The sequence below is a fragment of the Alosa sapidissima genome, chromosome 15 (genome assembly GCF_018492685.1).
Source record: "Alosa sapidissima isolate fAloSap1 chromosome 15, fAloSap1.pri, whole genome shotgun sequence".
Classification (NCBI taxonomy): Eukaryota; Metazoa; Chordata; class Actinopteri; order Clupeiformes; family Clupeidae; genus Alosa; species Alosa sapidissima.
This window is the reverse complement of record NC_055971.1, coordinates 18,665,298-18,736,982: the sequence shown is the minus strand read 5'-3', so window position 1 is coordinate 18,736,982 and position 71,685 is coordinate 18,665,298. Positions and strand designations below refer to the sequence as shown.

The following is a 71,685-nucleotide window of genomic DNA, read 5'->3' as shown; positions in this document are numbered from 1 at the left end:
CTATGAAAATATTTTGTTATTTGTTATTATTTATGAAGTTAAACATACAGGGTTCTAGAAAGGAGGTTTAACAAACTCTCTGTCTGACCCTGATCTCTGGGTTGATCTACCCTGAGATGGGAAACTGAGAGTTTGGTTCCAAAAACTTCAGCGCGTGCCCGATGATTAGGAAAAGCCATCATCAATGGTGCTGAGAAATGACGAGTCACCATAGGAACTGGTTAGAAAACTTACCCCTCTTCTTATGTCACTCCATTTGAGAAGTTATCCCTACTAGCAGTGTGCACGATTCCGAAGGAAAATGCAGCACAGTCTTAGAATTAGGTTAAACTGGTGGTTGCACGTCACCAGTAAATTATTAAAATGGTTTGTGCTGTTAATTGTTTTATGAGCGGTGTATTTCCTGACCGGTGACTTAAAAATGACTTAAAAACCCTAACAGCATAAATTATGTTTTTAATGGCACAAGCCATCACAAACTGTAGCCTACTAAGATTAGCCTTCTATTTTTAACCGACTATGTTGCTGCACCTGTCAATGACTTTGATACAGTAGCCTAGATTGGTTTCAACAAACTCATTTTATTCAGTTGCTAAGTAGCCTATATCAATTTTCAAAATTATAACGTTTGATTGAGGTTAATATTTGTGATCTCAAAATCCTCCCTGGGCATAGCCTAGGCTATGCAAATTAATTCGCACTTGTGTTGAACTAATAGAGGAAAAAATGACAGCTTTAACAGCTCAGTAGGAGGGAGGAGATACGGAGAAACTGGGTTTGTTAAAGAAAACCTGCTAGGGAGTGGTGACTGACTCAAAGTTTGAGTTAAGTTTCTTACTGGAACAAGAAACCCATTGTTTCCCTCTTCTCAGGGTTAACAAACTCAAGATTTTGAGATTTTCCTGCTCTCTGGAATAGGCCCCTGAAGTCACAACGTAAGTTTGTTGCTGTTTATTGCCCGTCACCAAAAAAATCAACGCATAATGTCGAGAAGGTATATTCTGAGAGTCTGTGGCCAAATTTTTTTTTCCAGTTTTTTTGACAGTTTTTGTCAATACCTTTCATCTACACACCATGGCAGATTCAATACAATCAGGCTTAGAAGCCATTTTGTGAAACGTGATTTCAATAGACTACAGTTTAGGGCAAATTGTTAATGATTATTCAGGGGAAAGAAAAAAACACAACACAGTTCTTTTTAGACAGTTTGAAAACACTGTTCTAAGAAACAGAACAACTTTGCCAGCTGTGTGAGATGCAGCTTCCTCAGTACTTTATTTTTGTTGCATGTTCCACAGTCCAAAATCATGAAACGAGATTTTAAAATGAACCTGTCTGGTGAAGACGAAGTCCTGCCCTCACAAAACTGTTATTGCGAAAAGAGAGGTCTTTTGTTGCATTTTGACCTTACCACATGACAACAGCGTTTTTGGGGCCTGTATTTGGCCCCAAATTTTTGTAAACGGGTTTCTTACATCAATATGGCAATGAGAATTATTTATCTTGACATCAGTTATCAGTTGATTTCTATTTCTACAAGAAGGACCTAATCTATTAGACATCAGCAGCCAAAGCCTTGTCTGGGTTTTTCTGATATAAAATGAAAAAACCTTACAAAGGGCGAGTGCACTTCACTGGGAAAATTGTTTGCCTAAACCATCTCTTTGCAGTATCTTTTAACATTTTTAACATGTTTTCTGTTTTTACCACAGAAATACACTTTATTTTTGTGAATTCATATACAAATGCACAAGTTGCATCTAAACCATTAGGGATTTCTGCCTCATGTTCGCTAATGTTTTTTTTTTCCAGGCTAAGTAAACGTTGACCATCAGTTGGTGGGTAAGGGAAGGTTTGTGTAAGTCAATGTCAAATCTGAGGTCCTACTCTGCAGCAGTGTGAATAAAGTACAGAACCAGTACAAACATTGATAAATTACATTTACAATAGTGCATGTGATTCAAATCTTTCCCACTTTAACTTATGAGGACAGCAAGCCACAGGCCAACCTCATGCACTATGTAGAGCTGCAAATCCATGGTTCAAAATCAACTAAGGCCCATAATATAGTATGTTACAATATATATCAATATGATATTTACAAAATAACATGATATATTAAAATTGTTTAATGTATTATTCCATTTGACAAGAGTTCACAACAGCATAGTACTAACCGATTTAGAGTACAGTAGATATAGAACTACTGAGGACTAGGGTTGCAAAGGGGCGGAAAATTTCCGGTAAATTTCCGTAAACTTACCATGGGAAGTTAAGTTGGGGAATTTTGGAAATATTCCAAATTGGAAACTTTCATGGAATTAAAGGAAATTATGGGAATTAACTGGGAATTTTGGGTAATTCATACAAACTGTTTCATATACAAACATTAACATTTCGTTTTGTAATAAGCAATATGATTTGTATGTTGCTATTCTCGCTTAGCTTAGCATACAAAGCTAGCTAGCATGCTAGCGGGAATCCCATTCTCTGCCTATGGTTTACTAGCATGCTAAACTAGCAACACTGAACTGCCTGAAATACACCACACCACTCAACAACAAAATCCGATTGGTTGGAACATTTTTTCCCCATGCATATGAACGCACCATAGGCTGCTAGACATAAAGGAAACCTATGCCGATTGCTGTGTGCATGTGATTGACATATGTGCAGGGTAGAAATTTGACTGAAATTGTATTAAATCAGGTTGTTTTAACTAATATTAGACTGCAAGATGGGGTTTTGTCCACTACATTTAAGTTCCCTGTTATAGACTAACTTGCCATATTAAAAAAATCCCAGTTTATTCCCATTAATTCCCGTTTATTCCTGTTAATTCCCATGGAAAGTTTCCAACTTTGAAAATTCCCAGAATTTTGCAACCCTACTGAGGACCTCATTCAGAACAATATGACCTTAGAGTAAACCCAAACAAGATACTACGTGTTGTTTGGTACATTGTTTCCTGTGACAAGCTACCAACCTACCTGGGAATAAGGGCTTTTGCCTCCTCAGCAGGCTCTGGACACAGATTAGCTAGGCATGCCAGCTCAAACTTGTGCAGCTTTTTTTGCAAAAGCAAGCTGTATGAAAATGACAAATAAATAAGCTTTAGTATTCATTCTGAGGAATGAAACATGGATTAATTTACAATACCCATGGCATACTTCATATCTCAAATGAAACCACATAACATACAGCATACTATCTGTATACAGTGTGTGAGGAAATGGGGAAGTGTATATTATTCCTGGAGCACTACAAGGAAGTGTGATTTTCCCAGTATTATTTACCCTAACAAAATGTAGGATGTAGGAGCGACACATCAGACCAAATTAATATGAAATTGGCTAACATCGTGGCAATCATGGATTTCATTCAGGAGTAAGACAGCCGCTGGGCTTGGGTAGACCCCTTTTGTCAGATGGTGTCAGTCCAGTTTTTTTTCATGTGAACACCAAAAACCTAAAGATTTTTTTAAAGAAGTGGTTGCAAAGAGTACCAACTAATTATTGATGGTGGATGACTACTATAATTGTTTAGGAACAATAATAGATAAATGATCATGTAAATCTAACACCAGTGTTATTAATGAAGAGAGGGTTGGAGCTGAGACAGTTCAGAGCAGACAGACAGATATTGGTTCTTATCTAAAAATGTCATGACAATATAATTGTCCCAAGTAGTAAAGAAAGGTAAGGCAATTATTATAGATGCATCACATCCCTAGCATATAAGCTGAGATGGTATAGGGGTCATCCCTTCAAACCAACTGGGCTTACAGATCATTCATGCCTACCGGATTTGCACTGCTGAACAAGCTAGGAAAAAATGGGTTTTTAGGTCAGTGTTTTTTATGGTGTCTAATGAATGCTGTATGGCATTCAAATGAAAGCTTCATTCTGAAACGTGTCTGTTCCTGTTTTGAACAATCACAGAGGATTGAACAGGCTTGAACCAGGGCAAAGAGGAGTGCACACTTACTGTACACATACAGCAAGAAACTGAGCAGGAGAACAAATATATTGTATCTATTGTATCCTCATAGGTCCTCAGGTGGCAGATTCAATGAATGGTAGCCTACCCGCGAAACACCACACACACACAAAGTCAACAGAAAAGAAACTGTTAAGATGGGCACAAGAGCAGTCAGTGAGAACAACTGAGAGAAAGTTTTATGGACAGCCAAATCTAAGGTGTTCAGATCACATTTGTGTGCTGCGGAACAAATAAGACTGCTTAGCTACAGTGCATTGGAGGAAATGTGATGAGGGTGCTTTAGAGGTAGTGAAGTAGGACATTTGTACAGGATAAAGGGATATTGAAGAAGGGAGGCTTTAAGTCTATTTTGTAACGTCAGGCCAACCCTGTGTATGGTGCTTGATTGGAGCCACTCCTAAATGACAAGTCACCCAGTCCAAGCTATGCAAGAGAACTGTGTAGGCTTAGTGAAGTAGTCAGCTTGTATTCAATAATGGAGTGCGATGGACATTTCTAAGTGTTCTGAAACTTGAATGATGTCCTCAGATTACATGCAGTTCATGTATTACAACTTTATGCACACATACATTACTTTTAGTTCCATTACTCACCTTCGGACACTAGCTATAGTTTCCCTGTTTTTATACCGACTGAATCGTGCGGTGTAGTTAAGGGTCTTCATGAATACTTCAGAAAGTTCTTGCTCATCCTCTGCACTTTCATTCTGTTGCTTTCGATGTTCCAACAGCATGTGAACCTCTGAATTTAGAAGTGTCTCTGCATTCTCAAATTCTAAGGGGAAATTGACACAATACAAAATCGTATGTTAGTGAAAATACACAAAAACATTTGTATGAGAATGGGTTTCAAATAAATGTTTTACGTTGCTGGAAACATTAATCAAATGACTGGCTTACCTTTAGGGAAGATAAGTTGAGAAGCATCCTCTTCGACATCACCAACAACTGGTCCTTGGTTGCCGACGGACGCCATACTATGTTCCGGTGAGTGAACGTTTAAAAGGAAGTTAAAGCAACCACAAGGACGAAAACGCAGCTTAAACTTGATAAACAAAATACAAAGAATCCAAACTTGACCTACATATCAGGGGGGTTCTCCACATAAGCAGAACACGTTCGTACGTTCGTAAGACAATGCGCCTTCCTTGGTTTAAAAACATGGCTGTAGAAGGCTACAGTGTTAAAGTTTTTACTAGCGCCCTCACAGTACGGGAGGTTTACTACTGCGAGCCGATTGCGATTATGGAGCCTCCGAAGGGCCATGGTAGGATTTTTTTTGGAGGCGGATACGTGGGCTACTTTTAGAGCCCCCTTTCTATTATATTATATTCCCTCGCAACAGTTGTGCATTCCCTCGCAATAAGTTTAGCATTCCCCTCGCAAAATATGCATGTGGGTGAAATCAGTTCCTGCCATTCTACAAATTCATGATGGGGTGACATGTGTTAACCTGACTCTCGCCAGATGAATTTCGTTCCGCCTAGCATCTTCATCTGGCGAGAGTCAGGTTAGACATGTGTAGCCTACTGTTGATTCTTAAAAATCTTGCGTGCACAGCAAGTTCAAGTTGTGATTTTTGCTATGCACATGTTTATTAGTGTCCTCTTTGATCATGGACAATTTGAAATACACAGGTATCTCTGATCCAAAGATATCAGCAAAAGTTTTTTTTTTTTTTCAAAAGTAAAAATGTTCACTTCACATAGGCTACTACCTTCCACAATTCTCATTAGGCCTACCCTTATGTGACTGTTATTTTGTGCCCTATAAACCGGCATATTTCATGACATTGTAATGTAAGGTTACTGAAAAAAATAGTTATTGAACATTCCATTTGTAGGCTACTGTTCGCCATATCTGTTCCTGTGTCAAATATTTTTTTTATTTTATTTTATTTTAACCAACACTAATTTAAATGAAATTTAACACTTTGCCCAATTGTTTCAAACATTTTGCCCATGTAAACAATACATGATCACATAAGATCATGTAGGCCTATGACCTCCCCCATGACATAATACAATAGTTAACAATACTTTGTAGTAGTGAAGCACTACCTTAGTTCAACTGAAAGAGCACTGATCAAATGCTACAGGAGATGAACGAAGAGAGAAGGCAGTGTGTTATTTCTCAGAAATAATGACCAATTCATACATCTGCTTTTTATCAATCGATATTTCACACAATTCCATAAGTTTCACATACAGTATTGCCACAAGAGAGGATTATTGTGCAAGGCAAATCAGTGTTTTCCTGGTAATTCTCTGTAATCAGGTTTCTTCACTTATACCATCTCACCTCTGCACTCTCTTTCTCCATCAGTTATTTAACCATTTCGCATACCATTTCCAAATCAAGTGATTATTTTGGAGTGATACCAGAGACTTTCTAACGAGGAGACAGAGCACTTAAAGAATCTCCCATAGGAATGTATGGGGTTAGTTCTTAACGCAAACATGGCAGGCGTCTACACATATTCCGCCCATTCCGCCGCCAAATGTTGACATGTGAATACATCGTGCCAATCATGTGGTATGGTGTGAATACATCGTGCCGATCATGTGGTATGTTGTGAATACATCGTGCCAATCATGTGGTATGTTGTGAATACATCGTGCCAATCATGTGTTGTGATCTCGCAGCTGGAGTTTGGTTGGTGTGTCGTGATTTGTGAAGCATTGCGCACGCACAGTTCTACCCGAAATAGAAGATGCCTGATAAGAGCCCAAAAAGCTTTGCAATATGGCTGCCGAGTGGAGGGACTTGCCTTAAAGGACTTTGGTAATACTACTGTAGCATGCACCCACTTATGAGTAAACATTTATCATGTATTGCTGTAATACTGCTCTTTCTTTCTTGAAATACCATTTCATGTCAGTCTCTCTTTTTCACCAGCACAGACTATGGCTACCTTTATAAAGTCATTGGGCTACACCAACATAATGTAATTGTCCGTACAGCAACATAATGTAATTGTCCGTGCATCAACATAATGTAATTGTCCGTACACTAATGTAATTGTCCGTGCACCAACATAATGTAATTGTCCGTACACCAACATAATGTAATTGTCCGTGCATCAACATAATGTAATTGTCCGTGCACCAACATAATGTAATCGTCCGTACACCAACATAATGTAATTGTCCGTGCATCAAACCACTTTTCCTAGCATTTTTCCTTTTCTGCATCTTCTCTCCTGAGGATGGTTTGTAATAATACTAGGTTTAACTCATGTATCAATACACGGGTTTCCCGTTTACCAACAAAACTAGATGCGCGCGCAGCCGTGGGGCAGAAGACGCTTGGTGGCCGTCCACAACGTTATAAACTTAACCTAAATAGTCGGCTGCTGTAAGCTACAATCTGATTTTTTGTATACCCCTGTTGTCTCAATGTTAATAACATCTCATTTCAGACTATATTTCAAAGTTTGCCGTTCATTTGCATTATTAATATAACATCGTATTTTGTCATTTTTGGTGAAGAACATGCATTCCATTAGGGATATTGAACATATTTAACATTCTCTAACCATCATGATTTCGAATTGGTGCAGTTTTCAGCACAAAAACTCATTTTATTCTTTTGCTCTTTTCCATTGCTCTATGCTGTTCTATGGTGCTTTCTGCCTCTTGGTTGCGCACGCATGTTTTCGTGACGTTGCATAGAAATCCATGTATAGAGATATTGCTTGTCGATGACCCCTCTGCCCTAAGAGGATATGGGCAAACAAGTTTTTTGTAAGTTTCTGCTTTGCACCAGATACAGCTCTGGAAAAAAGTAAGAGATCACTGCACATTTGTCTCATGTCATCCTATGGTTGCTGAGTGATATTCAAATGAGTTGACGGTCATATTAAGAGACCACTGCAAATTTGAATGACTGTCAACTGATTCAAATGTCACTCAGCAACCATAGGATGACATCAGAAAATTATACAGGTCTCTTAATTTTTTCCAGAGCTGGAGTTGCTCATGCTCACCAGAAACTTTAGTGTAGGCATCAGTGCGCATTAGAAACTTTCATGTGCACACCAGAAAGTGGATTATTGTTTTTGCTCATGTCCGTTTAGGGGGCAACTCAATACGAATAAGCATTCCCTGTATGTCCCTTTGGATTAAATTGATTTGATCAAAAAAATGTTTTCAAAAAATCATGGGTGAATCTTGGTCTACCTATTAAAAGGGGTAGGCTATCACAACAGTAGCCAACTTTGACACATGCCACTCTCCATTTAAATTATTTAGGATAATCTCTCTGCTGAAATAATCGACCAAGGCAGCAGATATAAACATATAGACCCTACATATGTAGCCTACATAGCCCATGTACAGCCAAAAATAAAGGCAACACTGCCTATCTGATAGTAGCTGTCTGGTCTGTCTCACATCGTTCTTAGTAGACCAATCAGAACCAGGGATGGATTACTGAATGGGACTACTGGGCCCAGTCCCAGGGGCCCAAGGGCTCAGGGGGCCCTGAAGCTCAAGCCTCTGTGTGAGGTCACTATGTCAATCTATTCATTTTTTTCCACAAAACTCGCCAGAAGTCATCATTTAAGGGGTTATTTTTCAAAATTCTCTTACAGGGGGCATGCCCCCAGACCCCCCATTGTTGAGTTACTAACTTTTTCAGGGGGGCCCTTTTCATGTCTGTGCCCAGGCGCCCAGTGACTCATAATCAGTCCATGATCAGAACAGGTCTATTTTGCACAGGCAGCTGGAATCCTTTGCATGTCAATCTGCCCTTCCTTGAATCTATTTTTCAATGTGCCTATAGGCTTCAATAGCTTAAATAGTTTAGTCCTTCATGCGTCAATAAATAATGAAAAATCAAATCAAATTATGAAATAAAATTTAATAAATTTTAATTAAATAAATAAAATTTAATTAATTTAATAAAATAGTAAGATGAAAGGTATTTAATTATGCTACAGATGCAGGCTTTTTACTGACCGATATATTGACACATGGGCTACAATGAAAGATAGATTGATAGGCCTACAAAAACAAAAAATCCTCCACAGGCAAGGCTACTGAGAGAAGTTAAAATAAGAAATTGATGGCATGTTTTACTGAAGAATTAATTCACGCAGGACCAGGTATTTAAATGTAACAATGCACCATTCACTGTAGTAGCCTATCAAGCCTGTCATAACATGCTGTGGCTGTAGTTTTGATTTCAAAGCACGTTTTCACATCAGATTGGGGTTATACTCCTTCACATACCTGGGCCAGAGTTGAACTCGTTCCTAATTATTGCTGGTTACAACCATATCTGGCTAACAACTGTCTCAGCAGTCAGATGAATACTCATTAATTATTCTCCTTGGCATGGCACAAAACAGTTGCGTTGGCCGGGAATCGAACCCGGGTCAACTGCTTGGAAGGCAGCTATGCTAACCACTATACCACCAACGCTCACGTGTTACTCGGAGAGAGACCACCGAGAAGAACGTCCAATTCCGTATCATTGCTTCTTGCTCCAATCTTCTCGTTGGCATATGTTACGCCTAACGATAGATTAATGCCCCCTTGTGACCACCGTCGCAGTCGTCAATTTACGCGACAGACATTAGGCTACCTACTAAACTAATAATAAGTTACGGTAGCCTACACGGTTAACAGTTAGATCAACCTCCTTAGCAGCTCTAGGCGAACCCACTCTTCACCCATGAGGCTGTCAAGTTGACCGTGTCCATCTCTTCACCAAACTACGACAGTATTTGAAACTGGAAAATGACAGAGGCCTGGCATTAGTTTCAGTTCCCCTTTCCTCGGCCGTCCACTTTCTTTATCTCCGTCTCTGGCGTCCTACTTGTATGTAGCCTAGTAGCCTAGTCTCCAGAGCTCTGGTAGTCTCTTAACGCCCCCTGTTGGCACTCCCAAATAATTTTGTTCGTGTCGGTCTTCCACTTTGTGCCACACAAGATGGGGACAAGGTAGCCAAAGGGCAACTGTGGAGCAGATGTTATGCTACTTTGAAATGCAATATGACTTTGGGAAGAGGGGGAAACTAGTCGCCACGACGTAAGTGTGTAGCACGTAGACGCGTGTCAAATAGAAATTCAATTCACTGGAGCTGATAGTAGGCATAGTAGATGAGTGATACCAGAGTGATGCTGAACTCTCTCCCCCCTCTCCCCTCAGCTACATAACATCCTGGACTTTGGACCCACAGCCGCCTTGCACTACTCCACTTGTACACTTGCACACTTTGCAACTTGTTGTTGTTGTCCTGTTGTCCTGAAAACACTTACGAACACACTTCTGCTGCTCTTACATAACTTGCACCTATGCCACTTGCATACTTAGGTCAAACAGAACTACCTCAGCCATTTATTGGCCTGACTTTTGCACTATTATATTGACTGTCTACTGTATGCACAATTGCACAATTTCAACTCAAATTTTGCTGCTCTTATTTTCTTCATTGTATGTGCCTTCTTATTTTTACTTTTTATATTGTTTACTTGAATGTTATGTTTGTCTGTGGACCTAATTGGTAAAATATGTCTTGTCTCCACCGTGGGATAGTAGGAAACGTAATTTCGATCTCTTTGTATGTCTTGACATGTGAAGAAATTGACAATAAAGCAGACTTGGCTTTGACTTTGACTTTGATAGTAAAATCTTAGATTTGCATATTGCGGCAACTGTAAATGAGAATATTCAGGTCATAACCATGTGGGCACTAGTTTACCTTAGGAGAGTTATGGTTATGGTTATGGTTATGGATTTAGCAGACGCCTTTGTCCAAAGCGACACATAAATACAAAACAACATAATAATATTTAAAATTGAACAGGGAACAGATTAAAATGTAGGTCAAATATAGTAAGGAGAATAGTTGTAGTACACAATAATATCAATTCAAGCAATAGCCTAATAAAAAGCAATGTAAAAAAGGGGAAAGGCAATAATAAAACAATAATGTCAATTCAATCAATAATATAAAAACAATGACATGCTAAGACTACATTAAGGAGAATATCAATAATAAACAATAATGTCAAATTAATTAACAGCCCAATTAAAATAAAACAACATTATATAAACCATAACACATAAGTGCTTAAACAACTAAGAGTTAATGCAACAAGCTATGCTTTCTAATCAGGCAAATAACTCTTCATAAGGGACCCAACAGAGGTTGTTTCTAAAGGCCAATGGCACCTGCAGCAGGGCTCATAGGCTACTAACCAATGTAACCGTGTTGCAGAGTTGACATAGCCTCTCATCATAAGCTTCTTTGGTAAAAGTTAACAGCCCGACATGAATGGACAATACAAATTCATCAGTAGATGGCGCTAAAGTCTCACATAACTTTTATGGACCAACTGGGAAAGATATCTATACTCCAAGTAGTCTAGGTCCTGGGTAAGATTTGTATGCACTTCATTTAGCGGAGAATATATCAACTGTTATAGACTAATATGACACCATTGAACAACGTGTGATGTGTGCCAAAATCTCTACCCGGGACGAAAGTCCTGAAAATGACCACAACAGATGACACTATTATCACATTACAGGTGAATGGGACTCCCCCCCGCCCCCCCTTTATAGATATCCCAATACATTTCTACCAGATTAATCTTCATATTAAGAGAAATACTTTTTGTATTACACTTTGCCTTAAAAAAATATGCAAATGATGGCAATATCTCATTAAATATGCGTACATATAAATTCTTCAAGGTATCAAATTTTATGAGGTGATCATAATGTTTACAATGACCATGTAGTGTATGTGTACGAATTCTGGTTTGATATTTTTAATTGTGTTTTGTGCTGTATTGAATGGGAAATTAATTGTATACAAACAAGGGATGCATAAGTGGGGTCAAAAATGACCCCAGCAGTTGTTTTTTTGCAATATCTTGGTCATTTTAAATTGTTATCGTTTAATCTTCCATGTATTCCTCAAATTGTCTTTGACATGAGGCCATTTGGATTTGTATCTAATTAGTATATTTTTTAAGTAATTGCATTTTTTGTACCACACTTTTCCATACGTGGGGTCAAAAATGACCCCAAGCATTTTCTATGGAATTTCAAAGGTTAACCCTAGGAACCTTTTTTTTTTTTCAACTGTGACTATCAGGTATACATTTACCGGTGTATTATCAACAACTTTTCATAACATATCAATGTAGGTGTCATAAGAGATTACAAAAAACTGCATGTTGTCCTGAGGCAACATTGAACCATAATGAACTTGCATATGGCCATACCAAATATTTTAAGTAGGGAAGCACCTGTATATGTGAAGTGCATGAGTGCTTCATTAAGTTTTATAGAATGCCATCACTATGGTTGAGTATGTGCCCTGACTATCATACCAACATCCATGGCTTTTTGATGTTGCGGTGAAGCTGCAGACTTGCTACCCTGTAGCCCGAAGTTTGAGGCCTGACTGATCCCTCTATTTGCTATAGGCCTACCCCCTATGTTTCTCTTTTGAGATAAATTGCTTACTAAACTTTTAGAAAGTCAGTTGCAGGTAACTTGCATGAGTGCATCAGTACGCATACATGTATGCATGGGTGTAAGTGTGCAACCTCATGGATATGTGTGTGTGGTTGTGTGTGTATGTATACTGTACCAGAGAATGTTTGGGGAGATTTATGGAGCTTTTAACTAGTACATAACAGTGATTTTGATGATTTATGATAATTTGTATTATTATAACTTCATATCTGTAAAATATTGATTTTCATTCCGCAATGGTACAATGTTGCCTGGGGCAGGGGCGCCTGCAGGAATTAATGCTATGGTACGCACACCCATCCCCCCCGGCAAAAAAAATTCACGCGTGGACAATATTTGTTCGTTTCCCGGTTTACATAGCAACATTCACATGCAATAATACAACAACAACGTCTTCAATTACCTATTCATTTGGACAACTTGATACAGCCCTATACAGGCTAAAGTTAACTTTAGTTTTGTTCTAGCTTACTGTGACGTCTGGCTTTAAACAGCCGTCTAATGCAGTCTAATGTTCTGACAAGCCATTGCTTACCTTGTTCTTGCCCATCTGGAATAACTCCTAGCTTTGCTGCATCCATTCTTTCTGTGTTCTTGTTTAAACTTGTGATATCCATGATGAGTATTGAGTTAGTGAATTAGCTCAACATTGTGTTCTGATAATATAGATAGCCGAGTAAAAGAAAACAAGTAGCCTAGTTGCGTGCCTGCGTGCGTATTCTCTCTCTCCTGCTCAAACAAAATGTGTGCGCGTTAATTTTGATAACGTGTTCACTGACTTCAATAGAAAATTGTAAATTGTAGCCTGATGGCATGCAGCTAATGGGATACTGTCCATAGTTGGGAAGGTATGGTGGGCCAAAACACACACACAAAGGAAATGTTCTCTTGTTGAGTAGCCTGATGGTACGCACAGTGCGTACGGACGTACACCTGCAGGCGCGCCTGGGGGCAAAAACTACGTTTATATCCAACCTTGCTATTATCATTGGAACGTTAAAGTGAAAAATACAAAACAACAGGTTTATTCCCTTAGTTGCAAGGTAAAACTTTCAAAACTGAGTCCTGGTATGGGGATGATGATGAGACCTCATTCAGTGATAGGATTTTTACAACTATAGGCTCCCTTGCATTTGCAGTACTTGCAAATGCAAGGGACAATGCAAACACCCATTGTTGTGTGCACACTTGCCACACGAGCAGGGATCTGGTAAACCAGATCAGGTTCAGGTTTTGAGATTACAATCTCAGGGACTAATAAACTGCCCTTTCTTACAAAACCTTAAGCATCTGCATTTAAGATCAGGGTGGTGTCTGTAAATGGTGTTTGGACCCAAAGCTGCTGTTGAATAGGCTCTTTGTATATGTTTTCTTGCATTAGTTGAGGTGCAAGCGGCCTTCTCAAAGTCCATCTTAAGGGCATTACTATCGAACGCAGTAATGCGCAGGTCGTCAAATGTCTCCATGTCCGTTGATGGTTTGAGACATTTGACCAAGAATGTTTCTGCCATTTGTGTTGCACTCTGTTAGCTGTGGACAGTTGACATTGAGAATCAGAAAAGAGTTGTCTGATTTGTAGAGTGTTCAGAGCTGCAAGTTTGGTTGATATTTTGCTGGTTGTATCGCACCTAGTCAGCACATGTAGCGCTGGGAGACACTGTGTGAGCTCGTCTCCCAGCGCTATGCAGATATCATGAAGTGGTAATATTGGTCTTTTCACTCCTGCGGATGATCCAGAACAGATGTTATGTGGTATAATAGGCACACAGAAATCTGGGTCACCTGATGACAGTGTCAGTGATCCATAAGTTATTCTCTCACTTTCACCAGATCTTTTGGAATTTTAAAATAAGGTTTCAAATATGAGTAATTGGTATGTACCAACTTTTCTGTTCTTTGTGAGAAATAACTTTATGACATGAAGACATTGTAACTTCATCAACTTGTCTGAGACAATCTGAATCTGGTGATGACATTTTACCCATTTTGCAAAAAAAAAAAAAAAAACCACACACCAAATTAAATATAAAACTGATACAAATTCATTATAATCATTTAAATACACAAAACTACAGCTCATTATAATGACACGTAAGAAGACACATGCCAACACAAAGAATAAAGAGTAGATTTCCTTACTTTTCTTGATCTCACAAGTCATCTTGCTTTACAGCCATGTGCTCTGCTATGACCTTAGGTCACTATGGCTGCCAAGTAAACTTTTGTTGGAGAAAAAAAAGTTGTAGGTGATGGCGTGATGACAGCAATATTTAGAACAGGTAGGAAATGTAAGCTTTTAAAGTTTAGGTTAATAAATAACTGGCAATTCATGTTTGTCAGTAGTTGTATGTAATAGGTTGACTGTTTTAGCCATTTTCTTTATATCAAATCAGAATGCTTACACTCTTCTAAGACCTTATAATTATTAAGTCACTGTGAACATTGTGATCACCTCAGAAAATCTGTAGCTTCAAGGGTTTATATATGTACGCATATTTAATGAGATATTGCCTCTTTTGCATATTTTATTTTATATTTTTAGGCACAGTGTAATACAAAAAGTATTTCTCTTAATATGAAGATTAATCTGGTAGAAATGTATGGGGATATCTATGAAGGGGGAAAAAAGTCCCATTCACTTAGCGTCATCTGTTTTGGTCATTTTCAGGACTTCCGTCCCAGGTAGAGATTTTGGCACACATCCCATGTTGTTCAATGGGGTCATATAAGTCTATAACAGTTGAGATATTCTCCGCTAAATGAAGTGCATACAAATCTTAACCAGGACCTCTACTAAAGGGCTTATTTCCTGTAGCCTACATGAATTAAGCTTGGCTTGAAAAAAGTATTTAGTCAAGGATTAGGCTTAATTGGATTTATGACTAAACAATTGCCTTGAACATGGACTGGATTTCTTCAATTCATTTGGTTTCACATCAAATTTTAGACTGATATTGGTGATTTCTTATTAACTGATCTCTGTAAAGATTGTTGAAAATGTGTTTTTCAAGGTCTGCTGTGGTGGATGGCCATTTCTCTAAAATGCTTTTATTAAATAGGTGAAAAAGAAATCTTAGTAAAAACTGATTACCAAGGAATGCAACAGTCCCCTGGCCTTATTTTTCAGTGACACATTAGTTGAGTTCCCCCCTCCAATAAATAACAATAGTCAAAACATAAATGGACTATTATGACTACACAAAAAATACATACACTTAACACATGGCCATGTAAGCTCTCATGATAGCCTATAACCTGATTTAATAATAATAATAATAATAATAATAATAATAATAATAATAATAAAAATAATAAATCATTTTGTCTCCTCTGGTATAAGGGGTAGATAGAGCATATAAGCATTTCGGTGATATTTTGTGTTGAATTTGGGAAAACCAATTGTTGTTTCAGTTGTGTTGAGCTATTGAAAAGGTCTTGGTTTGTTTGTTTTCTCAAAAAAAAAAAAAAAACTCCAAAAGTGTGTGTAAGTGTGTGTCCAAAAGTATTTTGCTTAAAAATCAACATACTTTTGTCAGTGACTGTATATCTATTTATGGTATTTTTTGCATAAACCTGTAACTTTATTCATGTCTTCATATTCTATAAAAAAATTTATTGTGTGTGAAAGGTGGCATTTAAATATGAAAGAAGTAGCATAATCATTAGATCCTGCAGCAAAGTTTTTTGCCATTTGTAACAGCAGGGCTACACCAGGCAAGAGTCCGCAGAGTGTATGCTGCTGCAGCTACATGCTTTAGTTCCACTGTAATCCATGGAACTGGCTGTACACACCGACAAGTCTGTACTTTCAAAAAAGTAGACCAATCTTCTAAAACTGTATGTTCTGCAAACGGAACACTTCAATTATGCACCCGATGTAGCTCGGCTGCAAGACCCAACATTTGGCACTTGTAGCACAATCATCAAAACTACTAAATCATATAGGCCTGCTTATTAACTTGGTGTGCATAAATACAGTGGACCCTCATTGGATGTACTCATTTTAAAACAATTCTAAAACACACTTTCTCCAAAACATTTAACATAGTTCTCTCCAAGCAGCGAAGATGCGAACACATCCAATATGTTTCTAGCTTTTCTTATTATTTTGCATCCTTCATCTGCCATGGGAGTCTGGTAAAAAGTTTAGAAATTTGATATAGGCTACTGATTTGGGACAATCCCATGATTACTTTCATCAAGTTTTGTATCTGCATCTTGAGAGTTCTAGCTCCACCAACGGGTCAAAGTTATATGTGCATTTATGCCTGTATGCCCGACCGTTGGAATCCAATTTTTGCCATATTGTATTTTCCACCATATTGTATTTTATTAAAAACACAAAAAAGGGTTTCACAAGTCACACATTTGTCCAATCTTGACTAAATTTGGCGCACATGATCATCAGACCAAGCCTTACAAAAGTTATTGGATGAGTTTTTCATATCCAAAAGCTTTTGCCTGTCATAGTCACACAGCCACAGCCAATCAATACCAGTGGCAACACAGGCAAGGCTGAAACAGGATGTGAGCTCATATCTCTGTAACGCTTGCATGCAGATCCAACATAGACTTGGGATGCCATTGAGAGGATGTAGGGAAATTGGTGTCATTTGACCTCTAGGGTGCGTTGCAATTAGTAAAAATGCATTTTGCATAATGACAGTTGATGTGTTTGTTTAATTAACTTCTAAAACTTAATTCTTATGTCTGGTATAGTACTGTGGGAGATCCCAAGGCAGACACATGTAAACTTGTGATGTCAACTTAATTGATTCGGCTGCCATATTGGATTTTGACAAAAACAAAAAAAAGTAGATCATTCATTCTTCAAAAAATTTAAGAGATGGGGTCTGTGTTTGGATTGAGAAGAAAGGAGGACAAAGAAAATGTGATACAGGGTTTCCTTAATTCTCCACATATTCTACACTCTGCTTCAGTAGGCTATTGTCAAGTATTGTTGAAGATGTCAAGTATTGAGACCAAGATGTGTGAAGGCTTAAGAACTATATGGCAGAACGATTTTGGTGGACTCACGGCAAGATGTTATTTCAAATGTAGGAAGGGCTACAAGAGATGCTTGGAATAAACTCATCCACTATAAAATTGTTCATAGATATTATTTTACTCCTAATAAATTATTTAAAATGGGGTTAACCAAGGACAATAAATGCTGGAAGGGTAACAGGGAAGTGGGTACATTTCTCCATGCTCTGTGGGATTATCCCTTAATAAAGCCTTTTTGGAAGGCAGTGCTCCAAAAGTTTGAAAGTTGGCTCAGACAACTTCTGCCAGAATCCCCACAACTATGCTTGTTGGGGGATACATCTCAAATGCTACCTAACCTTGCTAAGTCAGAAGCTGGTGTAATGGTGACAGGTTTCATGGTAGCAGCTAGAATTTTTCTGCATAAGTGGAAGAGCCCACATAGACCAGAGGTTGCAGAATGGCTCAAACTTATGACAGAGACAGCCGCTTTTGAACTGATGATTGGGAGGGTGCAGAATAATCCAAGCAGAAATAGCCAAGCATGCTGTATTTTGATTACAGCATTGATACAAAATATATTAGGGAATGTAATGAATAAGTGTATGTGTGTTATAAGTGTATAATTGTGTGTGTGGAAATGAGGAAAGGGGTGTTGCGAGGGTGAATGTGAGCTGCCCTTAAGTTTTTTTTTTTGTTTTTTTTTTGTTCTATGTTTGTTTTTGTTTTGTCTCTTTCCCTCAGGTATGGGATGTTTTGTTGTATGCCTGTGATTTAATGTTTGTGAAATTGTAAAATTAATAAAAACTTTAATGTCAAAAAAGTTTGACATTTTATTTTCTACAGTGTTTGACCATGATTCACAGCCAATCGAAATCGGCTGCAAAGCCGCCAAATAGGAAGTAGCATTATATCTCTGTCAATCTTGACATGAAACTCGCTGTGAGTGCTTCTAGTCTGACATAATACGATTGAGTTTCCAAGTGTGTGATGTTTTGTAAAAGGTTCATATAAAGCCAATCATCATAACTTCATCATAATCATCACAACTTGTTATTACTTACATTTAGTGAAGGAGTTCACAAACACAAGACATTATACATGAAAGTATAACCAGCTGTGTTGTAATTGTCTTAACCCACTGCAGCCAGCAGCTGACTACAGTGATGTTCCCAGTCACATTCCTGTGTGCGACCTGACACACCTGATTTGGGACCATGGGGCTTCATCTGGAACTTTCAGAGTGTTACTGGTGCAATGTTAATTATGAGCGAGTAGTCATAATTGAAATTTGATTTGATTTCTGTCAATCCTTTACCTTTCTCTTCATGTTCTTCCTTACGGAAACCCAACAGCCTCTTAAGCTAGTCATGGCACTGGATTTCATAGTGGTCTATCAGTCATACAGGATCCTCAGCATTTTCCTCTCTTCTTTTTTTATAGAACACTGCTTCAGGTACTGCTGCCACCCATGTCCTGGATTTAACATGAAAAATTACATAGTTTTTACCATTGTAAGCATGGCTAGAACCTGCTAGTACAAACTTATCCTATTCCATTCACATTGACCATGAACTTGATATGAAGGTCTGTAGAACAAAGAGAAATCATGAAAAAAGTTGGTCAGTGTTTATCTCAGAAAGACAGTAAAGTGCACACATTTACTTTATTCATTTGTTTGACTTTGTCTGTTTCAATGTGCCATACACATTATTTGTAGGTTGAGATGTCTGAGAATTAAACCCCACTACTTTTAAACAGATTGCTTGGTCATCAGATCCAACAAATAACCATTGGAAATCCAAAGCGATCCAAATCGATTTTTGTCTCTGCAAGACAACATAATATGACCGCTAGGACTAGACCCACTTATATGAAAAACCTTTATATAAAGTTCCGGGGACAAATCCAAAGTCCATATGCCATTAACCATTTGTTTCAGTTATATATTAGCCTGGGTGAACCCAGACGAGGTAAAGGTAAACTGTAAGGTTGGTAGCAGCAGAAGGCATACTATTGAGTAATGTTTTGAAGGTGTACTTTCAAAGGTGCGTGTTTCAACCGATACAGGGGAAAAAATGCCTCTGCACACAATTGGACAGGCCTAACAAATCAGAGCAACAAAATAGCCTAGGCCTACCGCAAATCCTGCAGAGAACATTCACAACATCCTTCTTCTTGACAAATGCCTTAATTGCCTTAATTTTTATGGTATAATATTAACAGCATATACAGTACCCTCCAGAATTATTGCCACCTTTGGTAAAGTTGACTAAAACAGGTATAAAAAATAATCTTTTGATGATTCATTGTACTCTCACAATGAAAACGATGAGGAAAAATCCACCCTTAAAGGAAAGCAAATTTGTGGGGCTGTTTTTATTCATAGAGTGAGAGAGGGGCACCTTCACCCAGATTCGGTGTGGCTTCAGCAAAATCAGCAGACCAGCTCATTGCATTTGAAAGCAGAATATAGGCTATTCATTTTTTGATTTTGAAACATAATATTACATACTTTGCAAAGTATTTATTCAATCACATTTGTCTGGGTGGTTAATGACAGTTTTGTCTGTGGTGTGGCAAACTCAGAACATTTTACTTTTACTACCACAAAGTAAACGACATCATTATACTGTAGACAATAGTTACTTCCCTTACTGCCATCAAAATAACCCTGGTATCGGTCCTGACGCTTTCTTTTTTCCCTCACTGACCCAGCTGTTGAGGAGTTCCCATTGGGTTTGAGGGTGCCTGAGATGTTGATGGCTCTGCTCACAGGTGGATGCTGGATCTATGGAAACACATTCACAGATGCAGACATTATATTAGATACGTATGGTATCTGCTTATGCAAAAATAAAGTTCAATTTGAAAAGATGTCGTTTTTAATAATTGGTTGCCTTCATATGCCACAGTAATCCATTGCCTCTGTGTGTTCAGAACATCTGGTAAATGCACATTAACTATGTTGGACTGGCTCTAAGATGTTACCCTTAGTGTTACTTTAGATCCCAATAACACTTGCACAAAAGCAACAAAAGAAAGCAATTTGGCTCCCCCTTGTGGTTATGTCCATGCTCTGAATATTGCTCTGTCATGTTTTACAAAATTCGCTATGTTCTTTGACCTATGAAGCCTGTTCTTATGTTGCCTAAGCATATCCCTATCACTGGACTGGATCTGTGAAAATAGTATACTTCTGTTTTCTTGTGAGGAACACCTTTGGCTATATTTTCTGTTTTCAGCTCATTCAGGACACATTTATTATCTGATATAAACAAACTATTCTCCATTACAACATTGATTACAATATATATTTCAGTTGCTATATTGATTACAATATACATTTCAGTTGCTGCACATCACATCCTGTTGTACATTACATTCCTGTGTCTTTGCTTAGCTACAGATGGCACCACCACGTATGTCACACAATCAGCCAAATGTATTCCAAACTAAAACAATTTGTACAAAATGTTCCTGATTTTTCAACCGACAATCCTCCTCTCAGGATTGTGCTGTAGGGTTTAAGGACAGGGCCATAAATAAATGGAACATGATAGGAATTAAAGCCTGGTTTCAGTGTGTAAGACTGTTGAGTAGTGTGTCCAGTCGCTTGGGTTGGAAAGCATGTGCAGTTGCCCAGTGGACTGTACATATGTTGAAAGCTTGTGTCTGGCCACACCATCATACATGCCACCATGAGAGAGCACTGGATAATAATAGATGTGTTGATCCAGATTGAGTACAGTTGTGCCATTTATCTGAGCTGTCATGGCCTCGGGGAGTGCTTTAATTTGGAAGGAAAATGTTTTCTTTATCTCACATCGGCATTTGTACAGTTTGTACCAAACAAAGACTAGTTTATTCCGGTGTGTGTTTTCTTTTTTCATATACATTTACAGTAAGGGTGGCCTTTGCATACAGCTTCTGCTTTTGGCCTAATACCGGATGATGTTAATGCTTTGCGTTGCAAATGCCACTACTTTTATTTCTTCCTCTTTTGTAGTTATCTTTTGGATTGGTTATTATTTTGGTTTTGCAAAAATTATTCTCTGTGTCGGATGAGAATATCTATATCTGAATATCTATGTAGGGATTACTCCAACATCATTTTCTTCTATGATTCATTTCCTCAAGTTAGATATAATAAAGAATTAAGCAAATTGAATGTTTTCTCAACCAAGTATTACAACATTATAATTAAATATCTGGACATAGTGCTCACAATTCCTAGTCTATTTTGTAATATCTTCCAGTATCGCATAATTCCTATGGGATAGAACAAGAATGTTGATCAATACATGATCAATAATTCATTCCAGTCCCATGAAAAGCTAAAACAGAAGTTTTATAGTTTTGTATGAGATGGACTGGATGGACTGTGGACTTTGGCAAGAGATCATGGACTTGTCAACACCTGCAGTCAGAGTGAAACTTGACAAATGATGGGGATGCAATATGTTGTGCTGGCCTCTCTCTTGAGATGCCACTTGACATGCAATCATGTGCTGTGTGGAGTGGACAAAGTGTTTGTCTTTGCAATTTAATATGATACACTTAAAAAGCTGAAAATCAGTTACCAGTTATCAGTAACTAAGTAAAGTATTTTTTTTACCATAAGAGTTTTTAGTTTGGTGTTATTTCTTGGAATGTTTTAGTGTTAGGAAGTTTTGTTTAGATCATTTTTATAGTGGCTATTCACTACATTCATTATTAATCAATCCAGTAAGTGTTTGCTGATACCACACTTCAGATACAGTTAGACATGTGTGTCTGTTTAGAAACCAGAGTATGGTATGTTACTTCAGCAGAGAGTGTGCTCCTTGGCAACAGTTGCCATGCAACAGGGCAACAGTCCATTCCTTCATTGGGTTATTTCACATTATAAGAATGTCTCATTTTGTTCATTACATATTATGGTTGATTGAAAAAGACTATCAATAGGATGAGTTTTTCAGAGCAGTCAGTACAACCTTCCCTCCTCCTGTCCCTGTGCATTTGAGAGGCCAGTGGCTTAACTGCAGAGTTCATCTCTCTACACCTCCCAGTATGGCTCCTATAGTGGACACTTCTATTTGCAACCCAACCAAGGTTCCAGTGTGCAGCATCTATCATTTGTAGGCTAGACAAAGAACGGGCAAAAGAGCTCCCACCAGCTGGTCTGGCTTCTTTGGTTAAAGTTTATGTCACTAAAGCAGCTGTTTGGCTTTGGGTTTCTCAGCAGTGGCACCCTGCATCACGTTTTTGTTTTGTTTTTGCATCAAGTCTTGATCTGTCTGCATATTTATATATTTTGTTATGAATTTCACAATCCATACCTTTGTTATGTTGAATGTGTGCAAGGTTTGTCATTGTGTGCTTACGCATGTACTTTGGAGCTACTGGACCAGGGAATCTGCAGGCATTCACTGTCACAGACTTTGTCTGAAAATGACAATAATAGTGTTTGTTGCATTGACTTACCTCATAAATGGAAGTTGACAGACCGTAATGTCAAAGGTTTTTACATAATATTACACAGTCATTTCACATGTTCTCCAGGCATGCATGCTCAAAATGTTATGGCTGGCAGAAATGTGTACTCCTCATTGTGTCTGATGTCTGTTCAGCATCGTACTGTCTGCTTGAAAGGTTGTGGAGTAATTATTCCTTTACTTTCTTTGTTAAGACATTGACTTCTGATACCTTAAAGTGCCTAGACTGGAGTCTGGACCAAGTCCAGAGTATGTTTGACTGGGTAGATCGATTAGCATCATCCCTTATTCTGCCCGGTACGAAAGCTGAGATATTAAAGCTAAGATGGTCTTCTCATAGACACTGGGGAATCTTCTTGTGAACTTCTGTGTTTGCTGATTGATCAGCATTGCCTGACAAGTCTGTGGTGGTGAATTTACCATCACCTCATTATAGTCCTGGAGCTACTGTGAGAAAACTGGTACTCATTTCAGGTTTCTAAATGCGTTTAGTAGAAACACTGGAAATAAATCTTTAATAGTTATTACAGTAAGAGACCAATGAAACAAATAACTAATTGTCCAAAAACAATTCCTTTTGCACAAAAGATACATAATGTACCCTACACATTATCATTGGTGGTTGGTAGCCATGTCAACATTTCTGGATGTTTGTAACTTTTAGCTCGATGACTTGATAGGCTAAACATGTTTTGCTTGTTCATGAATTCGGAATCGGTCAGAATTTCATGCAGTTGAGCAACTGCATATCTGCTGCAGACAGTATTGAGACAGTGCCACATGTGATGGACGGAAGACATGAATTGTTAACCTCACATGTTTTTCCTTGAGAGTGAGAGAGAGAGAGAGAGAGAGAGTGTGTGTGTGTGTGTGTGTGTGTGTGTGTGTGTGTGTGTGTGTGTGTGTGTGTGAGAGAGAGAAAGAGACAGAAAGAGAGAGAACGTCTCCAACTCCAACTGAGTGGGATAACAATCACTGACAGTTTGATGACAATGTGAGCAGAAATCTCACTTTACAGATGCAGTGGCATGGATGTTTAATTTGGGATTTAATGTAATTTAATGTTTTGGATGTTGTGGAGACTTTTATGACTCAGCAGAGACACTATTACACAGGGACTTGACACCATTTTTTGCTATGTCACAATTTCGTTTCTAGGGCCAACAATTATTTCCAGAATATTCTTTCACAAGCACAGCACATCACAAGTCAGCCTGCTGATCTCCTTCAAAACGTAATTTTCTGCCATTCTTCTTCACCGATCTTATGGGTGGAAACAGTTACATTTCACAAGAGATGACATACCTTCATTTGTCTGATATGTCAACGAATGGTACAGTATATTTTTGTGTGCGAGACCTTCCCCTGATCTCTTTGGGAGCGACCATGCATGCGTGCCTAAGCCTGTTGCCTCTGTAACGTTTACGCTGTGCCATAGCTATGGACTGCATATCCCCTGGCATGTTATTTAAGTTACTGCTATGTGGGCACTCAGCATGTATAGCGCATGAGAGAGAGAGAGAGAGAGAGAGAGAGATTACCAGTCCAGTGTTTAGTGCTACTGACATGTATCCCATGGGCACAGTTTATCTCTCTGATTACATTTTAAAGTAGCCCTCTAACTTTGGACATGTCACCCAAGCCTTTATTTGATTATTTCCATGGCTCCCATGTTATCTGTTGTGGAGGGACATGCATGAAGTGCCTGTGTCCTCAGTGTCCTGCTCCTCATGTGTGCTAAGAATACTCATGGTCAAGGTGCCTTTTTAATCACACAGAGAGTACACCTGCAAAGTCAGCATATGTGGAGTTTATCTCTGTCCTTTTGGTTTACTATTCATTTTAGTCTTATTATGACCGCCGCACAGCGAAGCCCGCTAGACTGGACCCCCCGAAAGGAGGGTAGGGCAGACACAGTTCTCTGTGAATATCTTGAGAACTGTAGGGCCTAGGATGACCATTTTTCCGTATGTTTGCCTCCAGGGGTCATGTTAACCCATTTCATGTGCACACATGTGCACAAACAGATACACACGCACACACATACATTCACTGTAATCATATGTATGACACATACTCACACAGTAGACATATGTACGCATGCATGCACAGGCACATACGCAGGCACACACATAAGCACGCACACACACACACACACACACACACACACACACACACACACACACACACACACACACACACACACATAACATAAACATGTACATGCACACATGCACACAATTCAAGAATTTCTCAGAATTATGAACAGGCAAGATGGAGGTGGGGTTGTATAAAATGAATTTTACATGTGAAATCTATGAACTAATCATGTTTTGGTACTTGTTGTCTAGCAGATACCAGTGAGAATTGAGTGTGGATAATGCAATTTAGTGAGACAGTTAGAATCATATATAGGCCTTTCAGCGTGATTTATTTTTGTGGAAAAAAATGTGCTAGACTGGGCGGCGGTCATATTTTGTACCGCTCTGCGGTACATCTAGTTTCTATGTAGTTAGATCTGTAAATACAAAGTATGCTCTTCGTGTACAGTATGTTTATTGTACAAGTCTACTGATATAGATACAACTCATGCATGTCCTTTATTTTCTGGGTGTTGAGATGTTGAAATGTAATGTGTTGCAGGGAATGAGACATAATTTGCACATAGCATTTCAGTCATGTCAAGTCTTTAAATTTCCATGTCTCACATGCTTCCATGAATCACAAGTTTAATCACATATAACAAATCTGTCTATGAATGGCACATATGTTATGTCCATACATAAAATTGCATAATTCCTTACGCCTAATATAACTGCATTTGACATACTGCTCACAGACGTACATCTTTCCACGCCAATAATGGCTCAGAAGATCTCTTAAAACTTTTCAGACTGAAGCACTTTTCAGACACTGGATAGCGCAGTGAAGACATCCTTCATGTTTCAACATCAAAATCCCTTGAAATGGTGCAAATCTGACTGATGACACCCTGTGCATCTGAGACTGCAGGGTCCCCTTGGAAAATGAGCTGATGGCATGAAGGACCCCTCTAGCATCAGCAGACAGCTGTGGCCACATACCTCCGATTCCGCTTAGCAGGGCTCCCTGCAGGAGCTTGCAGCAACTGGAGACGGGCTGGAATGACAGTGAGTTCATGGGGCAGGGCATTCCTCCATAAGCTAGTTAATATGGAGGAGAAGATTACCATTGTCAGGCAGCTGTGTCAGGGTTACGTGAACGTTTTGTACAAATTCCTGCCTAATGGACTGGTGAGTTTAGTCACTCAAAACCTGTTCTATAAATAATCTCTATAGGGGGAGACTGGAGGGTGTCTGTGTTTGGGGATGGGGATGGGGAAGGGGTTGGGGGGAATGTGTGTGTGTGTGGGGGACTGGTTTATAAAGCCCTCACCCAAGGAGGTCCTCTTCACTTCCACTTTCACTGACCCGAGTGAGAGAAGGACCTCCAGCATCTTTGAGCCGCCTCCTCCGCCTCCGTCACTTCGATGTCTGAGAAGCGCCTTCAGGTCAACATGATGCAGCAGCCCACCTGGGACCCCTTCCGCGACTGGCAGCAGGGCAGCCGCCTCTTCGACCAGGCCTTCGGCATGCCCTTTTCCCCCGAGGACTTCCCCCAGTGGACCAACTCCCACTGGCCCGGCTACTTGAGGCCCCCTGGCTCCATGTACAACAACAACTTCTTCTCCCAGGGGCCCTATGCCCGCGCCCTGTCCCGCCAGATGAGCAGTGGCATGTCCGAGATGAGACAGACACGCGACCACTGGAGGGTCTGCCTGGACACCAACCAGTTCTCTCCCGAGGAGCTGGTGGTCAGAACCAAGGATGGGATGGTCGAGATCATCGGTGAGTGATGACAGACTTACATGACTAAGAGGAAGAGTTCTTTAGTGACTCTTCAAAACTTTTCAAATGCTTTGCTGAGACTCTGAATTGGATTCTACTTTGTTTATTCAGTGAAGTGGCATATAAGTTAAATGTAATGTAAAGGTTTTATTTAGAACCTAAATGCATGCTTTACAGTTTAATCACTTTATTTCCTATTGTCTCCTACTACAACCCATTATGATGTAACTTCAGAATCAGATTACACGCATGAACCGGACCATTTATCTTCTTTCTTTCTTTAGGGCAACACGAGGAGAGAAGGGATGACCATGGATTCATCAGCAGGAGTTTCACTAGGAAATACACGTGAGTGGATCATTTCTTTTAAAAACTGTCTACAATCTACTACATCCTAGCACATGTTTATTGAATTTCAATAAAGCATTTGAATAGGCACTTGAATAGGGAATTGTGTTAATAACCTACTGGCCAATGACACCCTCTCTTGTTGATGCAGTCTGCCCCCTACTGTTGACTCTGAGAAGGTCACCTCCTCTCTCTCACCTGAGGGTGTGCTGACCATTGAGGCTCCTCTTCCTAAGCCTGCTCTGCAAGCAGGCGAGGTGTCCATCCCCGTCTCCAAGATGAAGAAATAAACAGGAATCACCAGGCCACATGGGAGAGGAGCCATCGTTCGACCCCATGATCCAGCTGCTGACACACATCTACCCAGCTCACTAGCCGAGCTTTTGGTTCCTTATTTTTACATTTTGGTATGCAATGTTGTTTTTTTCCTGTCCAGGTTGTCATCATGTCAGCAATCAGTGAGAAGTAAATCAAGCATATACGTAACCAGTTTGTTATCTAATCCAGTGAAATGAGTGATACATTGTACAAAACCAGTGTCTGTACTGAAATGCTTCAAAACAGCAAACTAGAAACTAATAAAAATCTGTTTTAGAAGTTCAGAGTAAAGTGAAGTTTTATTTTGCAAAATACCAATGTTGATGTCAAAGATGAAGAGAGAAATAGAGTATGATAAATACAAATACACCCAATACTAAAGAGAAGAAAAAGAGAGAGACTTGAAGGGCTGAACCTCCATTATCATTCAAATTCCTTTGCCTCCTGCATCTCAGCATTCTGCTTTCCTCGTCACATGCACTCTCTCCTCCCCTCTTAGCTGCTGTCATACTTCCCAGTAAGAACTGTACTTTGGGGCATTGTAATGGACTATGGTTGCTAATCGGACAAGCTGTGTTTGCCCAGGGCTGTGATAAATTTGCAGAAACAAAACAAGAACTCTCTGACTTAGAACTCTCTAATGTATCACACAGTTACTCTCAGTTCACAACAAAACCAGGATGTTCCACTTTCATTCTGCCTCGCCTTTCAAGTACTTAAATTCTGCTGGAGTCTGCGGCACTGGCATTAGCCTATCAAAATCAATACAGTGCCAGCGTTAATTGTAGCTGATATACGCCATAATGTTGCAGTGGCTCAGTGGTCGGGTGCTGGCGGGTCACTCCTTGGCAAGGCACATCCTCTGGACAAGTAAATGGTAGATTGGGACTGCTTGTCAAAACGATGCTGAGGGACTACCCTGAAGCCACTGTGAGTCTGCCAGGTACAGGTTATTTATAGAAGGTCTGCTGTATTTTTAGGAACAATTTTGACAGTTCCCTCGGGAATGTTTCTTTTTAAGTGCTTTTTATGTAGGGGATTATATAACCTGTGTTCATAATTCATACAAGACTGGGAGGATTTGGCTGTTCAATTGGTGAGACTAAATATTTATGGAACTAATTTTACATTGTAAGGGACCTGATTAAATACAAATGCCCTTTCAAAACTTTCCTCCAAATCTGTTAAAAAAACAACAACAATTGTGATATTCCTAGTTGCCACAGACACCTGCCTGCATATTCAGAATTCAATTTTCAAAAAACACACGCAAATCCAAACATTCATCTTTCAAGTGTAGCTTAGATTGATGAGACATAAAACAATCCCTGTGTCATGGTGCAGATCTGCTTGCAACAACACAGAAAGTACCATGTATTCTGCCCCCCATTGGTAATAGGTGGCATTGCTATTCTTGACGCCATGATTGGTGCCACATCATGTCCTGGACGCAGGATGTGTACAGCAAAACAGAGTCATTGATAAAATGTTTGAATGGCTTGATAAAACAAACACACATAAATAAATAAATAAATAAATAAATAGGGAAAGTGCGAAAGAATGAAGGAAAAAGAGTTAACACAGAGAGGATAGAAATGGTCCATTTCCTTAGGCTAATTTCCAACAGCTAATGCGACTATCCATCTACTCCATTTAACCTTATCTCACCAAGGTCCCTGCTCTCTAGGAAACCTGGAGGTCAGCAGATTAACTCTTTGTTCGTTCGCCCTTCCCCGGCTCTCAGTGATTGGAGCCTCGGTGATGCTTTGACGGTCACTACAGGAAGGAGGTGCCTCAGTGTCAGTCACCACAAGGAGAATGCATTAGGAGACAGAGGATGGCTGAGAAGGGACAAGGACAGATGTGTCCACTCTCAGAATGAAAGGTTAATGTCATCCAATCTTTGGAAGCCATTTAAGAGAATCCACACATCATGGGAGAAGAGCAGTACAGAACATGTAATCTTTGTTTATATGCATGTACTGTATGTATGTATGTGCGTGCATGTGTGTTTGTGTGCGTTTATATATAAGTATAGAAATTTTTTTAGCACCTTTTGTGCATTGTTCCAGGACAAGGTGCTTAACATTGTAAAAGTACAGATATACATTATACATTAATATACCTGAATATAATAATTTAGTTAAAGGTGATGGCTACTCCCAGTGTAATTGCGCTAATACAGTGGGGAAAACCCCAGCTGATATCTTGGTTCCCAGAGGACTGTCTTGCACCAGAGTGCAGGAGAGAGAGATGGGCTACTGAATTCTAATGAAAATCAGATGCGTACATTTCCCTTGTCTCCTTGCAGGTTTTCTGTAGGTGTCTATACTAAGCTGAGGAGTGTGTGTGTGTGTGTGTGTGTGTGTGTGTGTGTGTGTGTGTGAAAGTGTGTGTGTAAGATAGGGGGCAGGTGGTGGTGGTGGTGGTGGTGGTGGTGATGTCTCTCACAGCCCTAGCAACAAGCTCACAATTGGTTGTCAGAGCAGCCAAGCTGCGCTGCCATTGGCTGGTCGGCAGAGCCACTGGAAGTGCCGGCATGCTCCTCTCAGTGGGGCTGTGTAGTACATGGCTGGCTGGAGGAAGCACTGCTCGTGAGCCCTGCCGTCCAACAGTTGGCCACCTCAGCCTGCCTGCCAACGCAAGCTCCCACCCCTCATATAAAATAAACAGATGTGCATGAATAATTGATTGCGAGTCTTACTGGACTGTGGATAAAGAGAAAGAGAAAGTGGAGAAAGAAAGAGAGAGATGGAAGAAATGGAGAGAGAGAGAGAGAGAGAGTAAAAGAGGGAATGACAGATGCAAAGAGAGATAGAGAGGGTGAGCAAGTGTGTGAGAGAGAGATGATATAAGGAGGTGGGAGAGATAATTTAGAGATGCTAACAGCATCATGCAGCTGGTTGCATCCACTCACCAGCCTCACGCTCTGAGTATGGCTGTTGTGTCAGACTTTGCCTTCTCTTAGACGTGCGGTTAAAAAAAAACTGAGTCGCAATCTGGTCTGGTAACACACATCAGAACCAGGCTGTCGAATCTAGCTGCTTAAATGCACGGGGGAATTGTATTACATAATGAAATGCCTCTCCTGTCGACGCATGCCGCGTCAATAGATTATACACACCTGAGTGTAAACTGAGGGATTAGCAGGACCAGATGGATTATTAGGGTCATGCTGTGAGATTAAGAGCATACGTTGACTGATAGTATAATGTAGGCCAATGGGCAGGTGTAGGTGAAAAAAACAATAATAGCAAAAGCTGTTCCCTCTCTCTCTCTCTCTCTCTCTCTCTCTCTCTCCGTTTCACTGTTTCTCTTTGTCTATCTTTCTATCTCACTATACTCTGCAATGCAGCAGGATATGTTGCCAGAGAGAGGATGAGCAAGGAGTGTAGCCAGAGGGTGCAGCCAGCTTCAGACACCACTGAGCAGCTTCCGCTCTGGAAGGAGAGTGGGGGACATTTGGCTCAAGACAAAAAAAAAAAAAACCTTACTGATCACAATGAAAATGGAGATTGTGTATTTGACATTTTAGCACTATAATGTCCCAGTATTATAATTTCCACATTGGATGAAAGTCTTGCTCTGGCCTGGGACAGTAGAACTCACCAGGGGTATGGAGCTTACATGTCTCTAAGAAACCAACCAATCAGGGAGAGCTGAGCTAGACTGCCACTCAGTGGGAACCCATGACGAGGCACACAGCATCCTCGACTGAGATGTTTGGCAAGGCATTATGGGTTATTTATGTCCACATTCTCAGTCATAAAGATGCAGAGAACCCAGTGATGGATTAGGTTGGGATACTACTAGTGCTTTCAACTGAGACTGTGTGTGTGTAGCCTACATGTTAATGGAGATTGTCTTCCATTTTTAAAGGCAGCGTTAAGATTAGTGCAATTGCACAAAATCAGTCAGTAAAGAGTGCTGCTGGTTGTTTCTGAAAGATATTTCCTTTTATAATCCCACTATGGTGAAAATTATATTAAGATTAGCTCCATTCTTGAAACAACAGCCATTACAGACAATTGTTTGTGCATTAGTAACATAAAATTGTGATGGCAACATAGCCTATTTATGAAAAAGGTATCTTATCTTTTTTGTTGTTGTTGTTGAACTGATTGCAGTGTTTCATAAAGCCTGCATGCATGGAGTCTCTTGATTTTTTTTCAGTCTGATGTAACCAGAATGAATTATTGAGAAGAGATACAGACAGCTCCAGAAAGAGGATTCTATTTCTAACCAGCTCCACACCTGTTCCTTAGCTTTCCCCAGCAAACTTAAAAAGGTGATGGTAGTACCACAGCAGAGGGTATGTCCCCAATTCTAGTCTGTACCCTTATCAAGAGATAATGATTTTAGATCCTATGATCCATATGTTTGTATGTATATGTGTGTGTATATACATACACACATATATTTCACTCTACTTTTACATAACAGTGACTAAGTACCTGGCACGATAGAAAGTCTATGCATTTGACAGCTTCATCAGCCAGGTCACTCTTGCACTCCACGGTGCAGTGTGCAAATCAGTTCCTCTCAGGGGATGTTCTCACAGAACTCCTGTAATTATGTGGGACGTTTTCTATGTGGTGAAAAAAAAAAAAACTGAACATGCTGACTGGCCAACTAATCAAATTATTCCACAGTTAGGCCAGGGGAACTCCAGTATGAGTGGTTATTGCAAGGAAGCGTTCAGAGGAGCCTTTTAGAATGCCCTTTGTGCAGTCTGTCTGGCCTATTTCAGCTTGCTGGGTTAAATTCAGAAGCCTTTAAATCTTCTACCTCTAGGCCATGAATGGTGATTAAGGACAGTAGAAGAAAAGTCTCTTGAACTGCATGTACACATAGTTCAGTATCAATTAACGTTGGTTTGATATTCATTCAATGGTGGGTTTTGCTGTTGGTACATAAACATGTATTACTATTCTCATTGCTGGTAGTTTTCTAGTCCAACATTGCTTTAAAGACCTCTCAAGTCTGGATCCTGAATAATCTTTCCCTGTATTCACTGCTATTACAAAATAATGCACTTTTATAGCCTTCCATATACTTAATTTAGTGATGACTCCTTTTTTAAGACATGTCTATCCTGTATGTAACTTTATGGCCATTCCCACGTGCGCCCATTTTTATCAAAGCAACTGTCTGCAGTGTTTCCCACAGAATTGAATTATATTTGTGGTGGTAGGTTTGCAGAATTAACTTGAATGCAACAGTTTTTAACAGATTAGCGCAGCGCGGTTATGATGCTAACAAGATTTAAGCCCAATTTAGTAGAACCTGTAAAAATCATTGTGTGGTGGTCTTGGAATTTCACCATTCTGGGGGCAAGGCCACTTGGCCTTCAGTTGGACATATTTGGTGGGGGGCACAAAGGCCACATGTCAGGGCACCAAGGCCAAAGTTAACTATACAGTAGTAGGCTATAAAAATGATCAAAGTTTTATTTAGCCTATTCACTGCAGTAGACCTGCATCACTATATGAAACATTACAAAAAGATGAAACATGACATATTACATAGAACTGTAAATCATCTGATCATCTAATATTTACAGATATCTAGGCTATATATAACATTTATTTTATATTTGGCCTGTTATAAAATCATGTATTGAACAATTCAACCACAGCTCAGCTTTAAGAAACTCAAATAGCCTAGATGCATGCTTAGCATTTTGTGATCATTAGGCTAAGGCTACTTTCACAAACTCAGTCAGCTGTCCTCTGATTTACCAATATCTAGGCGATATTTGTAACATTTGTTTTGTATTTGGCCCGTTATGAAATCATGTGCAACAATTTAAACACATTGTAAAACTTAAAGCCCAAATTTGGAGACATCCATGCATGTCGAAATTTACTGCAAATTCAAAACTGGATTACTCTGGAACGGCTAACTGTACAGGGGACTGTTTTACACCTTTGTGTTCGGTAAGGTCTGCTGTTTATTCTGATATATGGTTTGTCGTGTGTTAAAAGAAGGGTTCGTGAAGTATTCCACCGAAATGAATGGGTTGGGAGATCATGGGACGCAAAACCTTCAGTAGAATGTATGAATAGCCTACATTGAATTATATTATTTACTTTTCTCGCGAACCGTTCAACTCAGCAATTATCGGGTAACATCGTTTAAAAGCTGAGAAAAAGCTCTTTCGTGTGATATTTGTGATGTCTGTGTGATGAATAGGCTACTTCGCGAGTAGTTCAACGGAGATGAATGGGTGAATTTGGACACACTTTCTTTCTTGCACTGTCACTTTCTCCACTGCGTAAAAGACTAAATTAATTTGCGCTGTGAATGCTAAGATTATTTTGACAGGCCACAGGCTAAATAAAAATCGCTATTAGTAGGACGCAAAGCAGAATATTGAAAGAGGGGGGCACCAAGGCCACCGTGGCCTGTAAACCTCTGATTTTCAAAGGGGCCTCACGGCCAACGCAAGAGGCAACCACGTGGCCGCCGTGAAATTCCTACCCTGGTGGTGGTCAATGTTGATATTGTGGTGGGCCGCCACAAATAAGTCAATGTATGGGAAACGCTGGTCTGATTACGAGCTGGGTAAGCCAGTATTACCGTCTCAGAAATTGGTCACTTCATGTGCAAAGCAAAGATCGGCAGCAAATACAAATAAAATACTGCTGCTGATAAACAACATTTGAGAGACAAGACCTGAGGTATTTATTGAATAAGTGCGTAACACTACAATACAAACTGTGTGCCTATACCACCAGCCCAGCCATGCTCTTGAGGTGTTCTTGTTTGAGTCAGTATTTAGTTAAATTGAGTATGTGTATGTATGACTGACTGTTCTCAGAATTGCTAATGTGCTCAAAACATAGAAAACACAAAATTTTTGACAGAGAACAAACTCGTCAAGCTTATGCTGACATTTTGGCCGAGACCCCACTGCTAGAAACTGCGTTGTCATGAATGAATGAATGAAATAGAAGCATAACAGAACTAAACATAAAGTAGCTCCTTGTCAGAATTTGCATAATCCTCTATGAAAAGTCAATTACTCGTCAATAAGAGTCAATGACACAGAGGTCAAACTTATCAAATGAAAGAAACCAAAACAAACATGAAAATAAACAAACACAACATGTTTCTGTGACATGGTGCATACACTTCTTTAAGGCTGAAATCAAATAGAAGGTCAGGCACACAAATGATAAACACAGGTGTTTTACAAAAAAATAAAACTTACAATAACAAACATAAAAACACAAACAAAGAAACTGCATTTTGATATATGATATCTTGTCTGTCTTGTTTTAGAAATTTTATCATCCTTGTTTTTTTTCTTCTTCTTTTGCTCATTTGCAAAATGACAGCAGAACAATAGACATGACCAGTGGGAACCAGGAGTTGCGCTTGTAACCTTGTCAAATTCTTTTTTATTTATCATAGTTATCATTACTTAGGCTTGTGTGCAACTGCTACATAATGACTCACATTCAAGATATTTGTCACTCAGGAGACAGCTATAAGGTTAAAAAAACAAACGAACAAAAGTACAAAGAAAAGAAAAATAAGTGTATACTGCCAGGAAATAAATTATGGTCCATGGTGTTAGTCCCTTACAGACACACTTCACGATCATTTAAACCGTACATGTTTCATTGTATAACATGACAGGAAAAGCACTCAAATACTTTTCTTAGAACGAAAGATTGTTTAAACAACGTCATAATTGTTTTTTTTTTTACCATGACAAACACCAGTATATAAGATAATCACTGATGCATTTGTCTGTTTCCCCCCTAAACCTCCGAGAATTTTAGATCAACAAAAGAAAAAAAAAAACATGTTCCATGTCACAACAGCAACGCTCATAACAGTTTGATTTATTCTTAACAATCACAATTTTGGTATAGCAAATTAATAACAAAATTAAATCAATAGAAAGTTAAAAATCATAAATAATCAAATTGAAGCCCATTTACTTCTTAACCATATGAATACATAACACCCAAGGTATAAGTTAATAAAGTCAAGCTATTTTATAAATACATCACCAGCATGCACAATATTGAATCATTGATAATATTGTTGTAATGATCTTACACTGACAAAACAGTTTAGTAGGCAAGTGCAAAAATAAATTAAACACAGAAGTAAACCACAAACTCTTGAAGCTGCTATATTTTTTTCCTATTTTCTATTGTTAACAGTTAAGTCTCCAACAGTAATTGTACCTTGACCTCAAAAGTCATCAGTGGGTCCAGTAACAACATTATGTAAGAGATCCACAAGGAAACTCTTGAAAGGGCTGGAAATGGCACAGTCATTCTTTTCGAGTTCATCAACTCGTTTGTTTAGAAAGAGTTGAATTTGAAGTGGCAACATCCCCTTTAGTGGAATTTAAACACTATTATTACATGGGTACCAATTGACCAAAGTAAATTTAGAGAATGATGTACAATCTGATGGGGAATTTTGAATCCATCACATTATATTATATATTCTGTAAATATCTTAATGTTTTACTGAAATCACTGACAACTTTTTCTCTTTTTTTTAACTGTCGCATTCAAGTGTTTATTTTTTTGTGATATTTTTTTAAACATCAGACCTCTTTCAAATGCATGTCTACTACCCCAAAAAGATTACTAAGCAGCTTCCGTTTGAACTATATCAGCCCATAAGCCAGTCTAAGGCTGTCACGCCAATCCAACAACCACCACCCCTGACTGACTGTCATTTTCAGTGGTTTTGGCAAACGTCAAAAGATAATCAAGAAGAGGGAGACCCACTCAACTATATATTCATATAGATATATTTCTATATATATTCAAACTAAGACTTCAACCCACTGACCACCACCCCCCTCCCCCTTCGCCTCGATTTTTTTTTCTTTTAACTTGTGGAAAAATAAAGAACTGCTGCCGCCGTGGAAACGATTGGCCAAAAGCTGCTGCCACCAAGAGTTCCACCAGCCATATTATTTATCTTTTTAATGTCGTCGATGTCAACAAAACATTTTTTTTTCAATTTCCTTCTCTTCCCCAGAAAAGAGAGTGATGCCTTCCCCTCTTTTTTTTAGTTGTTGCCCTCCCCTCCCTCATCGTCTTGTTGATCACTGGTCCACAGAGTGAGGTTGTCTCGCAGCAGCTGCATGATGAGGGTTGAGTCTTTGTAGGAGTCTTCGTTGAGGGTGTCCAGCTCGGCGATGGCGTCGTCGAAGGCGGTCTTGGCCAGGTGGCAGGCCTGCTCCGGGGCGTTCTGGATCTCGTAGTAGAACACGGAGTAGTTGAGCGCCAGGCCGAGCCGGATCGGGTGGGTGGGCTGCATGTGCTCCTTGCTGATCTCGTGCGCCTCGTTGTAGGCCTTCTCGGAGGACTCGACCACGGTGGCGCGCTTCTCGCCCGTGGCCACCTCGGCCAGGTAGCGGTAGTAGTCGCCCTTCATCTTCAGGTAGAACACTTTGCTCTCGTGCTGGGTCTCGCTGCAGTTCTTGATCAGGAAGTTGTCCAGCAGGTTCAGCACGTCCTGGCACACAGCCTCCAGCTCCTTCTCGATCTTCTCGCGGTACGCCCGCACCATCTCGATCTTCTTCTCGTTGCCGTCGGCCGAGGTTTTCTGCTCGATGCTGGAGATGACGCGCCAGGAGGAGCGCCGGGCGCCAACCACGTTCTTATAAGCGACCGACAGCAGGTTCCTCTCCTCGTTCGACAGGGCCTCGTTCAGCTCTGTCACCTGGGAGACACAAGTGACATATGCAATGCCGTCACTATTCAGAACACCTGCTCCACAAGTTAGTGAATCCCATCCCATCCCATAATCAAAATACACCCAACATCTTAATTTTTATCTAAAATCTATCTCAGATTTGATCTAAAACACATCACACATCATTTCATAAGCATAACATCATCATAATTAACCAGGAGGGACTATGGGACATGCTTATTATAAGATATCTGGAATAGCCATGAGCACATCGGCTATCAGTTCCCTGTGATCTCATTCCACAGTCATACACAGCACTGCAAGGTACTGTCCCTCATGGTTCATTTCTGCCAACAGATTCAATTGCAAAATATGCAGTGGCCTTTTCATGTCTCCCTTCTCTCATCTCACTGCTTTATGAGACGCATGACCTCAACATTTTGTACCAATATAGATTAACTGTCACAGGCGCACAAAACTGAAGGGAGAATTATGTTGAAAGGCGAAAACAGCGTTAGGAAATGTGGGTAACTGGGGAATCTATCTATCAGTAACTGTGGGTAACTGGGAAGCTACAAATGCTGCATTGGGGCGTGAACTGAGACAAAAGGTGTTGCCTCATTCTGCCGCGACCGGAGAGAACCTCTACCCGCCATCAACTCGGAAGTAGGCCAACCTCTTTTCTTGCGCCTTCATTTTAACACAGAAATTTTGCTCAGTTGCATCTCTCTGCAGCAGGGGAGTAGGAATGAGCCACAAAGAGCAACAGCTAATATAAGCGGCAGTGGCGATAGGCAACTCCCTGTTTCCATGGTGATGGGATTGCTTAGCACACTGCTAGTCCCAAACTGTGGCTCTGCCATTAGTACAGCTGGTTCTACAGTGGATGAGACACCGAGACACAAATGAGTTCTACTCGATTCTGCAGCACGGGGAGCGAGCGGGTAGGACAGCCATGGGGAGAGCAGGGAGAGGCTCTATGTGGGGGGTTGGGAGCTGTAGGAGGTAGAATGTTCCCAGGAGGACTCCAGGGGCAGCTGTGGTGAAAGCCAAGACGATGGCGGTTGTGGCAGGGCAGGTCACGTGTTGCGCGGTGACCTTCTATCGGGCACACGCCGACCTTTTCACCTGTCTGTTGAGAGGTGACACACACTGGTGGGCCTCCAAAAAATGCCTCGACCTCTCCCACAACCAGCCCTCCGCCAAGACATGGGGGCTTACATCACTGTCTGGTCTCAAATGAGAAAGACAAGTATGCGATGGAGCTATGAATGGAATTCCATACTCTCCACACGGCTTTCCATATCAGTGACAATGTCCAAACATTATCTGAGTGAAACATGGTTAGGTTGCAGGTCTTTGGGTTCAGTGTGCCCTAGATGGAATCTGGTCACACACTTGGCACATCCACGCACCTGATGACGATTAGATGCTTTCTAGCCATCGGCCGTTTGACTCACACAGTTTGGCTTTTCTGATTTATACTGGAGCCATTTTCACATGCGTACCACCACCCAGACTGTTCCATGAAATAAATTCCACTGAATGAATATGTACATAGAAATTATCCTTTATAAACACTTCTTTGCCTGCTGTAATGACTGCAACCACATTTTCTAAATTACAATTGATTTCGGCATTGACTTTAGAAAATGATGGTCTCAGATTGAAACCAAGGCAACTGCTGCCTTCAATTGTACATTCATGTACAAAAGAACTGTAGGGCCAGAGCAATATAGATATATAGAAGTGAAATAGCAAAGTAAATGAGAAGAGCTCAGTTAAAATATCAACCATCAACATATCGAATAACAAAGCACTGTGGGTGGCATTGGAGTTTTTGTCTTTTTTCTGTAGTTTGATGGAGATGCAGTCCCTAGAGGGTTACTGTGGAAGTCTATTTCCGGATCAAAGAGAGCCTGGGACAGTGACGTCACAGCCACGGCTGCCAAAAGTGACGGGGCATAAAATGAGTAAATGGCGGCGGCTTGGCTTTCAAATTCCAGCAGGTCACGCTGTTGCCCATCTGGTGAATGGCAGAGCTATCATTAAAGTGGAGAAACTCAACCATTAGGCTATAGATGTCGCCATGGCAGCAGCTGTACAAAGCTACAAAGTACAAAAGCCATGGGGTTAACAAGACAGCTACTGAATTTAGTGGGTCTTTCAATCCTAGCATGAATCTGCCCCACTATGTCTTACTAACCTTGATGAATTGCACCTATGCGATCAGTCATAGACTACCATTACATACACGTTGAGCACAGTGTCTCCGGAGAGTGTTGCACTTAAGGCCAGGCTTTGGGCCAAAAGGGATCTGCCTGTTTTTTTTCTACCCCGACTGAAGTTTTAAGAACCTCCATCTGACACATGATTGGTTATTAGACAGACATGACACAGGTCAAATGGTTTTGAACATCTGAGCTTGGGGTCAAGAGATTCCCCTTAAAGAGCAAGAACAAGTGTATGCTTCAGTCTAATGATCCAATTGGGACTAGGATATTTCCGTATTGCTATAAAGTAAAGCAAAGTGCTACTGACAAATAAAACAAACAACCAAACAATTGCTATCTGACAAAAAAAAATAAATAAAAAAACATCCATAAAAAGAATGCTGGGTGGTGTGGCTGTTCAAATGCATAGTTCATGAGTAGAAACGTCATTTGGGGGACTTTGTTTTTGAATATTTTATGGTGTTGCAAAAACGTGTGTCAGTGAGCCCTCTCCAGTGGCGTCCCTCACCCCCACCCCCCAGCCTCAACCTCCCGGCCCTGCCAGGAAGGCGAGGTGACTGCACTGACAAAGCAGAAATCAGAAAGGGCCAGTGGAAAGGGATCCCACATACACACTTCAGGGTGCCACCCTTCTCGCCTTTGAAGCTCTCTGGATGGAGTGCAACTCCCCCTGTGAAGAAGCCTCCAGTGGAACAGTCTGTGGGCCAGAGCAAAATGACTCTACCATTTTAAAGCTTTTTAGCCATTTTAAAGATAGTATCTATTTCTTTAATAGCGGAAAGGTAGAAGCAAACAGAGAGGAGTATTTTTTGCTTCCAATGCCAGTATCCTGAAGTTAAAGCAGCCTAGCGGGGCCTTAAAGGCCTCTTAATCACTTCCAATGATTTGGTTGATGAAGGCATGGCATTTTTTAATGATCCAATCAAAAACAGTTTGAGACTAATATTTTTTGCCGAGTTGTAGCCTACACATGGCAAAGCCCTATGAGCAAACCCACATATGTTGTCTCATGGACACACACACATACACGCACACCAACGAACACACACACACACACACACACACACACACAATGCGACACAAAAATGTCTGCTGCCCTCCAAATGCGATCATCAGAAATATCCATCCAAGAACAAGCCACGTATAGGATAGAAAAGACCAATATTGAATCTGTACCAGCCTCTGCTGCAATATGACAACGATGGAACGTTCGGGAAGGAATTCTGCTGCCTCCTACGTTTGTTTGGAGAAAATCCTCCAATTGCTTCCATTTCAGCACAGGGATAGCCCTCCAATTGAGAATGAAGAAGAACAATATAAAGCCTATTCATATTGCAAAAAAACTATGCAAAATAAAGTGTCAAGGGTTATAACTGAATTGCATAATGTAATTGTGCACTATGGTGATGGATGGCCTAAAAATTGAATGTCCATTAAACATGAACAATATGAACAATATCGTGGGATTTTGATTCTGAGGCTTCACATCCCTGGTCCTGCCTCTCAGCGTTCAGTTGTAAATGTGCATTAGGTTACATTAATGAATGACTAAGCAACTTTTAAAATGACCGTGATTCGGTGCGTAAAATAAATGAAAACTACGACAAAATATAAAAATCACGATGTCCAGCTACTATCTGTCTGACATTTTGCGTCGTCTCATTCATTTTATTGTAATGTAGCCTAAGACACGGGAGGCACCGCCCAAGGTCCAGACGGTCTAGCCTATACTCGTGGTTCCTCTGTGCTCATAAGGTTTTCTTTCACACTACCATACCACTACCTTTCCACATTAGAAAATTTACACATTATGTCGAGTTGGAGTTATTTCAAGACGATACGTTATGTATAGTAGTATAATTCAGTAGCCAACGAGCCTCCCTGAGCAGACAACAATTTGGTACCAATGTAATGAATGGAATAAGATCATATTATCCCAAAATATTATGATTATATGACTGTTTGGAATGTCTAGCACTGATGGCGGTGAATAACATCAAAACTAATGTCAGTATTTAAAGAGAGGACTTACCGATTTCATGGCAGCTGCCATATCATCGTATCTTTCAGCTTGTTCTGCAAGCCTGGCTTTTTGTACCAGCTGCTCGCGATCAACCATTTTGACCGGTTATTAGGGTGTATCTTTTCTATATTCTGAGATGAAATCGTGAAAAATGCTATAGGCTATGCAACGCGGTGAAATTGAACGAGGATCGCGCTGCAGCTGTTGCCTGCTATCTGCGCTCGTGCCGACGGGACACCCTAGCCCCCCTCCTCACGCTTCTACGAGGCTACGTCATCACTCTAAAAAGGTGGGTGCCTGGCTCGTGATGTAACAATCCATGTATGGGGGCCCAGAGGTCTTGCATGGGGGGCTTGTGGTGTCTGGTTTCGGGACCCCACTCTGTGTCATTTAAAAAGGGGACAGCAAAGAAGTAACATATAGTTACAAGAAGTTTTGCATGGCCTTTCTAAGAGTCTAGTTTTTTCTACTGTGTTTTGTTCAGAAGAAGAATACACTTGGGTATAGGCTTATAACAGATTTATAAGCCAAGATAAACTTGCCATCTTTACTCTTGGAGTATAATAGTAGTAGAGCTCACTCTCATAGGTTTTAGTTTACTGACTTGGCTGTTTGAATGAGCTATTGAAATGAACTCTTGTGATGGCTTTTATTTCACTTCTCGGAGCCTGGTAGAGATTTATAATGTTTCAAATGACTTTCATTGCTTCCTTTAACGTGAAACGCATTTATATAGGTAACCCTATCATAAAATCATATCCACAAAGTCAACTAACAAACACATAAAAAATCATCATCTGAAAAATTGCATCAAAATTGTGATTTCATTATATGTTATATGATCAGAAGTACTTGATCACTGAAATAGACAGACTTACCAGCATCCTGACAACACATCTCCCACTCCAATCCCAAACCTCCAGTGGAACATCTGTCAGGTTAATACAGACGAGGAAATTGGTGGCATTTCATTAGCCTTCCAGAAATACGCACAGCACAACATATCAATGCATATACTGTGACAATGTCACCATCTGTGCCGCAGTGATGTGAACAAAGCTCGGAGGAAGCAATGACATTCACGTCCGCCAGGTGTAAGAGCTGCTTCAGGGCCTGTGTGTGTGTGTGGGGGTGTGGCGGGGGTGTATTTAGGGGTGAGTCTAAGGTGAGTGAGTTTCACAACCAGCTCCACTTGGCACAGTTCTGGAAAAGGCTACTCAACTAATTAGCCACCCAGCTCAAAGCAGGATTAGGACAAGTTGGACGTCATATCATTATTTCTGTCTTCCCAAGCTTCAATGTAGGACGTCTGTCTTTGTTGTCTCTCATGCTATCTTCCCTCTCTGTCTGACTGTTCACAAATTCACTGAAGCTAAGCTGCTTTGAGACATTCTGGGCTGCTCAGAGTGAATTCTACAATTTATAGTTGAAAATACGAGGGTGATATGCAGTTTAGCTTCACTGAGTACAATTAGCTAAATAAGACAGATGAACAGGTGAACAGATAAACAGCTAATTAGCCAGACAAAAGTTGATAGACAAACAAATGCATAGATCTCTTTTTGTGCTTTTATCTAGACTTTTCTATCTTCTGTCTGTTTACCAGACCATGTGGCAAACCTTTCTCCCTCTCTCTTTCTCTACTCTCTCTCTCCCTCTCTCTTTCTGTCTATGTGTCTCCTTCTCACTTTTTCTAGTCCTATTTTATCTTCTTGTCTTTCCACCCAAGCCCAGGTGGAGTGTCACTTCTCAACATGGCCTCACCCCATGCCAGACCCCCCAGATTGTCTGTGTCATGTCCCGCTGGCAAACTTGGAACACTCATCCGTTCTCTCCAAAGAGGATTACACACCCGATGGGCGGGTAAGGATTAACTTGGTTACCTTAGCGGAGTGGCGCGGCGAGAAAGACACCGCCAAGTGTTGTTTGCATACCACCTGTCCACCTGTCTGCTGGAGAACACCACAGGTAGCACAACTTATCAAGGCTCAAACACACAAGAGGGTACCTGTTGGTAACCTCGGGGGGCATGATCGGTCTGGATGTGTATCTCAGCCCAGATGGCATCAGGGTTGCTACCCCGGAGGATATTCTGCGCTGGGAGAAGGAGAAGGATTTGTACGACCCAAACGTGCGCCTCTTTGTGGCCCTGTTTCCCTACAACCCCTCGCTGATGTCCCCAAACCCAGATACCTCAGAGGAGCTGCCCTTTGAGCGGGGACAGATCATTAAGGTGAGTGGGGAGATGATGGACTCAACTGCTATGGCCTGCACTATGCTCAATGCGCCTTTTGTTTTAATTGATTGTGCTGATGCACTTTTCTAAGCATACATTTACAGTCATTTGTTCATAGTTTTGGGGTCATTCATGTTCATTACGATTTACTGTTCTGTTTTCTATCATTAGTAGATTTGACTTCATATAGATGAGTTGATTTATGAAATATTTATATATTTAGCTATAGATAAACAATTGCTGTCATGAGATTATTGATAAATATTGGGCTTTCATTGAAATAGGAATATTCTGTGAAACATTAACTCTTAAAGAGATTCAGTTGTTGCACATGTCATCTTGTAAATTGATATGACATTGTCAACAACACACTGTATATCCTTATCCTTATCATCTTCAGTATTTACACCTATTGCCACCTCCTTGACACCTGGACGTGTGTGTAATGGTCTGGTTTAGGTCTACGGTGATAAAGATACGGATGGTTTTTACCATGGAGAATGTGCCGGCCGCTATGGGTACATCCCCAGCAACATGGTGTCAGAGATCCCGGTGTATGATGGTGACCAAAAACTCGAGCTGTTTCAACAGGGCTTCCTCCCTGAGGCCTCCAGCCCTCCTGAATCTAGAGGTAGCCTAAACCAAAATAGGAACTAGAAACTGTCTGCTTTGCCCTCTCTTTCTCTTTCTGTTCTTCTTTCTAACTCTCTCTCTCTCTCTCTCTCTCTCTCTGTATGTCTCTGTATGCCTCTTATTTTTTTGTGTTCATGTTGTAGCACTGAACCACTTGGTGGCAACACAGTCACATATGTGGTGAAATCTTCCTGTTGTCTTAACTTCTGTTCTTGCGCGGATGTGTGTGTGTGTGTGTGTGTGTGTGTGTGTGTGTGTGTGTGTGTGTGTGTGTGTGTGTATGTACGTGCGTGTGTGCGTGCGTGTGTGTTCAGCTCCCAGTGCATGCTCAGCTCGCAGTGAGGCCTCCTGTATCCCGGACGACGTTGTGGTGCGAAGGATGGTGGCCATCTTTGATTATGACCCATGGGAAAGCTCGCCAAACACGGACATAGAGGTGATTGCTTCACACACACACAAACACACTGGCAAATGCAACTTTCTCACTGAGATATAGGCTACACAAATATAACTATCACAGTATGTCCTGAAGCCTGATGTGGTGATGTTAATTTAGACTTCAAACTAAAAAAAAGGTCTACCATATTCAACTCAGATACTGCTTTACACTGCTATCCATATGAAAGTCCTCTAAGATCGCCTTAACCAATTAAAGGTATTACATACATTACGTATATACACACATACAACTACTACATAGCTAGATAACAGATAAGAACAGTTGCAATGTGTGCTGACAAATACAAATGTAGTTATTCTCACTGATGATTCAAATTCATTTTGTAGGATGAGCTCCCTTTTCGTGCAGGAGACATAATCTATGTTTTTGGAGATATGGACGGTGATGGCTTCTATTTGGTAAGTAGGCCATTTTCTGCTCACATCATTTTTGTACTTCAATACATTACTTCTTAAATATCTTTTCATCAAATGCACAATGTCAATATTGGTTTCCTGCACTTAGGGAGATCTGCATGGGTATCGAGGTCTTGTGCCATCAAACTATGTGGAGCCTCTGCCTTGGAACTAACAGATGATGCTGGATTCAATCAAAACGCATTAAGTATTTGTTTCATTAAGAAACACATGATGCCACTACACAAACTGTGTTCATTTCAAGTTCTTTAAGCACTTTAAGTAGGCTACTATACTTCATATTTGCTTTAAGATGCTATGTTTTATTTTATAATTTACTGTGAGGGCAATGGTTGCGTTTACTTCTATAACACTAATGAGGTTTTCCATAAACAAAAGTTAGAATCTTTTAATTTTCTTTTTTTTTCAAGTCCTTCTCATATCAATATATTATTTATCCATTATTTTTTTTCTCTTGTTGCTAAATATCTTCTTTAGTGAGCCATAGCCTTACAAATCTCTCTCAAATTCACTTCATGTTATGAGTGAATACTAGACAATGGAGTGAGAGAGAGAGAGAGAGAGAGAAAGGGTATAGTGACAGAGAGACAGAGAGAGAGACAGAGAATGGGCGGGAAAATAGTGCTTTCAACTATCTAAGTTTGAAGTGAGATTTGATGACTTGACTGAAGTTGCCTTATGCTATGCATTTTGATTACTATGCATGATCAGTGAATTTATTCAAATGGCTTAAATATGGTTTTATAGATTTGTGCAAAATAAGAATTCAGTTTACCAAAGAATGGAGATTAGATACAATCTTAGTTTTATAGAGCACCTTTTATTGTTGAATTTCATGTCGATGCACCACAGCACTTTACAATTAAATGCAGTAATGAAGAATGTAATGAAATACAGTAGTTGTATCAGGAATCACTGTTATATTACAGTTCTAAATATGTGCACTGGAAATTGCATTTTTAATACAAATAAACAACTTAAACAGGAAACTGTCATTGTAAAGCGTCAAGTGCCTATATATATATTGGGGTCAAACAGAGGAAGAGGTTAAAGATGGTTTATGTAAAGAGGTTATCATAGTGTCTCGTGTTGGCATAGGTTGATCCATCACTTGTCATTGTAGCCAACAGTGCAGTCATCCATAAAGTAGGAAACACTACACTGTGGAGTATAGTTTAATAGTGCTTTCTACTTTATGGTTGACTACACTGTACTTCAGTCGTCCATCTTTCTTTTGTGAGTCCAATGCGTGCGTCTGAGTACTTCCTCCTGTTTCCTTTCGTAATCTCTGGGACATCATATTGAATCTAGTTCACTATGCCGATATCTTTTATATTACAATGAAAACATGACTATCTGGGAGGAGCAATTCTGTATCAAGATCAAGATGGTTTAAGAGAATAGTAACCACACTAAAACTGTGCATCAAAACGTCAATGGAAAGTCATTGTAAGTTCCTTTCTAGATCTCAGTAGCATTAATGCGGAAGACATCTTCAAGAAAAAATATTCAAGTCTGCAATACTGTAAACTCAATTAATAGGGAGTTGTTATTAGAGTTGTTATTACATAGGTACAGTTTTATTTGTTTAATTACACATTTATTATTATGACTTAATACCTTGGTTGGTACCCATACTTTGTTATATTCATACTAGCACATAGTTGATATGTATGCAAATGCCTATTAGTCTAATGGCACAGTTTATATGTTCACTGAATTTCTTCATAAAAGTGTTACAACTAAAAAAAGAATATAATATATGCTCTTACCATCATGCTCGGCTGGGTCCCGGAAGAAACTGAGGGCTGAAGCGAGGGTTTGCCTCGCTTTTAACACACTCTCAACCACATGCTGCAAAACCACAGGAAGAGGCTCAACAGTCTCGATCTCTCTGTCAGAGGTGTAAAACCAGCGCCCATTGGGCCCCTGCATGTTCTTGATTTGAATAGAAACTGCAAAAGCAGGCCTCTGTAACCTTTTAAGGGCATACCAGGAACCAATAAAAGGTGTTTTAGAAATCATGAAACCAAGAAGTTGCGTGTTTTTGACCTTTACAAAATGATCTGTCAAATATATGGTTCACAGCTCCAATGCCCAACTTCTATGAAACAATTTATATATATATAAGCACAAGTATAAGTGAACATAATAATGAATAAACGTTGATCTCACAGGGTACAGTGCACACACATATCTGCCTGGTGTCACAGGAAATAATAATAGTGAAGAACGTGGGTGGTAAAATGTTATACAGTTCTTATGGCTTCTCCCAACAGGTTGTGTGACAAAGATTGAATATATTAAACTGAGCCGTGTATTAATCAGGCTTATGGAATTTATATGTTTGGACATTCATCATAAATCTGTTATTCTAGTACCAGTAGTACATAACTAAAAGATACTTCTGTATCTTCTGCTTCTTTTCTTAACCATTGCAATTTGACAGGAAGTTTACTATGGTCATTCCAGAAGCAGTCAGTGAGGTGGCATGCATTTGAGGAAGGATGGCCTAAATTTGGAAGACTGCCATTGAGAAATAGCCAGCTATGTAACTACTGCTCTTCCAGGAATCAGCTAAACTTTTATCAGTTGACCAACAAGGAATTGAATCCGAGAGGTTCTTAAAATGACACCATTAATATTACATTAATTATGTTCTATCCAAAGATATACGTGTATGTGTGCATTAAACAATGCATACACAACAGAACAAGATTTAGACAAAAGATTCTGGTAGCATCTGCCCTTTGGCCCTGATACAGTAGTGTTGGCAGATGTTTTGTTCATGAAACCAGTGAAAGTTGTGAAAATCATTTGAATGATCAACATAAACAGTAGATATAAACTATAAGGAGCTATCAGAGAATGAGGTATGCAGATCATTCACTGAGAAAAAAACTAACACTGCAGCGGCCTACAATTATTTCAGTTGATCAGGCCATACTGGAAAATTATGATAGAATTTTGTTTATTGGCTGATCTGTATTTTTGCTGACAAGAACAAACGAAGGTTTCAATCTGCACAGTTTGTGGTATTTTGTTCTGCACTCATAAATATGATGCACAAAAAAAAGGTGCAACTTCGAAGCCACAGCAGAGTGTCTTTGCTGGATCGGAGCACGATATGTTCTCCGTTGTCTAGACAACCCAAACCTCAGAGTCGAGAAGAGCACACAGGAGGAAGCGGGGGATGGGTGGGGTGTTTGCATGAGAGTAAAAAGTGAAGTGCTACTTTCTAAAAATGAACATTGGGCCTAATGAAGCTTGAACTTCTTGAGTTGTAAGAAAAAAAAAACATTTTCTACTGATGATGATCATGATGATGATCGTTCTTGGATTTATTTACTTTTTACTGCAAGACCAAAATAAAGTTTTGTAATTTCCTGTTAGACTAAATAGTAACATACTTAGAGATAGTGTGTATGCATGTGTGTGTGTATGTGTGTGTGAGTGTGTGTGTGTGTGTGTGAGAGAGAGAGAGAGAGAGAGAGAAAAAGGAAGAGGGAAAGCGTGAGTGAGAGAGAAAGACATAGATAAAGAAAATGGCATGACTAACACGTTTACCTGACACCATGCTGCCTATTTCCCCAGCCTAACAGCACAGCATGATCAGGTGTTGAGGGCAATCCTCTAGTCCACTCTCCCAGGGTTACACTTGCATCATCTAGCTATTCCTGGTCTGCATGGGATTGGCTCTATAAATAAGTGCTTAAAACCTGTTGAGGAGTGAAGTATTTTCCTGGTTCCTTCTAGAATTATATGCAAAAAATCTATAGTTTCAGTGTTCTTTACACAGTCTATGGGGAAAGTCTCTGAGGGTAATTGTCGCATCATAATGCGGTTCACAAACATTCTAATCACATATTTGTGACCGTACTCCTCAACAGATTAAGGATGACATAGATAGTTTACCCAACATATGGCGGTGGACGCAGAATCAGTGGGTATTAGACAAACAAGATGTGAATTAAGGTTAATTTAATTACTTCCCGAAGAAGTAAGATGATGTGGACAAAGTATAATCTAGTGGGGAGGAAATTAAGGATAAAAAGAATAAATGTGTTTATTACCAATGATACATAATATCATTCTATATTATAAATAGTATTTGCATTAAAAATCCAAAAGATTTGTAGTCAGAAACAGATGTGAGAAAAGAAGAAAGAAAGAAAGAAAGAAGAAAACAAAATTGATGAAAAATATCAGCCGCAATGCTAAATATTCAAGTACAGTAAAAAGGAAGTATGTATATATTTTATCACGTTAAAGGATAATTACGGTGATTTTTCAGATCTCTATTTCTCGAGGTTACCGAGTACTGTTGGTACAGAAAAAAAAAAACCCCAAAAATTGTTTCTACCTAGCTCAAGTTGCTGCTGCCGGCAGCTACCCTCTTGGGGGTATGCACATGAGGGCTCATGAACATGCCCCCAGAGTGTATCACCGACAGTACTCAGCGACCTTGAGAAGGATGAGATCTATGTGAAAAATTGCCGAAATTCTCCTGTAAGTCATACATATGCATAAGTGCACATCATGTTCAAATTTTCCTGTTTTGGTATAGTGCTCTGTGACTGTCATGGCATCTGGTCATCTGATTTTACTCAACGCTGCCCTCATGTGGCTTTTACATAATGTGCAGAACCTCTGACGGGCCACCACACACCATCATGACCAATATGGACTCAGAAGAAGGAATATTGAGAGAGCCAATATATTTGCATTACTCTTTTGTAGATGGCAACACACACACACACACACACAATAAATAACAGTTATGTGACTATCGGTATCTGGTGTTGGTAGACCTACAAAATGGCTAAATGTCTATCATGCTCATCTGATTTCATGTTTATTGCTCACATGCTCTCCTATCTGTCTGTGTGATTCTGTATGGCAGAGCGCCCATATTCTCATGTCATGCTCAATGATCCATGCTGCCAGTAAAGACTACAAAGATCAGATGCTTCCTTCTGCCACAGCCACGTCGTGCCTCCGTGTTCCACTACAGCATCAAGGAGTCACACTCTATCTGATCAGATGAAGAAATTGTACTTATTTGCCCTCTCTATGGGTGGGGGCTTTTATGACTTATAAATAAATAATGGCGTTTTGAAAGAACTTAGTCATACTGATTGGTGGGGCGTTTTCTGGAGGAAAGAGTAAAAGCCAGAGATAGGTTCGCTATCTGTTGATGACAGTGTAGTAATGTGTCCAAGCGGATGGTGAGACTCAATGAAATTCAAATTGATGTAATTTCCTTTTTTTTTAATTTTTTTTTTTTTATTAGTATTAATATTAAGCTACCGGCAGGTTTAGGCAACAGGCAAAACAGGAAACATTAAACAAAAACACTGATACAAAAAGGAACACAAACACCGGGACAATGCCCACTAGGTTCTATGACTACCTCAGAGGCCTTTCAGCAGGACCTCTCACTCCTGAGGAGGAATCCTTTTAACACCATTTAAAACACTGGACTAAACCATGCATCGCAACAAATCAATTAATTCAAATTCACCACACTTTGGTTAACACATGACATAGGTAATACACATTACTATCAATCGTTCATGATATTTCCATACAATGTCATAATAAACCTCACTAAGCACCAAATAATATTACCACTCTAAACACACCTGCGCCAATAAGCGCTCCCACGTCTGGGCGCGAAAGATGCGCAGAATAGTGTCCCTTGCCCAATACTCCAGTTTGCTCCCCTGCACCCCGAAAGCAACTGAAGCACCGAGAACAGGCACGTACATACACACAATCATACATACACTCGGACAAAGCACTTCCATCTCCCAGCTAGTAAGCACTGATGTTATAATGCACGTTTTTAGAGAACGCTTACATTACTGATAAATAGATACGCTTCAACCTCTATACCGCATATCGCGGCTTTGATTCCCTGTATGTTTAACTTAAAACCAATTTCTAGTGTTAACTTAACCCCCGTGTTGACACGCCTCAGGTCTGTACCATTCACAACATGTTATCAAACAAATCAACATCGCAACATGATTTAATAGCGCCGTCTTTGTGCAAATGTTTGTAAAGTCATTGTTCCCGTTGCGGCGGGAAAGCCGCCTTTGCCAGTGACAGACGCACTGCGCTCTGTCACAGACAGTCTCTAGTGAGGAGGATGGTCATCATACCTGCTGAGTTGCTCAGCGGTGGGCTTGTGTGCAGGCTCTAGCCTGGAGATCTGAAAAGCTCTCCGCTCTCTGGGTTAGTCCCATGATATGGACCTGATATTAGCCTTGGTAATAGGGCACAGGAATAAAAAAAAGTTTCTTGGTTTGTTTTAGTTCAGGTTTCACCTGTGATGGTTGTTTTTTTATGCTTCAGAGTATGAAAGATATTTTTCCTCTACTATAAGCTGTGTGGATGATGTGCTCGATACAGATATGACTTTCCAAGAAAGAAAATGTTAGCCATTCAAATTGAAATGCATAACCGTTTTCATAGATGCATCGATTCATTTTTAACCTCTGACTATGCTAATGACAGTGATATATCATTTAAAACAAATAAACAAAGAAAAAAACACCTAACACCAGCTTTTATTGTTGTTCAGCTTTCAGGTAAATTTCCACTTTACTCAGACCCCACAGTCTTACAAGTGAACCAAATTAGATCAATCATTACACCAGCATTGCTTCATAGACTACTGAACTAACTCATTGAATTACACCACAGCATTATATGTTAGTCATGTCAAAGTCATAAATGGAAACGCATAGGACATATACCTGTACTGCACGAATACACTTTGAACCCTGCCCCCAGCTCCTGTCCCAGCCCTGTTTCTATTGACTGTATCAGCATTGATAAGAATTGGGGAGAAATCCCAATCTGTGTGATCATCCCTTTGTACACAGACAAATCTTATCAGACTAAATGTGATGGGAGGGGCAATTCTTCCAGTGATACATATACACATTCTTTTGCACAAAAGCAGACAATAGTTGCCACAATAGGCTCTGAGGTCAAACAGGTATTAACATCGAGACAACATGAGGATGCATATCTTATATGGCATGTTTTTTCTATTTTCTACGTTGAAAACATCTTCAGGCGCTGGTAGGTACGTGGTAATTTTCTTTTAAATTATTTTACATTTTAAATTATTACAGAAAAACAATGAAAATTAAACTGCTTATGGAGTGTGAATGATATGATATATTTATGACATGATAAACATTTTCTATGCTTGATTATTCTTCAGAAAACAATGATCCAATGCTCCGTCCAGCATGTTTTGTCTTGTGTCATTTGTTATTTTGTAAATTTGTTTGTTTGTCTTGGTGTCGCGGTAACACTAGCGACTATGCCGCTCCCTCCGGCATCTTTTGTCTTATGTGTAAATGTTAAGTGTGTGCTGATTATTATTATTTTTGTTTTCACTGTGTTTACTATGTAAAGTGACCTTGGGTGCTTTGAAAGGCGCTATGTAACAAATAAAATGTATTATTATTATTATTTTATTATTATAACAGGTGTATATGTAATATGGGTTTAGAATTATTTCTATGATTTTGCAAACTTAAAGATATACTATTGACTTGGAGTACCAAAGTCATGTCAGCCCCATTAGCGACCTCCCTTTGTATAATAATCCATCTCACAAACCATTGACGCTTCTGGAAATAACGTCAAAATAACAAAATGTGGGGAATGCTTTTCATCTCATAGAGGAATCTCTTTGTAGCAATAAAAATGTGTGAGTTTGCAATAGACCCTTTCAACAATAAAAACAAAAACAATGCTTGAACGTTCTATTTGGACCCGAATCTACTTCCTCTGCATTAAGATAACATATGGAATGTTAAAAAGGAAGTCTTGTGGGGCCAACTATGATGCTGATAATGGAACTCTCTTGAAAGGGTCCATAAAGCTCTAATCTGAGGTAAGATCAGTCTGAGATGACCCAGGATACAAGGATACAAGGAAACATCAAAGGCAATAATAAAGAGTAATAAACATGTTCTTTACTCGAGCCATAAAAATGAGGTCTGTTTTCGCAGAATGGTGCTACCAGTCTCAGGTTACATGTGCCAAGCCATGTCAAGGTAAACTGGAAATATCCATTGTTTGTTTATGACGACACTTTTGTAAGCAACATTGTCTTAGTATTAGTGTTTTTCTGCTCGCTTCTCTACTAAACATATTAAAAGATCCTGCTCTATCATTTATTGTACAGGTCCATCTAAATGGACAGAAGTAGCGATGACTTGTGGTGGACAGGCCCAGTCTCCAATCAACATAGTCACCAAGAAGGCACGCACAGACGAGCGCCTTAAGCCACTCCATTACACTGGCTACCAGTTTGGATTCCACAGTGACATCATCAACAATGGCCACTATGGCAAGTCTAAATAGAGCATGGACCAGAAAAAGGCATCATTTGCTTGTTTATGATGAGAACCTAAGTATTTTGTATGAATATAGTCCAGGTGAGCCTACCAGACAGCGCAAAGATTGATGGTGGCAACTTGGAGTCGACTTACAAGACACTTCAGCTTCATTTTCACTGGGGTGCCCATGGAGGACCAGGGTCTGAACACACCATTGATGGAGAGCAGTATCCTATGGAGGTTCGTAAAATAATGTACAAAATATTTGACGTGCTGACATACATCTCGCTTTATGTAATATTATGTTAAAACACTAAAAAGGTCACTGGTCTCATTCACCTGTAATGCAAGAAATTAGATTAAAGAAAGAATGAATACTATTTGGATCTTATTCAGAAAAAGAATGTTGTAAAAATTCTTGTAAAAGTCTGTGCCATATCTACACAGATGCATATTGTTCATATAAAACAAGAATATCATTCAATAAGTGAGGCCCTAAAGGACAAAACTGGAGTTGCTGTTCTTGGATTCTTTTACCAAGTGAGTAGTGTAACGGCCTATAAAAACATTAAAGGATATTTCCGGTATTTAGCACTTTGAGTCCCTTTTCTGGTTTGTTTTGGATGAACTAGAGTGGTGGACACCGAAATTTTGACGATGGGTCCTGTCTTGACTTTCTGACTCGTTTAGAATTGCCTTTGACTGGCTGGCAATGGGCATGCACAAACATGTCCTTAAAACAACCCTTAACGTTCGTTTTCAAAACCGTGCAACTCACAGAGTGGTTAGTGGTGGTGTTCGTTGATTATTAAAAGAAATATATCAGTGCAATGTATGATTTTAATCCGTGTTATTTGCTATTGTGGAACTATTTTTTCAGATACCTCACAACCGTGTATAAACTTCCACTCAATATTTGAGTCTAATGCATAGACAATAAAAGAAGGTCTCACGGGGGAAAGACTACAACCGTAAACAGACCCCCTTTCCGTTTCCGGTAGCGCAGTGATATAAACAAGCAATGAGTCTTCCAACAGAAATCAATGGGATTTTACAAAATGGCAAATAAAACACGACAGAAACTGTATTTCGCTACGCTACTTGTTTTGGAACATCAACGAACATCACTAACCACTCGGTGAGTTGCACAGTTTTAAAAATGAACGTTAAGGGTTGTTTTAAAGACATGTTTGTGCATGCCCACAGCAGCCCGTCAAAGGCGATTCAAAACGAGTCAGAGAGGTCGAGACAGGACCCATCGTCAAAATTTCGGTGTCCACCACTCTAGTTCATCCAAAATAAACCAGAAAAGGGACTCAAAGTGCTAAATACCGGCATTATCCTTTAACTTCTGTGAACTGGAAAACAGCACTACTTCAATTCCTTATGAAAGATATACATATAAACATATACAACATATTGATGATGGTTAGATGTAAAACTACAAACCACTAACATATGTTTTAAGCTACAACCTGACTTAATTTAGACAGTTTTCTCTCTGTAGGAATCAGGAAGTTCAAACAAAAAATATGAATCCATTGTAAATGCTCTGAAATACATCACACAGCCAGGTAGGCTATGATGTTCAAAGATGTCATACTATTCTTTATGATTCCCTGTGATTTCACTGCTCACCACACCGATAACCAATACGTTGGTGTCGGTCAAAATTAACGACACTTTGTTGTACTCATTTACAACATAATAAAAGTTATCAGAAGATCTTTAATATTTAATATTCCATCCAGATTGACTTGTAGTTTAACTGTTTACCCTCTGCCAGGTAATAACACCACAGTGAAAGATTTGTCTCTGGACATGCTGATCCCATCTCAGGAAAACCTGACTACGTACTATCGTTATCAGGGCTCATTGACTACTCCAGACTGTGATGAGTCAGTGGTTTGGACTGTGTTTGAAAATGCCATTCCTCTCAGTAAAGAACAGGTATAATGTAGGATACTCTCAGATCTAATTCACCATCACTAATACCAATCTCTTAAGGATTACATAAGCCAAAATACTTTCCCCAGTGTGGTGTCTCTCTTGTCTCTCTTCTTCTGTACGGCACATATAAACACTAGAATTAAATTAAATGAATTACATTTTAATTAAATTAAAAATAATTTTTCAGTTTATGATATTAACCAATGCAAGTGGAAGTGATACGTCTTCAGTGACTTGCAACTGGCTGTGGTGTCCTCTGGCCTGTGATCTTTTCATTTTAATTTAATTTACCATTTTCATTTCTGTTGTTTTAGCTGTCGGCATTTTCCCAGCTGAGTTTTGCAGATGGAAAAAACATGACTGGCACTTACCGACCAGTGCAGCCTTTAAATGGACGGGAGGTGTATCGCTCTGGGAGTGTGGTGGTGTGGGTCAACACTGTGGTCCTCCTCAGCTCAGTACTAGCAGCAGTTGGCCTGTCTTTGCCAGACTGACGTTTTCTATATTTTGTTCATCAAGGACATCATGTCAAATGAATCATAATATTCATGGCATATTGATTATGTTGAATATCTGCTAATTATGAGCATTTGGCCGCTGCATGTCATCAGGTTACAATTAGGCCCGTATATGAAATATTTTAAAGTCTTAATTATTGCATTAGCCGATTATTCTGCCTGTTTAAAATATGTGGTTGAACAACTTTCACTTACACTATCGGTCAAAAGTTTGGGGTCACTTAGAAATTTCCATCCCACTCCATTAAAGACAGAATACCAAGCTGAGATCAGTTGCATTGTTTTTTTTAATCAGGGCAGCAGTTTTCAGATTACATTATGTGCTTACATAATTGCAGAAGGGTTCTGTCTATAATGGAGTGGAATGGAATTTTCTAAGTGACCACAACATTTTGCCTGGTAGTGTATTTATTGTTATATAGGCCTATGTGTGATATTTGAGATATGAAGTACGTGAAGTATGTGAAGTATGTAAAGTATTTGATTGTCTGATTTATCTTTTAAACTACTACAAGGTCTGAAAAGAGTGGTGAAATAAAAGCTTTTATTGTCCTGAGATAACAGTATATTGTGGAACGAATTCAGCCTTCATCTGGCACAGATATGTCCAATGTCAAGGTCGGATATTTCATTGTTGACCTAAATTGTTTGACTGAGTGATGCAAGAGTTAAAGGCTGCAGTCATTTGCAGATAAGTGTTAACAAGCTCCTCCTTTTAAATAAAAATCTGGAAAAAAATACTTGACAAGTATTTTCTGTGTAGTGAATCATACACTAGAGACTTATGCACACACAACACTTTGCCGAACCCTTTTTGCCCATGTCCCTTTAGGGACTCCATAATTTGAACGTCACATTAATAGGAAGTGTTTTGATCTATATCACTGTTTAGACAAAGTAATAAAACCCCTGCTGTGAAATATCATCGCAGGGAAGATTGAATCTTACTTTCATGCTCAACAAACAGGTTGAGGAGGTCCTTCGTCCCCAGGGCCATCCAACTTTTCAATGCCACACAAAAAAGGGAAGGGAGAAAAGGACTTTTCAGCATGAACCTGTCTCTCTCAGCCCCTACCATCATATCACTTTGTCTGCTGTCCACTTGACTGTTTTACAGGCTATATTAGCCCTTCTAACTGGACTGTGGTCATAACATCTACATGTATAATTTATTTCCTGATATACAGGTGCTGGGCATATAATTAGAATATCATCAAAAAGTTGATTTATGTCAGTAATTCCATTCAAAAAGTGAAACTTGTATATTATATTCATTCATAACACACAGACTTGTATATTTCAAATGTTTATTTCTTTTAATTATTTTGATGATATAACTATTGAAAATCCCAAATTCAGTATCTCAGAAAATTAAAATATTACTTAAGACCAATACAAAAAAAGCTCTTTTGAAAATGTTACGTTGGCCAACTGAAAAGTATGAACATGGAAAGTATGAGCATGTACAGCACTCAATACTTAGTTGGGGCTCCTTTTGCCTGAATTACTGCAGCAATGCGGCGTGGCTTGGAGTCGATCAGTCTGTGGCACTGCTCAGGTGTTATGAGAGCATGAGAGCACATTGTCATGTTTGTCCAGGACCGTCATTACAATGTTGGTCCAGGACCGTCTTTACAATGTTGGTCCAGGACCCACATTGTCATGTTTGTCCAGGACCGTCATTACAATGTTGGTCCAAGACCGGCTTTACAATGTTGGTCCAGGACCCACATTGTCATGTTTGTCCAGGACCGTCTTTTTGTCATGTTTGTCCAGGACTGTCTTTACAATGTTGGTCCAGGACCCACATTGTCATGTTTGTCCAGGACTGTCATTACAATGTTGGTCCAGGACCATCTTTACAATGTTGCTCCAGGACCCACATTGTCATGTTTGTCCAGGACCGTCATTACAATGTTGGTCCAGGACCCACATTGTCATGTTTGTCCAGGACCGTCTTTACCATGTTTATCCAGGACCGACATTGTCATGTTCGTCCAGGACCGTCATTACAATGTTGGTCCAGGACCGACTTTACAATGTTGGTCCAGGACCGTCTTTACAATGTTGGTCAGGGACCGTCTTTAGAATTTTGGTCCAGCACCGTGTTTAGAATGTTAATCCTGGACCAATATCTGTATTGCTAATAGGCAATACAGATCTGTCAGTTGTCGTTAGACTGATTTTTTTTCTTCCTACATTTCTGAGAAACTTGCCATGTTTAAACCTTTATACAATAAGCTGCAAAATATTTTTTCTGCTTTGTTTATTCCAGGTCCATCATAGGGAAGTTTGTCCAGGTACATCACAGAGAAGTTGGTCCAGGTCCATCACAATGAAGCTGGTCCAGGCCCATCACAGTGAAGCTGGTCCAGGTCAATCACAGGGAAGTTGGTCCAGGTCCATCATAAGGAAGTTGACCCAGGTCCATCACAGTGAAGCTGGTCCAGGTCCATCGCAGGGATGTTGGTCCAGGCTCATCATAAGAAAGTTGGTCCAGGTCCATCACAGGGAAGTTGGCCCAGGTCCATCATAAGAAATAGCACTCTGCAGTCTGCACACACTCTGCTCTGGTCTGGACCCAAATGAATGGTCAATAGCCTTGTGCAATGGCAGCAACATCTGCTACACAAGCGATACATTACTGTTTCAATTTAATTTTCTCCTCATTAATCTGTTTATACTATAATTTAAGGGGGTGGGACATGGAACAGCAGTTTAAGAAAGATAAGTTTAGTAGGGGATTAACTTTTGCCATGTTAAGCTATGGGATGACGGAGTGTGGGTCGGTAAGAGTACTTTTTTGGAAAAATATATTGAATTATATTTTAGGTGTCAAAAATATATATTTTTGTCAAATTTGTCAATATATATATTTTGTCAATATATATTTTTTGTATATTTTTTATTTTCTATTATATTTTCTATTATATTTTTAATTACAAGAGTCTCAAGACTCTACAAGAGGCCAGACAACATCAGAGACTATGAAAACAGACTGCCCACCTGCACCAACACCGCAATATTTCCAGATGGAAATTATCCATGTGGGCACTGTGCACAGGACAATTTCACACACATGTCACTCCTTCAATCACCTTATAACAGGAAAAGAACTATGGGTTAAATGAAAAATCTCATGCAGCACTACTAATTAGGTATATTTGATCAAATATCCCTGTGGGAAAGCATATGTAGGAAAAACACGCAGGGCTCTGAAGACAAGAATGTGAACACAGAAGCAACATCAGAAACAATCATGATAAGAGTCCCCTGGCTGTTCATTTAAACAAATTTGGAAACCCACTCTCAACTCTGAGGTTCATAGGGATAGAACAAGTCAAAAACCACCGAAGAGGAGGGGACATAGACAGTCAGCTTTTAAAAAGAGAGGCTTTTTAGATCTACCACCAGGAAACTTTGGCCCCAAGAGGGCTTAATGAAGATTTTGTAATCAGACTTTTTCTGTAATATGAACTTGTAATATGGACTGTGAACAGAAAGTCTAACGAATGATTGAACTCTATATTTTTTTCAAATCTGCATTTGTATACACTAGAGATCTGTTTTGGTCTTAAAGTTCTACTAATGTTTCTTATAATGTTCTGATGCATTTGTTTGGCATTAGTCACGCCACAAGCTTGCCTGCCATACCTGTAAGGGTTAATGAGTCACTGAGTTGGCTCCCCCCTATACTGTAGGCCAGGTGATTTAGACCATGCGCAATGCCTGTGTTTGCAGTGAATCTGAGGAAGAACAATCAAGGTCATAACTGTCACAGTCACACCAGGTTCTGTTCCAGCCACACCCACTGCTCACTCTCCTGAAGCTCCCCTCACTCGTTCACACTCCCCAGTTTACTAATGACCTGCACCTGTTCCCAATCAGCCTCACTCCCTACTTAAACCCCAGTCTCCCCTCAGTCTTTGTCTGGCCTCGTCTGAGATGACACCACAGTGCTATCCACCAGCCTGACTCACCCAAGGAGTACTCATCCTGGATTCCCCTCAACTGTTCCAGCGTCCTCCTGATCGGACCCCTCGAGTCACCCCCGGAGTTAGTTAAGTTGATCTTCTGTGTTTTGGGACTTTTACTTAAGTTTACTGTTCTTCTGTGTTTTGGACTCTTTGGAGCTTCTGTTTGTTACTGGCCTGGGTTTGATAACCCACTTCTGGTTTACCTGTGAAATAAAGACTATCTTGTTGGAACTCTACCTCCCTGTCCTGAGTCTGTGGGCCGTGACAATAACGTCTTGCCAAACTATGAGAAAATAAAATCAAGAAAAGAAATACCAAGGAGTGTGTGGACTTTTTCCTAAACACTTTTGCTTGTTTTTGCCCTGTATCTGGGATTGTGCACAAAGTCTCTTTACAAGTTGTTAGAGAACGGAGCCATACACTTTTCTAAGAATCTCTGAATTTACCACCTACCTTGAGGTATCACCAAGCCATATATAATTATTTTACAATCTCAGAGAATCATGTTTATTGGTTGCAAAAGAGTTTGGGTAGATTGTGGAATGATAGTGGCAACAGAATAGCATTCACAATTTATTGTAACATTGTAACATAATGTGTCACAAAAGAACAGTTAACATCGCTATAGAGTCAGGGACATCAGTATAACTTTACCCAATATATCCTTTAACTGGGTAATCTTTGAACTGTTGTACAGTTGAGTCACATTTCCTATTTGGAAACGGTGGCTGACCTTGCATACATTATTTGGGGACTTGCCGACTGCAGATTTAGAAACCGATATACTATGGTTTATGAGGCACTTTGAAGCTTGCCAAGCAATGTCCATCAACAGGGGGAAGTGAGTGAACAGTGTGAGCCACATGGCAGTCCCATGTTTGAGGTGGGCTACACGCTTGACAATGACTGCAAAGAGTTATCAGACATTCACAAAGACTTATTACTAGGGATGTGACGCTCGAAGCTGACGTTTCGAAACAGTGTCGACCTTCCGAAACGCAAGTGTTTCAAACAGTGTTTCGGAAGTGTGGTTCAAAACGCCCATGTCACGTGACCATGGCTTAGTGAGGCTTCGTGGTGTTTCAATTTGGTTTGGACAGGTGGCACACTTGCCGCGCGAGCCAATTACCCGAATAAACACCTGTTTGATCTAAATTACAAAGTCCCAGAATGCTTAAAAGTCATTCAAACACATCCTATCTTTGTGGTTTTTTTGTGAGGAGAGAGATTTTAAGAGATATAGCGACATAGAGACATATAGAGATATAGCGATTTATAGTGCATTCTTGTGATTGATAGGTTAGTGATATAGATTAATTGACAGGCTAGAGACAGACAGTAAGCGATAGTTTAGATAGATATAGTCTAGTGACGTTAATATTTAGATAGTAGCAGAAGTAAAAAAAATATATGACGGATGCCTTTATTTCAAGAACAGCTGACCCTTTGAAATACTGGCAGGAGAGGAGAGTGGTTTATCCAAACCTAACTGTGATGGCAAAAAAATATTTGTGCATGCCAGCAACAAGTATGCCTTGTGAAAGAATTTTTTCCAAGGCTGGGGAGGTTTATTCAAAAACAAGAAACAGATTAAATGCCAAGACGGCAGAACAACTGTTATTCCTAAATAAAAATGTATGTTGACATACAAAAAATGTGTTGTTTATTTTTCCCATGTTGTACCTGATTAGTCTAACCTGCTTCACATGTATCCTTTATTTCCCTACAACATGTTCCCAAAAAAAACCCTGGGCCATAAGCATGGCCTACATTTTAAAACCATTGTAGCATTTTCCTCTCCAGCATATTCCAAAGGATAATGTACTATGAAACTGAAATAACAAAACATCTAACTGGCAGATATAAAAATGTTCTAGTTACTGAACGCATATACTAGTCTGAAATTTCTAAGCACCAGCAGGGAGTCGAACACCGGCCGCTCCGGCCGAATGCAAGTGTGTTAACCACTGAACCACGTGGCTGTGGACGAAATCTTGCGTTCCATGTTGGCTATTTATATTCTTCGTCTGAAGCAGTTGTGCTTCACGGTCAAAATGTGATGTTAGCAAAACTGGCCACTAGATGTCACCATGGAGTTACGTGTGTCGGATTGTTTCGAAACCTCGACACATTCCGGCGCAATTGCTTCGAACGTTTCGTTGTTTCACAAAGCCTCGTTCTGCCCATCCCTACTTATTACCCAGCACCAATATATCTAATAAAACCTTTTGGAAGTACCATTAATGATATGTTATATAATATTATAAAATATACCCGACCGAGGACCGGATATTTTAAAATTAAATAAAAGAAAACCGAATATTGATCCTTCATTTAAATTTCCAGTATTATCGTTACGTGGTAAATAGGAAGTGGAACCAAGTCAAGCAGCATGCGTGTCTTGCTGCAGAAAGCTACGTTGTCTGATGGACAAAGCACATAACGATGACAACTCTTTGCTGTCATTGTGAAGCGTGTAGCCCACCTCACGGTTATGGAATGGAAATATCATGCATATCGATGATTCTGCCATTTTTATAGCTGTAACAGTAAGTGTTTACATTAATATAATGTTCCCCATACACAAAAAATATTTGAAAAATATTTTCACAATACAGTATATTTTGAAATATATGTACATATTCAAAGTTGACAGAAAAAAAACAATTTTGACACTTAACATATATTTCAATATATTTTCCAAATAAGTGGCCTTAACGACCCACACTCAGTCAGTCTCCATAGCTTAACATGGTAAAAGTCAATCCCCTACTAAACATCTTTCTTAAACTGCTGTTCCATGTCCCACCCTCTTAAATTATAGTATAAACAGATTAATGAATGAATCAATGAAATTAAATTGAAACAGTGATGTATCGCTTGACCATCCATTTGGGTCCAGACCAAAGCAGATTGTGTGCAGACTGGTATTTCTTATGATGGACCTGGACCAACATCCCTGCGATGGAACCGGACCAACTTCCCTGTGATGGACCTGGACCAGCTTCACTGTGATGGACCTGGGTCAACTTCCTTACGATGGACCTGGACCAACTTCCCTGTGATGGACATGAAGCAACTTCTCTGTGATGGGCCTGGACCAGCTTCACTGTGATGGACCTGGACCAACTTCCTTATGATGGACCTTGACCAACTTCCCTGTTTCTCAGAAATGTAGCAAAATAGACAGTCTAACGACAACTGACAGATCTGTATTGCCTATTAGCAGGCAATTTTTTTGTATTTTACCTAGCCTAGCAGCTAACATTAGCACAAATTACCATGGCTACAAAGTTGCTAAATGAGCTTCAAAGCTATATCAACTATTGGGTCTCTTCTTGGTAATAGGCTAAAGCAGTCACTTTTGTTTGTTGTACATTTTCCAGGAGTGACATCACCATGTTGGTTCAGGACCGTATTTACAATGTTGGTCCAGGATTAACATTGTAAAAACGGTGCTGGACCAAAATTCTAAAGACAGTCCTGGACAAACATGACAATATGGGTCCTGGACCAACATTGTAAAGACGGTCCTGGACAAATATGACAATGTGGATCCTGGACCAACATTGTAAAGACAGTCCTGGACAAACATGACAATGTGGGTCCTGAACCAACATTGTAATGACAGTCCTGGACAAACATGACAATGTGGGTCCTGGACCAACATTGTAAAGACAGTCCTGGACCAACATTGTAATGACGGTCCTGGACAAACATGACAATGTGGGTCCTGGACCAACATTGTAAAGACGGTCCTGTGCCAACATTCTAAAGTCGGTCCTGGAACAACATTCTAAAGTCGGTCCTGGAACAACATTCCAAGACCAACATGGCAACGTCGCTCCAGGACCACCAAAGCTACTGCTTTAGCCTATTACCAAGCTACATTAGTAGTCCAAAAGTGTGCTCCTTAGCCAGTGAACTAACATAACACCGGCTTGGCACTTCACATAGTTGCATGCTGCATCTACCTATTAGCAAGCTAATTTGGTAGCATAAATGTATGTTCCCTAGCCTAGCCTCTAACATAATAACAACGGCACCAAGATTGCTAAATGAGCTTCAAAGCTACTTCAACTACTGTATCCCTTCAAAATAAGTTATTTAAAAGATGCATAGCCACTGAATTACCTATTAGGAAGCTAATGTATTACAGTAAATGTATGGTCCCTAGCCTGGCAGCTAACATTAGACAAACATGGAGCAAAGTCGGCTAAAACGAAAATATCTAAGGTGCATATATTCAGATTCCACTCAGAATTATTTTAACTATTTTACACACAAATATACAAGGACCTACCTGTATTGAGATACAAGTTATCCCACTGGTAACCCACTGGTTATTTCTGGAGGGAAATTTCAAAATGGCAATGGGAGAAGCAGAAGGCTCACATTGATGACATCACAAGGCTGTGATTGGTTAAAGAGTTGTTGGTCCAGGACCGTCTTTAGAATAGGCGTGTTCGACTTGAGGCAGATCTGTGCAGATCTGACTTGATGTGATGCATGCTGGGTTGAACACAATGCATACTGGGATGGACGCAATGCTTGCTGGTTAGAAATTCTGTCCGACTTCTGTCAGCCGGAGAGGGACTTACCACCTGACTTGGTCTGGCTTTTTACGTAAACGTGATCTTCAGAGGCTAGCCAGGAGGAGCTACAACAGAGGGCAGCTCATCCCGGACAGACAGGCTACAGTCTGCCTGACGTGACTCGCGGGAGACATCGCGGGAGATATCGCGGAATTTTGTTTGCAATAAACACAGCAGAACTTTCATTCTTACTCATTAAAATGAGCATGATGACTGACGAAATAAATTCTTATGATGTAGTTTAAATGAACCACTGTTGTCATACAGTTAACAGGCCTGCATTGTAGCATATAAAGTCAATATCAAGTGTTTTCCCTATATGTGTGTCTATCTATTTAACCAACAGCAGGAAATAACAGAATATCCAAACGTTTTCAGTAGGCTAGCCTACCATTGTTGCAGAAATCACGTATAAGAAGGTATCCCTTCGATTTCTTTTTCTCTTCGGTTTATTTTCGTATATTCCAACATAAGGAAGCAGCATGAGACTCCCATCAAAATCGTCATGAGGACACTCCTGCCAAATGGCCCTATCACGTCTTTGAACTGACGTCATGAGGGCGAGTTTTAGCTCGTGCAGCTCGTGGAAGGCAACTGCAAGATCTGTCTGCAGGCTAAGACTCCCGCAATATTTTAAGGTCATGTGACATGGTGTCACGGTGGTAAGTCCCTCCCCAGCTGACAGAAGTCGGACAAAATTTCTAACCAGTAAGCCAAAGATAATGAATGCGTAGCAAGATGGGTCGTCCTAGTTCATGTCTATGAGGGCAAAGTGGAGTTCAGTCAGAGACGGGCTCTGGTTCAGTTCCCACCTGCACAGGGGCGTGTCACTGACGTATGACTTACGTTTGAACGCCTCGGTTCCACGCCAGACAAGCCAGAGTACAAAATAAACTTGGTGTACACCTTCATTAATGTTGATTTTCTCCCGACTGGAGGGTCATACTATCACGACATTCTACTGAAATAGGGAGGAGGGTTTTGAGATCATGATACCGTGTCCGAAATGTGCATCCATTGCTCAGAAAAATAAGGCTTTGAAAAATTCTGGGAAAAGAGAGCCCGATCACTGCATAAATGTGCGGGGGCGTGTACTGCTACCCTATTTGCATAAATTTCCAGGGACAGGAAATGGCCTCTCATGAAGTATCTTCGTAATCAACCATCTTTGAGTAAGCATTGCGTCCATCCCAGTATGCATTGTGTTCAACCCAGCATGCATCACATCAAGTCAGATCTGCACAGATCTGCCTCAAGTCGAACACGCCTGAGTACAGCTGTTACAAGAGGGTCTGGTGTCCCTTTGTTATGATGATGCACTTCCTGCGACGCGGTCATTCGTCTCTAAATTACTTAACTCCCTCTCCCAATTTTGTACCCTGTGATGGATATGAAACAATTGAGTTCACAACACATGATTGGGAAGATGTCTTCACAACACACCATATGATTGGGAAGCTGTATTCACATGTCGACATTTTGTCGAGGAAGGGGTGGGATATGTGTAGACCAGCGGTCCCCAACCACCGGGCCGCGGCCCGGTACCGGGCCGCAGGACATTCCTAACCGGGCCGTAGCCTACGACATGAATTTTAAAAAAATGCATGCGAACTAAACTAAATTTAATTCGCAATAATGTCACTTTTTACATGGCATAGGTCTATATGCAGTTGTTTGCATTTTGCAAGGTCTATTTTCTTACGTCTGTCTGTCCCGCCTTCAACACTTTTACATATTGCCTTCAGCGCTGCGCAGCCTCAGGTCAGCTCACTTCACTTGATCAGTTCTTGGCGAACGGTAGTGTCACACGAAGTTAGCTAAACTGCTAGAATGAGCAACAAAAAACAAGCATCTTTAGCAGGTCACTGGCCAGAGTGTTTGAGTTGCGAGAGCCGCTGCAGAGATTTCTTACAGAAAAAAAGTCACCGTTAGCTGCACATTTTAGTGATGAGGACTGGGTGTCAAAACTCGCTTACCTGTGTGACATATTCGGGTTGCTTAAAGGTGCCATGTGTAAGAATTGAGGTAAAAATATCCAAAAAATGAGCTACACGCATCAAAAGAATGAGAAGAAATAAGGGTGATGATGTCATTAAAAAAATGGCAAGGTATAGTGCTGCAGAGATATCAACCAGAATTAGCATGCTAAATTACTAGCCACAGCCCGACAGGTGTCATAATACCAGCTTCGGCCATGGGAGGCGGTATGCGGGCAACATAACCGCCAGCCAAACTGCAATACACGTTTCTCGGTTGTTACTCTAGGGTAGACCAACTCACTTTCTGGAGGTATACTGCCCCATCTTTTATGGAATGTGGAGTATGAATTGATTTTTTGGCGGATATTACACATGGCACCTTTAATGACCTCAACCTGTCACTCCAGGGGAGAATGACGACTGTCTTTAAACTGGCAGATAAAGTCACTGCATTTAAAGCAAGCTTGATTTGTGGGGACGACGAGTGGAGTTTTGGGAGAGACTGAGGTAGGGACCTTTCTCTCGCAGCTGGTGCGCGATCACCTTGTTGCGCTTTCAAATGAGTTTGAGCGTTACTTACCATCCTCCAAAGATCCACGGCAAACCAATGAGTGGGTCCGCAACCCATTTGTCAATATCCCGAATAGTCCTAACTTGTCAGCGCAGGAGGAAGAGCAGTTGATCGAAATTGCAAATGACGGTGGTTTTAAGAGTGTGTATAAGGAAACCTCTCTGGCGGGTTTTTGGATCAAAACCAAAGCAGAATATCCCGAGATAGCCGTAAAAGCGCTGAAAACATTTCCCACCACGTATCTATGCGAGGCCGGGTTTTCGGCAATGACTGCAACTAAGACCAAATCGCAAAATCGACTGGACATTTCAAACACACTGAGGGTGTCACTGTCTTCCATCACCCCCAGATGGAAGCTTCTTGTTGCAGGGAAATAAGCAGGGCTCACACTGATTATATTCGTAATGCACGTTTAGTTCCCATGTTTTGTTCCCATATTTTGTTAAGCATGTTCACACTTTAGCTTCAAGTTGTTCAATATTCATAGTTCATATTGTTCAATTTTCACTTCTTCAAGTTCACGTTTTTCACAAGAGATCGTTACCTTCACTGTTCATACATAACTGGAGCTAGTTCTTTTCAAGTAATGCATGCACAACATATATGGAACATGGAACCCCCGACATCACCCCCACCCACCCCCCCGCCCCGCCGGTCCGTGAAAAAAAATAGGAATCAAACCGGTCCATGGTACATAAAAGGTTGGGGACCCCTGGTGTAGACAACGGCCGTTACAAACTAACCCCATGCATTTCTATGGAGGATTTTTGAGTGCTGTGTCTCCTCATTAGAAAGTCTCTGGTTATCAAAATTAAAAGAAATAAACACTTGAAATATATCAGTCTGTGTAGAATGAATGTATTTATTATACAAGTTTCACTTTTTGAATGGAATTACTGAAATAAATCAACTTTTTCATGATATTCTAATTATATGCAGCACCTGTATTGTTCTTAAAGTATATTCTTTTTCTTGTTTAATAAGCGATACTATTATGTTTACATTCTTGTCTTTTCCTAGTTAATATTTAATAACAAGCAAAGTTATTGCACTTCCCTGCACTGTTCACTTTTGCACTTCTACCATTGCACACACTCTACCATAGCACATATCATGGTCAATGCATCACACGGTCAGTCCACCAGACCATTGTAACTTCACATGCTCTTACATTTCTGTGAGTTTTTTTTTTGTATGTGAGATATATGTGTGTGTGTTGTGTTATAGTTGTATATGCTACCCTACTGGATTCCTAAAATTTCCCTCGGGATGAATAAAGTGCTAGCTATCGTTATGTGACGTCACATGCTTCTGGTGGGCGTGCAGATAGACAATTATTTACTAAAATACACCACCACAAGGTTCACCTTGACGTGAGAGTTGTCATTGTGAGCAAGTCCGTGTCAAATTCAATAATAGTCTGTTAACTTTTGTGGATAAATGGATCGGTGGAAAGGTAGAGTAGCCCTGGTGACTGGAGCCTCCGTTGGAATTGGAGCGGCTATCGCGAAAGCTCTAGTGCAACATGGTATGAAGGTGGTCGGCTGCGCCAGGAACATTGAGAAGATAGAGGTGGGCTATCTCGCTACCATCAAAGTCCCTTTAGCCTACATACCTAAGCAAGTTGCCATAGTATACAATCAGCTCGTGAGCAGTCTAGCAGACTGGCTTGTATAGGCCTAGTCAAAGTTCATTCCAGTGACAAGCCAAGTTTCAGATCCGACGACATGCAGAACAGTGTTATTTTTGGTGACAACAATATAACGTAGGTTATACTTTCTGTATATGTGTGGATGGTTATTGGTGGTGGATATGTCATTGCTCAGCTGAAGGAATGTAGGAATTTGCTACAATGTTCTACAATGTTGCAATTGAAGCGTCCTGTCCGAATGCCACGAAGACGCCAAAAATATGCTATAGCTAGTAGACGACCTGTCCACTAAAAAGTTGCACATTACGTTACTCCTCACGTTTGGAGGACGAATGACCTGTGATTGTGTGGGCAAGTTAGGGCTACACAGTCTGCGTTGTTGCTTAGAGGCCAACACACTTTAATGTTGATAGTGTGATATTGCGGCATATCATTTGTCATATGATACTTACAATAATACTAATGGTCAAAATGATGTCCCTTATCCTTAGAAATTCGCAGCAGAATGTCTGAGTGCTGGTCTGAGTGGAACACTCATTCCCTACAAATGCGATCTGTCAAACGAAGAGGAGATCCTGTCCATGTTCTCCACCATCAAGACCTTGCACCAGGGTGTTGATGTGTGCATCAATAACGCTGGCCTAGCTCACCCTGAGCAACTGCTGAGCGGCAAAACGGACGGCTGGAGGACGATGATGGATGTAAGTAATTTCAAAGTGTCTGCCAGTGTCTTAGTATGTAACATGTACTTACCATTAGAGGTGTGAATTGGCCACTGATCTCCCGATTCGATTCGATTAGGAATATCATGTCAGCGATTAGATTTGATTCCTGATGCATCCATGCGTCAGATACATTTTTTATTAATGCCATATAGGATATTTGACTTGACGGAATGCGATACTGTGTAGTTCAATATAATACAGTTTTCTATATTACTTTATATAGTTATGTTTTCATCCAAAAATACAGGTAGCCTAGGCCTAGTAAAATAGAAACAATCTTTTTACAAAGTCTGAACACAGTACTTGTCAACAAATTACAGCATTTCCTGAGTATGATAAACTTCACATAGAACATCCATTTTCGTATCATGAAACAATGTAAAAAGAAATGTTGTTAGGGTCTACATTTAGCCAACACATCTTTACAATTTCATGTCAACACTAATTACCATATGTCTGCACAGAAATCAATTTTACAATTTCTACATAAAATTACAGAGCCCTACATTTACAGGCTACATATTGCTGGATGAAAGTAGAAAGCTAAGAGACATAGACTACCGAAGTTGTGCGCAAGATTTGCTCCAGTGAAATCTGTGTGAATGGACAGACAACCAATCTGAACACCTGGGCAGTTCCAGCGTTATGGATGTGACAATTGGACTCATATTGGTAAACAAAATGCCTTAAAGTGGGGGCAAAATTAGTATCAGTGAATTAATTTGCATTCATTTTAATGTAACCTCTGTCCTCTGAATACTGAGAAATCCTCAAATTGCATATAATCAATTTCATCCTAAGAATACAAGCCATTTTATCAGCGTTATGGATGTGACATGAAATGGACACACTTTTGTGAGAGATTACAGGTTTTCTACAAACTCTGTGAATTTTGAAGGAAACTGCCGAAACTATGATATATGTAGCATGAAGGAGACTTGAATGAACACAAAAAGTGTGTTTTTGAAACTATGCGTCATTTTCGTAATGCATTATGTAGGAAAAACTGGCGTTATGGATGTGACGTGTCTGAACCAGTCCTCGACAAACTACATAAAACACATAATTAAGTAGTGCATTTTGATATGAAACAATTGAAATAGTAATCATGAAAAACTAGCAATGAAAGTATTGCTTCCTCAGTGCCCACTAAGATCCACAGGAAGAATCAGGACAACAAGTCATTTAAAATATAAAAAAGGAATTAATTTTTTTCTTTTACCGTCATCAATTTTGGTCAGTGATTCCCGAAATATTTATGGTATGTTAGTCTCAAGAGCCCGCATTAACCTAACCCATACCCACTCATTTGTGATTTGCGTGCACACATGTGCACACATGCACACACACAGTCGCAGGCAGAGACAGACAGACAGACAGACAGACAGACAGACAGACAGACACACACACACACACACAGACACACACACACACACACACACACACACACACACACACACACACACACACACACACACACACACACACACACACACACACACACACACACACACACACACACACACACACACACACACACACACACACACACACACACACACACACACACACACACACACACACACACACACACAGCCCCTGCCGTGGCGCAAGTGGCTGGGGCACCTGCCCCGTACGCCGGCGACCAGGGTTCGATTCCCGCCCCGTGGTCCTTTCCGGATCCCACCCCGACTCTCTCTCCCACTCACTTCCTGTCACTCTCCACTATCCTGTCGCATTAAAGGCATAAAAAAGCCCCCCCCCCCAAAAAAAAAAGAATTAAATAATATGAATGCAGATATATAAACACACACACATAGGCACGCATACGCATGGGCGCATGCAAACACATGCACACACACACACATAAACACACAAACACAGGCACGCATACACACACACTTTTATAAACAAAAGCAAACTCACATATACACACACTCATTTACATGCACATGAGTTGCAGGAGTTGGAGATGGAGACAAATTGACAAGCGCGATTTATTTTTGCAAAGAGAATATGCAGGACTGAGAGGCGGTCATATTTTGTACCACTATGCGGTACATCTAGTTTATTGCTGCCGTTACTCATGTTACTCTGTGGGTATTAGCTACAGAGGACCTGACACTTCAAATGCTGGCATATCGCGTCATTTAAAATGAAACTGTGTTAAGCA

General features: G+C 40.1%; 6 protein-coding genes, 1 long non-coding RNA gene and 1 other non-coding gene across 9 annotated transcripts in view; 4 read left to right on the top strand and 4 right to left on the bottom strand.

The window, feature by feature from the left end:
• The window catches only part of polr2d (RNA polymerase II subunit D), a 5,839-nt gene extending 605 nt beyond the window's left edge, over window positions 1–5,234 (bottom strand). The window contains exons 1-4 of one of the 2 annotated variants that reach the window (XM_042063827.1): window positions 5,086–5,234; window positions 4,902–4,978; window positions 4,596–4,776; window positions 2,991–3,086 (exon numbers count right to left, since the gene is read on the bottom strand). In XM_042063827.1, coding sequence (XP_041919761.1) covers window positions 2,991–3,086; window positions 4,596–4,776; window positions 4,902–4,977 — 353 coding nt within the window. In that variant the 5' untranslated portion in view covers window position 4,978; window positions 5,086–5,234. Of the gene's footprint in view, window positions 1–2,990; window positions 3,087–4,595; window positions 4,777–4,901 lie in introns of both variants that reach the window. The other variant, XM_042063828.1, reaches the window with a different exon arrangement.
• Window positions 5,235–9,355: 4,121 nt separating this feature from the next.
• trnag-ucc lies at window positions 9,356–9,427 on the bottom strand. The gene has a single exon. It is a non-coding gene; the product is annotated as a tRNA-Gly (tRNA).
• Window positions 9,428–26,400: 16,973 nt separating this feature from the next.
• Window positions 26,401–27,773, top strand: LOC121684274 (heat shock protein beta-1-like). Its single transcript, XM_042064255.1, has 3 exons — window positions 26,401–26,828; window positions 27,113–27,176; window positions 27,328–27,773. Exons 1-3 carry the CDS (start codon window positions 26,471–26,473, stop codon window positions 27,464–27,466), a joined length of 561 nt encoding a protein of 186 aa, XP_041920189.1. The 5' UTR covers window positions 26,401–26,470; the 3' UTR covers window positions 27,467–27,773.
• A 7,107-nt stretch (window positions 27,774–34,880) lies between these two features.
• Window positions 34,881–41,684, bottom strand: ywhag2 (3-monooxygenase/tryptophan 5-monooxygenase activation protein, gamma polypeptide 2). The gene is made up of 2 exons (XM_042064254.1): window positions 41,442–41,684; window positions 34,881–37,202 (listed from the first exon to the last, which is right to left on the bottom strand). The coding sequence occupies exons 1-2, from the start codon at window positions 41,526–41,528 to the stop codon at window positions 36,546–36,548; spliced, it is 744 nt and encodes a 247-aa protein (XP_041920188.1). The 5' UTR covers window positions 41,529–41,684; the 3' UTR covers window positions 34,881–36,545.
• Window positions 41,685–43,144: 1,460 nt separating this feature from the next.
• On the top strand, window positions 43,145–45,920 carry si:ch211-105f12.2 (RIMS-binding protein 2-like). The gene is made up of 5 exons (XM_042064550.1): window positions 43,145–43,665; window positions 44,128–44,299; window positions 44,616–44,737; window positions 45,088–45,159; window positions 45,266–45,920. The coding sequence occupies exons 1-5, from the start codon at window positions 43,462–43,464 to the stop codon at window positions 45,329–45,331; spliced, it is 636 nt and encodes a 211-aa protein (XP_041920484.1). The 5' UTR covers window positions 43,145–43,461; the 3' UTR covers window positions 45,332–45,920.
• A 57-nt stretch (window positions 45,921–45,977) lies between these two features.
• On the bottom strand, window positions 45,978–49,009 carry LOC121684485. The gene is made up of 2 exons (XR_006023146.1): window positions 48,745–49,009; window positions 45,978–47,155 (listed from the first exon to the last, which is right to left on the bottom strand). It is a non-coding gene; the product is annotated as an uncharacterized LOC121684485 (long non-coding RNA).
• A 3,142-nt stretch (window positions 49,010–52,151) lies between these two features.
• On the top strand, window positions 52,152–56,757 carry ca4b (carbonic anhydrase IV b). Its single transcript, XM_042064549.1, has 8 exons — window positions 52,152–52,272; window positions 53,217–53,261; window positions 53,393–53,557; window positions 53,641–53,786; window positions 53,994–54,086; window positions 55,054–55,120; window positions 55,333–55,496; window positions 55,811–56,757. Exons 1-8 carry the CDS (start codon window positions 52,206–52,208, stop codon window positions 55,988–55,990), a joined length of 927 nt encoding a protein of 308 aa, XP_041920483.1. The 5' UTR covers window positions 52,152–52,205; the 3' UTR covers window positions 55,991–56,757.
• An 11,739-nt stretch (window positions 56,758–68,496) lies between these two features.
• The window catches only part of LOC121684317 (dehydrogenase/reductase SDR family member 11-like), a 6,975-nt gene continuing 3,786 nt past the window's right edge, over window positions 68,497–71,685 (top strand). The window contains exons 1-2 of the mRNA XM_042064311.1: window positions 68,497–68,708; window positions 69,279–69,488. Of these exons, the coding sequence (XP_041920245.1) occupies window positions 68,577–68,708; window positions 69,279–69,488 (342 nt within the window). The 5' untranslated portion in view covers window positions 68,497–68,576. The remainder of the gene's footprint in view (window positions 68,709–69,278; window positions 69,489–71,685) is intronic.

Bases quoted from the DNA above. Each gene is read 5' to 3' on its own strand.
- si:ch211-105f12.2 (XM_042064550.1), top strand. From the start codon at position 43,462: ATGATCGGTCTGGATGTGTATCTCAGCCCAGATGGCATCAGGGTTGCT. The intron at 43,666-44,127 runs GTGAGTGGGGAG...GGTCTGGTTTAG, and splicing joins AGCGGGGACAGATCATTAAG to GTCTACGGTGATAAAGATAC. The intron at 44,300-44,615 runs GTAGCCTAAACC...GTGTGTGTTCAG, and splicing joins CAGCCCTCCTGAATCTAGAG to CTCCCAGTGCATGCTCAGCT.
- ca4b (XM_042064549.1), top strand. From the start codon at position 52,206: ATGAGGATGCATATCTTATATGGCATGTTTTTTCTATTTTCTACGTTG. The intron at 53,787-53,993 runs GTTCGTAAAATA...ATATCTACACAG, and splicing joins GAGAGCAGTATCCTATGGAG to ATGCATATTGTTCATATAAA. The intron at 55,121-55,332 runs GTAGGCTATGAT...ACCCTCTGCCAG, and splicing joins GAAATACATCACACAGCCAG to GTAATAACACCACAGTGAAA.
- ywhag2 (XM_042064254.1), bottom strand. From the start codon at position 41,528: ATGGTTGATCGCGAGCAGCTGGTACAAAAAGCCAGGCTTGCAGAACAA. The intron at 37,203-41,441 runs GTAAGTCCTCTC...TGTGTCTCCCAG, and splicing joins TGGCAGCTGCCATGAAATCG to GTGACAGAGCTGAACGAGGC.
- LOC121684274 (XM_042064255.1), top strand. From the start codon at position 26,471: ATGTCTGAGAAGCGCCTTCAGGTCAACATGATGCAGCAGCCCACCTGG. The intron at 26,829-27,112 runs GTGAGTGATGAC...TTCTTTCTTTAG, and splicing joins TGGGATGGTCGAGATCATCG to GGCAACACGAGGAGAGAAGG. The intron at 27,177-27,327 runs GTGAGTGGATCA...TTGTTGATGCAG, and splicing joins AGTTTCACTAGGAAATACAC to TCTGCCCCCTACTGTTGACT.